Raw genomic sequence first — 69,332 nt, 5'->3', positions numbered from 1 at the left:
GTATCCCTATATTTCTGTTATTACGGGGCTATCACTCAGTCAAGAGTGAGCATGCGCAGGAAGTCTAGTCGTTGATGGACCTAGCCTTGAGTGTAATGGCTACCTTGTAGTGTGTTCATATAGTATAGTAAACTTTGTATAAGGGATTTGTGTCAATTCAAATCTGGTATCAGGACAAAATGTGATTCAGAGTCACCGAATATACACTGCTCAAAAAAATAAAGGGAACACTTAAACAACACAATGTAACTCCAAGTCAATCACACTTCTGTGAAATCAAACTGTCCACTTAGGAAGCAACACTGATTGACAATAAATTTCACATGCTGTTGTGCAAATGGAATAGACAAAAAGTGGAAATTATAGGCAATTAGCAAGACACCCCCCAATAAAGGACTGGTTCTGCAGGTGGTGACCATAGACCACTTCTCAGTTCCTATGCTTCCTGGCTGATGTTTTGGTCACTTTTGAATGCTGGCGGTGCTTTCACTCTAGTGGTAGCATGAGACGGAGTCTACAACCCACACAAGTGGCTCAGGTAGTGCAGCTCATCCAGGATGGCACATCAATGCGAGCTGTGGCAAGAAGGTTTGCTGTGTCTGTCAGCGTAGTGTCCAGAGCATGGAGGCGCTACCAGGAGACAGGCCAGTACATCAGGAGACGTGGAGGAGGCCGTAGGAGGGCAACAACCCAGCAGCAGGACCGCTACCTCCGCCTTTGTGCAAGGAGGGGCACTGCCAGAGCCCTGCAAAATGACCTCCAGCAGGCCACAAATGTGCATGTGTCTGCTCAAACGGTCAGAAACAGACTCCATGAGGGTGGTATGAGGGCCCGACGTCCACAGGTGGGGGTTGTGCTTACAGCCCAACACCGTGCAGGACGTTTGGCATTTGCCAGAGAACACCAAGATTGGCAAATTCGCCACTGGCGCCCTGTGCTCTTCACAGATGAAAGCAGGTTCACACTGAGCACATGAGCACATGTGATAGACGTGACAGAGTCTGGAGACGCCGTGGAGAACGTTCTGCTGCCTGCAACATCCTCCAGCATGACCGGTTTGGCGGTGGGTCAGTCATGGTGTGGGGTGGCATTTCTTTGTGGGGCCGCACAGCCCTCCATGTGCTCGCCAGAGGTAGCCTGACTGCCATTAGGTACCGAGATGAGATCCTAAGACCCCTTGTGAGACCATATGCTGACACATGCACATTTGTGGCCTGCTGGAGGTCATTTTGCAGGGCTCTGGCAGTGCCCCTCCTTGCACAAAGGCGGAGGTAGCGGTCCTGCTGCTGGGTTGTTGCCCTCCTACGGCCTCCTCCACGTCTCCTGATGTACTGGCCTGTCTCCTGGTAGCGCCTCCATGCTCTGGACACTACGCTGACAGACACAGCAAACCTTCTTGCCACAGCTCGCATTGATGTGCCATCCTGGATGAGCTGCACTACCTGAGCCACTTGTGTGGGTTGTAGACTCCGTCTCATGCTACCACTAGAGTGAAAGCACCGCCAGCATTCAAAAGTGACCAAAACATCAGCCAGGAAGCATAGGAACTGAGAAGTGGTCTGTGGTCACCACCTGCAGAACCAGTCCTTTATTGGGGGGTGTCTTGCTAATTGCCTATAATTTCCACCTTTTGTCTATTCCATTTGCACAACAGCATGTGAAATGTATTGTCAATCAGTGTTGCTTCCTAAGTGGACAGTTTGATTTCACAGAAGTGTGATTGACTTGGAGTTACATTGTGTTGTTTAAGTGTTCCCTTTATTTTTTGGAGCAGTGTACTTTAAGTATTTTTATTAAACTCAAGCGATAAATGGTAAATGCAATTTTCGTATATACGGGTTCACTGTACCACCCCGCAGGGTAGAACAGGGAACTGGCAGGATGTAAGTAAACAGCTGTTCTTATACGGTGACAGACGTAGTTCCAACCCGTCTGTTGGCCTATCACCGTAGAGGCTGAGCGTGGTTTAAACTTTTCTCAGCCTATCGCCGGCGCTCAGGCTTGTCCCAGCCTCTTTGCGCTCTTTGGTGTCCCGGCGCTGTTGCTGTGTAGATTACGCTCCCTCACCCCAGAGGCTGAGGTCAGATAGCTCTGTAACATTGTCTGAGCTATTTGCACCTGCATACAAAGCACACTGTTCTCGCTCAAAGCTAACCACAGCTTCCCAGCACACTTATCTGGGGCTAACTGTTACTTCCAGCACACACACACAGACACCCAGGCGCCCAGGCCAACAGTTGCTAATATTTAATCACGTGATGTAGTATTGGGTTATAGTGCAATAAACACAAATCCTAACATTTGTTAAACTGGAACCTTGTCGTTGTGTCATTTCGAGTTAACATTGGTAGCAGAGGATGGCTAATAACTGCAATGTGCCACCTCGCTTCGACGAGAAGAGGTCGTACGAAAGTTGGAAATATGAACTTGGAATATGGACACGGGTTACTAATCTGGACGTGAAAAAGCAAGCACATTCGGTGGTATTATCGCTCGAGGGAAGAGCGAGAGATACAGCACTGGAAATATCCGTTGAGGTTTTGAACAAGGATGACGGTATGGGAACTTTGATCACAGCACTGGATTCTGTATTTCTTAAAGAAGAGAAAGAGAGGCATATTCAAACTTTGACAGTGTTACGAGAGATATTTCGGTTGCAATGACGGACTACATCATTGATTTCGAACAGAGGTACAATAGAATGCGCAAGTACGACATGGTTCTCCCTGATGCAGTGTTAGCTTTCAAGTTGCTAGATACTGTCTGTCTAGATGGTAGGGAGAAACAGTTGGCTTTGACTGCTTGTACTGTGCTGACTTTTGCATCTATGAAGTCGGCACTAAAAATAATATTTGGTGAAAAGACGTCTGTCGCGCCAATAACAGATGGAATGCAAGTGAGTGATGCAGCATATTACACCGAGCAGCAGAGAAAAGGCGCCAACAAGTCACGTTCTCAAGACAACCAGAAGAGGGCGCCATTTCCCGGCACAAATCCACTGGACAAATATGGAAGGAGATCAAAATGTGCTATTTGTCAAAGCACTTACCATTGGGTTAAAGACTGTCCTCATAAAGATGAACAAGTTAAACTAACATAGGAAAATGTAAACACAGAGATAGAGCAGTGTAACATTACACTGTTTTCAAATGAATCTGCTTCTGATACTGAGATTTTTATAGTTGAATCCTTAGGATCTGCTGTGATTGATACTGCATGTACACGGACAGTGTGTGGTGCAAAATGGCTTGATAGCTATGTCAGTGAACTAAATATGAAAGAAGTACAAAATATGATTGACACACCAAGCAACAGAGCTTTCACTTTTGGAGATGGGAGAATTGTCCATTCTACCAAGAGAGTTAAGATACCAGCAAAAATTGGTCAGACTAAGTGTCACATTGAAACAGAGGTGGTCCCTACAGATATCCCCTTACTATTAAGCAAAGCTTCCCTCAAGAAGGCAGAGGCTGTACTAGACATAAAAAATGACAAGGCAGTGATGTTTAAACAACCAGTGACTCTTGAACTTACTACCTCAGGCCACTATTGTGTAAACATTTTAGACAAAGACATCACACAGTCCATGCAAAAATGAGATTCTGACTGACACAGAACACATGGAGATTCTGACAGTCACAGAGAACATGAACACTAAAGAAAAACACAAAGTATTGTTAAAGCTTTACAAACAGTTTGGACATGCTACAGTTGACAGACTTCAGAAGTTACTCAGCAGTTCAGGGAATAATGATGATGAGAAGTACGAAACTGGAAACAAAGTGTACTACAAACGAGTTGACTGTCAAGAGTGGAAAGGACCGGGAGTAGTCATTGGTCAAGATGGTGTGGTGATATTTGTGAGGCACGGAGGCATCATTGTCAGGGTGCATCACTCAAGATTGCGGAAAGTAAATGATCAACAAGATAGAGGGGCTGTTGCTGAGAATCAGTCTCCTAATGAAAATGACAAAAAGGACACAGTAACAGACACAAACCTACCAGATGTCGCATCCAATGATATGGACAACGAAACTGACACAGGAAATGGAGTAGAGACCTTCAACCATGCCACAGGTAATACTATTGAGCGTTCAAATGAGGAAAACATTCAACAACAGCCACATGTGTTAAGAGAACATGGTTGTTCCAATCTGAAAACTGGACAAACTGTTAAATACATGGACAGAGAAAGTGGTATTCCACATACAGCAACCGTCATTGGACGAGCAGGAAAAGCAAAACACAAGAACTGGTACAACTTGCAGTACTCTGAACCAGCTACACTTTCTGCTACAACAGGGTCAGCTGACCTGTCACTTGTAGATAATATCAGAATTGAACCAATGGAAAATCGAGAAAAACAGAATGACATTCAAAATGATGATGTACTTGAAACAAAGGACGTGTCATTTGACTCAGCTAAGCTAGATGAGCTCAGTAATTGGAGGAAAAATGGAGTGTTTGAGGAAGTCAAAGACATTGGCCAAAAATGCATCTCAACAAGGTAGGTGTGTACCCTTAAAGAATCCTTAACTGGAATAGTGCCTAAAGCACGTATAGTGGCTAGAGGTTTTGAGGAGCTGGCTGCTAAAGAACTCCCAAAAGACTCACCGACATGCGCCTCAGAGTCACTCAGATTGCTGATGTCAGTGATCTGCCAGAAAAAATGGAAACTTAATTCCATAGACATCAAATCTGCATTTTTGCAGGGAACAGAGCTGTCAAGGGACATTCACATCCGACCTCCGCCTGAAGCTAAAAGCGAAGGAACACTGTGGAAACTAAAAAAGTGTGTGTATGGACTGGCAGATGCATCACTCTACTGGTACAACAAAGTCAAGGCAAAAATGCTGAATACAGGTGGAAAAATGTCACAAGTGGATCCTGCAGTCTTCTATTGGCTTGATCAAGACTGGAATGTGACTGGAGTACTTGCCTGTCATGTTGATGACTTTATCTGGGGTGGCTCACAGACCTTTGCTTCAACTGTGATTCCACACCTCAAAGCTGTTTTCTCGGTTGGCCGTGAGGAGCATGATCATTTTTGTTATGGTGGCATAGAGTTTATTACAGTTGATGGAAAAAAAACTGATGCAACAGGAGAGCTATATCAAGAATCTTCAACCCATCCACATGGATTCTTCAAGAGCCGTACAAAGGAATTCCCCTCTATGTGGAATTGAAGCTGGTCAATTGAGGTCAAAGATAGGACAAATTTTATGGGCTGCGAGACAGAGTAGACCTGGGTTGATGGTTGCAACTTGGCATCTAACACAAAACACGCCACTGTACAAACCATTCATGAGGAAAACAAAGTTGTTCGTAAACTGAAATCACAACAAGTGACTTTAAAGTTTCAGCATGTTGGAAAAGATGGCTTTTTGAAACTAGTTGTCTTCAGTGATGCTTCGCTAGGTTAACACTGGTGGGACAAAACGGCACTTTCTACCTGTAGTTTGTGTCACTGACAACTACTCATTAGTTGATGCTGTGAAGTCAACCATGTCTGTCACAGAGAAAAGACTTCGAGATTAGCAGCATCAAGGAACTTATTCAAGCACAGAGAATCCAGCGGATTCTGTGGTCGACCACAAAGGAACAGCTTGCTGACTGTCAGACTAAAAAGGAGCATCCGGTCTTGTGCTCCTACAGGCTCTCAGTAAATGAAAGTGGCAGCTTGAGTAATACAAATAAAAACTGTCACACAACCCATTTGTAATGGGGATCTTGAATAATACTTGGACATTTAATTATGTTGTTGATGTTTTATTTGTCTTTAAAGAAAAGGGGGAGATTGTTAAGTTCATGTTTTAAGTATCCCTATATTTCTGTTATTACGGGGCTATCACTCAGTCAAGAGTGCGCATGCGCAGGAAGTCTAGTCGTTGTTGGACCTAGCCTTGAGTGTAATGGCTACCGTGTAGTGTGTTCATATAGTATAGTAAACTTTGTTAAACTGGACCCTTGTCGTTGTGTCATTTCGAGTTAACACCACTACTGAGGCCTTGTGTACCGGGCGAAGTTGGAGGACCATAGACCACAGCCACATCCTTGTGGGAGCAGAGCTGTTCTTCCATCCCTATGATCAGTTGTCAATGAGTCTCCCGCCTGTAAATGTTTGAAGACTTCTAATTGCTCCAGCAAGTTTTTATGAGCTAGTTGTGTGGGGGATAATAAGCTAGCAGAACTACCGGGTGCCGTGCCGCAACTGATGTCCTCAAAATATACTTTTTTGGGGAAGTGATTCCCTCAGACATCCACAATGCTGTTTTTTTCATTTGGGGTGCTTGTGCCTTAACGTTGTCTCTGTTTGCCAAATGTGGAATGAAAGCAGTCAAAGCACCCTGTACTAACCTAGTCGGAGCTTTGAGTCCTCAAAAACAGCTTTCAAGAGGATCTCATTGTGGTGGAGTCATTAAGTCAGTTCATTACATTACACTGACTGCTCTATAGACATCAATGGACAGCCCTTCTCTCGAGGACTCTTTATCTGAAACATATTGACGCTGCTTGTCTCCTCTTTGTTTCCTTTGATAGTGATATTGATTGCGTATGATAAGTAATATGATGATGTATGATACAATAAATCCAACTGACTTGTCTGATTAGCAGCTGTTGAGTAGGGGAGTTCGGCATGCTGTCTGAAAGGTCAGGTGGGGAGACTGAGTGGTTTTTGGCTTGTACCCAGGCTTGATGTTGAATTGGAGTGTTTCCAATTCAACTCTCAATCTTCCTTTCCAGGTCATAACTCGCAACCCAATGTGAGGGTCAATTCATGAAATGGCAGAGCTAAGCAGTTTTAGTTTCATTCTACTTGATTAGATGCGGTATTCGGCTGTTTATAACGCTATCAAGCATCTTAAACGTGATCACTTTTGACAATAGACGTCCGTAGATTAGAATGTAGCTCTCTATCACTTGGTGATTAGCCAGACAATTCGCTGGCAATAAATGAGAATCAAACTGGTGTGGATAGCCCTTTGCCCCACTGAGGTGCTACCCAGTCCTCCTCCAACAGCCACGAAGAATCCAATGCCAGGGGGAGATGATTGCTTAAGACTGTTTGTGTGTGTGGGGGTGATAAATCTGGAATTTCCCATGTTGACATTTCCTCAAAGTTAAACAATGGGCATTCCTTGTTGAGGATTTTCACTTTCACTTTGCTTTTATTTAGTTGGAATACTCCTTTCTGTTGTGTTTTCAGTTACCCTTGTTCCCTTCATTTCTGTATCACATCCGGCCGTGATTGGGAGTCCCTTAGGGCGGTGCACAATTGGTCCAGTGTCGTCCGGATTTCGCCGGGGTAGGCCGTCATTGTAAATAGGAATTTGTTCTTAACTGACTTGACTTGGCTAGTTAAACAAAGGTGAAATAAACTTGACATGGGGAGGGCTGGTGAGGACAGTTTAATGTGTTTCTGTTGTGTTCTTGCTGATTAGTTTTGTTCTCCTCTCATAGAGGAGTAATAAAGGCCTAGTGCAGTCATTTTCAATAAAAAATATTTGTATTTATTTATCAGGGAGTGCTGCAGCACCACCCTTACTTCCCGCGGCTATGTTGGAATGTTGAATATTTAGTGTATGTGTATATAGGCTTGTTTCTGTCTATGTTATTACCACATTTAAAAATATATATATTTCACGTTTATTTAACCAGGTAGGCCAGTTGAGAACAAGTTCTCATTTACAACTGCGACCTGGCCAAGATAAAGCAAATCAGTGCGACAAAAACAACAACACAGAGTTACACATAAACAAACGTACAGTCAATAACACAAGAGAAAATTGAAATAAATAGAAAAATCTATGCACAGTGTGTGCAAATGTAGAAGAGTAGGCATAGGCCCTAGAGGCTAAAATAATTTCAATTTAGCATTAATACTGGAGTGATAGATGTGCAGATGATGATGTGCAAGTAGAGATACTGGGGTGCAAAAGAGAAAGAGGGTAAGTAATACTATGGGGATGAGGTAGTCGGGTGTGCTATTTACAGATTGGCTGTGTGTAGGTATCGGTAAGCTGCTCAGACAGCTGATGCTTAAAGTTAGAGAGGGAGATGTAAGACTCCAGCTTCAGAGATTTTTGCAATTCGTACCAGTCATTGGCAGCAGAGAACTGGAAGGAAAGGCGGCCATTGGCTTTGGGGTTGACCAGTGCAATATACCTGCTGGAGCACGTGCTACGGGTGGGTGTTGCTATGGTGACCAGTGAGCTGAGATAAGGCGGAGCTTTACCTAGCAAAGACTTATAGATGACCTGGAGCCAGTGGGTTTGGCGACGGTTATGTAGTGAGGGCCAGCCAACGAGAGCATACAGGTCGCAGTGGTGGGTAGTACAGTTGAAGTCGGAAGTTTACATACACTTAGGTTGGAGTCATTAAAACTCATTTTTCAACCACTCCACAAATTTCTTGTTAACAAACTATAGTTTTGGCAAGCCGGTTAGGACATCTACTTTGTGCATGAAACAAGTAATTTTTCCAACAATTGTTTACAGACAGATTATTTCACTTATAATTCACTGTATCACAATTCCAGTGGTTCAGAAGTTTACATACACTAAGTTGACTGTGCCTTTAAACAGCTTGGAAAATTTGAGTCAATTGGAGGTGTACCTGTACCTGTATTTGTATTTCAAGGCCTACCTTCAACTTCAGTGCCTTTTTTTTTTTACCTCCACAAGTCTGGTTCATCATTGGGAGCAATTTCCAAACACCTGAAAGTACCACGTTCATCTGTACAAACAATAGTATGCAAGTATAAACACCATGGGACCACGCAGCTGTCATACTGCTCAGGAAGGAGATGTGTTCTGTCTCCTAGAGATGAACGTACTTTGGTGCGAAAGGTGCAAATCAATCCCAGAACAACAGCAAAGGACCTTGTGAAGATGTTGGAGGAAACAGGTACAAAGTATCTATATCCACAGTAAAACAAGTCCTATATCGACATAACCTGAAAGGCCCCTCAGCAAACCGCCATAAAAAAGCCAGACTACGGTTTGCAACTGCACATGGGGACAAAGATCGTACTTTTTTGAAAAATGGCCTCTGGTCTGATGAAACAAAAATAGAACTGTTTGGTCATAATGACCATCGTTATGTTTGGAGGAAAAAGGGGGATTCTTGCAAGCTGAAGAACACCATCCCAACCGTGAAGCACGGGGGTGGCAGCATCATGCTTTGCTGTAGGAGGGACTGGTGCACTTCACAAAATAGATGGCACCATGAGGAAAATAAAATGATGTGGACATATTGAAGCAACATCTCAAGACATCAGTCAGGAAGTTAAAAGCTTGGTCGCAAATGGGTCTTCCAAATCGACAATGACCCCAAGCATACTTCCAAAGTTGTGTTAAAATGGCATAAGGACAACAAAGTCAAGGTATTGGAGTGGCCATCACAAAGCCCTGACCTCAATCCTATAGAATATGTGTGGGCAGAACTGAAAAAGCGTGTACGAGCAAGGAGGCCTACAAACCTGACTCAGTTATACCAGCTCTGTCAGGAGGAATAGGCCAAAATTCACCCAACTTATTGTGGGAAGCGTGTGGAAGGCTACCTGAAACATTTGACCCAAGTTAAACAATTTAAAGACAATGCTACCAAATACTAATTGAGTGTATGTAAACTTCTGACCCACTGGGAATGTGATGAAAGAAATAAAAGCTGAAATAAATCCTTCTCTCTACAATTATTCTGACATTTCACATTCTTAAAATAACGTGGTGATCCTAACTGACCTAAGACAGGGAATTTGTACTAGGATTAAATGTCAGGAATTGTGAAAAACTGAGTTTAAATGTATTTGGCTAAGGTGTATGTAACTTCCGACTTCAACTGTATATGGGGCTTTGGTGACAAAATGGATGGCACTGTGATAGACTACATCCAGTTTGCTGAGTAGAGTGTTGCAGGCTATTTTGTAAATGACATCACTGAAGTCAAGGATCGGTAGGATAGTCAGTTTTACGAGGGTAAATTTGGCGGCATGAGTGAAGGAGGCTTTGTTGCGAGATTCTAGATCTAATTTTGGATTGGAGATGCTTAATGTGTGTCTGGAAGGAGAGTTTACAGTCTAATCAGACACCTAGGTATTTGTAGTTGTCCACATATTCTAAGTCAGAAGCGTCCAGAGTAGTGATGCTTGTCGGGCGGGAGGGTGCGGACAGGAATTGGTTGAAGAGCATGCACTTAGTTTTACTAGTATTTAAAAGCAGTTGGAGGCCACAGAAGGAGTGTTGTATGGCGTTGAAGCTCGTTTGGAGGTATGTTAACACAGTGTCCAAAGAAGGGCCAGATGTATACAGAATGGTGTCGTCTGTGTAGAGGAGGATCAGAGAATCACCAGCACCCCCATAGAGACACCCCCACAGGTCCTCCGATTTGACACACTGAACTCTATCTGAGAAGTAGTTGGTGAACCAGGCGAGGCAGTCATTCGAGAAGGCTATTGAGTCTGCCGATAAGAATGCGATGATTAAGAGAGTTGAAAGCCTTGGCCAGGTCGATGAAGACGGCTGCACAGTATTGTCTTTTATCGATGGCGGTTATGATATTGTTTAGGACCTCGAGCGTGGCTGAGGTGAACCCATGACCAGCTCGGAATCCAGATTGCATAGTGGAGAAGGTACGGTGGGATTCGAAATGGTCGGTGATCTGTTTATTAACTTAGCTTTCGAAGATTTTATAAAGGCAGGGCAGTATGGATATAGGTCTATAACAGTTTGGGTCTAGAGTGTCTCCCCCTTTGAAGAGGGGGATAACCGCGGCAGCTTTCCAAACTTTGGGTATCTCAGACGATACGAAAGAGAGGTTGAATAGGCTAGTAATAGGGTTTGCAACAATTTCAGCGGATAACTTTAGAAAGAGAGGGCCCAGATTGTCTAGCCCAGCTGATTTGTAGGGATCCAGATTTTGCAGTTCTTTCAGAACATCAGCAGTCTGGATTTGGGTGAAGGAGAAGTGGGGGGGGGGGGGGGGGGGGGGGGGGGGGGGGCTTGGGCAAGTTGCTGCAGGGGGTGTAGAGATGTTGGCCAGGGTTGGGGGGGGCTTGGGCAAGTTGCTACAGGGGGTATAGAGATGTTGGCCAGGGTTGGGGTAGCCAGGTGGAAAGCATGGAAAGGGCCATGGAAAAATGCTTATTGAAATTCTCGATTATCGTAGATTTATCGGTGGTGACATTGTTTCCTATCCTCAGTGCAGTGGGCAGCTGGGAGGAGGTGCTCTTATTCTCCATGGACTTTACAGTGTCCCAGAACATTTTGGAATTAGTGCTACAGGATGCAAATTTCTGTTTGAAAAGCTAGCCTTAGCTTTCCTAACTGACTGAGTATTTTGGTTCCTGGCTTCCCTGAAAAGTTGCATATCGCAGGGGCTATTCGGTGCTAATGCAGTACACCATAGGATGTTTTTGTGTTGGTCAAGGGCAGTCAAGTCTGGAGTGAACCAAGGGCTATATCTGTTCTTAGTTCTACATTTTTTAAATGGGGCATGCTTATTTAAGATGGAGAGGAAAGCACTTTTGAAGACCAACCAGGCATCCTCTACTGTCGGGATGAGGTCAATATCCTTCCAGGATACCCGGGCCAGGTCGATTAGAAAGGCCTGCTCGCTGAAGTGTTTTAGGGAGCGTTTGACAGTGATGAGGGGTAGTCGTTTGACTGCGAACCCAGGACGCAATGAGGCAGTGATCGCTGAGATCCTGGTGGAAGACAGCAGAGGTATTTAGAGGGCAGGTTGGTCAGGATGATATCTAAGAGGGTGCCCATGGTTATGGATTTAGGGTTGTACCTGGTAGGTTCCTTGATGATTTGTGTGAGATTGAGGGCATCTAGCTTAGAATGTAGGACGGCCGGGGTGTTGAGCATGTCCCAGTTTAGGTCACCTAACAGTATGAACTCTGAAGATAGATGGGGGGCGATCAATTCACATATGGTGTCCAGGGCACAACTAGGGGCCGAGGGGGGTCTATAACAAGCGGCAACGGTGAGCGACTTGTTTCTGGAAAGGTGGATTTTTAAAAGTAGAAGCTCAAATTGTTTGGGCACAGATCTAGATAGCCTGCAGAGTTCTGTCATACTATCTCTGCAGTAGATTGCATCTCCGCCCCCTTTGGCTTTTCTATCTTGGCGGAAAATGTTATAGTTAGGGATGGAAATTTCTGTAGTTTTGATGACCTTCCTAAGCCAGGATTCAGACACGGCTAGGACATCCGGGTTGGCGGAGTGTGCTAAAGCAGTGAATAAAACAAACTTAGGGAGGAGGCTTCTAATGTTAACATGCATGAAACTAATGCTTTTATGGTTACAGAAGTCAACAAATGAGAGCGCCTGGGGAATCTTAGTGATGCTGGGGGCTGCAGGGCCTGGGTTAACCTCTACATCACCAGAGGAACAAAGGAGGAGTAGGGTAAGAGTACTGCTAAAGGCCGTCTAGTGCGTTCGGAACAGAACGTAAAAGGAGCACGTTTCTGGGCATGGAAGAATAGATTCAAGGCATTATGTACAGACAAGGGTATGGTAGGATGTGAGTACAGTGGAGGTAACCCTAGGCATTGAGTGACGATGAGAGAGGTTTTGTCTCTGGAGGCACCATTTAAGCCAGGTGCGGTCACCGCATGTGTGGAGGGTGGAACATAAGGGCTAGCTAAGGCCTATTGAGCAGGGCTGGAGGCTCTACAGTGAAACATGTTTAAATGCTTAAAAGTCTCAAGTATGCTATCCAGTCTCCTTTCCCATCTTTAGATAATGATGTAGGTGCAGAGGCCAGTCCTGCTCCAGAGCAGAGGGACGTTACGCTCCAGCTGTCATGAAGGTTCTCCCAGCCTGCCGCAGGGATGCTGTCATGCCACAGGAACTCCCCAGAGGGCAAGTCCAGCCTTATCCCGGGTTGAGGTCCCTCTCCTTCCTTCCTATCGCTCTCTCTCTCCGAACTCTGCCATCCTATTCTCAAAAAAAAGAAGAAATAAAAGAAGAATCCCCAACCGTTCATGTGATTCCAGGAATTTCGTCCCGTCCTCCTCTCTTTCCTCCCTCCCCGAGTCCATTGTTTTGATACCCCCTCTTTTTTAAATATTTGTAAGAGTTCTTTGACAGAAGCACTTTAACTACCTGATCCAAGCCTCTGGCATCTGTAGTGCTGTAGTCACAGGCCTGCTGGCTAATGGGCATGAGGTTTAAGTTGTCCCTCACTCCATCCTGGTGCAAATGGCAAATGCTCCAATGCGCAATTGTTTTTGCACAGTTACCATTGTTTGGAAAAAAATGCATGCACGCCTCGTTTGTTCCCGAGTCCGACTCAACCAAAACATTTTTGGTGAATCCTTTGTAAAAAAAATAATGTACTGTGAAATATTTTTTTATTTAAGGTTATGCTGGACTAAATTGTATGTCATATTAATTAATTGGTGGGATACATGATGTAGTGTTACATGAAGTTGGGAACTTGAACATTTCTATGGAAACTAAAATCCACACGGGGGATCCAAGCTGTCAAATCCAACACACTGGAATCATTATTTCTAAGTGCAGAGAATATGTCCAGATAATGGGCAATTCTAATGTCATTTTTTTGTATTGTATCTGTAGTCTTTACATGTCAAAGTTATAACTTCAGTGCCCGTTTTGAGTGCTTGTTGTTAAAAACATTAAGAAACCTGCTTTTTCCATAACAGACTGACCAGGTAAATCCAGGTGAAATCTATGAGCCAAATATGATGTCACTTGTTAAATCCACTTCAATCCTTGTCAATGAAGGGGAGGAGACAGGCTAAATATGTATTTTTAAGTTGAGACAATTGAGACATGGATTGTGTATGTGAGGGTGAACGAGCAAGACAAAATATTTAAGTGCCTTTGAACAGGAACATTGTGTATCAGAAATCACAGATAATCATCCGACATGCGCAAAATGATTCGGTGAGAGGAAGGCAATGTGGGAGTCTGTAATTTTCGGCAATGTGGGAGTCTGTAATTTTCGGCAATGTGGGAGTCTGTAATTTTCGGTTTATTGTCTCAGCTCTACCACAGCCACATCTTTGTGGGTTCAGACCGGTCCTCCCATCCCTGTGCTCCCTGTCAGTGGGTCCCCCACTCTTGAATGATAGATTGAAGACTGCTCCAGCTGGTCGTGCAGGGGTTAATGAGCTACAAGAACAATCTGGCTCGGATGTGACTCTCCCAGACTTCCACAATGCAGTGTTTTTCAGACGTTTCCCTCTGAGCAGTCTGGGAAAGGTTAATGACCTTAGTCTTCCGGTTTTAGAACATGCTCTCCAGTATTGGTGCACTCTCTGTGATCCCCTCTATGGTTGAATGCCAGATTGTACCATCTTATTGCATCCTCGAAAATTTTTCCTCTGTGTCCCGCCACCCACCACCCGCCAACCCCTCTTTTACGCTACTGCTACTCTCTGTTCATCATATATGCAGTCACTTTAACCATATCTACATGTACATACTACCTCAATCAGCCCGACTAACCGGTGTCTGTATGTAGCCTCGCTACTGTTTTTCACGGTCTTTTTACTGTTTTTATTTCTTTACTTACCTATTTTTTTACCTAATACCTTTTTTGAGAGCCTGTAAGTGAGCATTTCACTGTAAGGTCTACACCTGTTGTATTCTGCGAACGTGACAAATAAACTTTGATTTGATCTGTTAAAATCAAAAGTTATTGGTCACATACACGTGATTAGCAGATGTTATTGCGGGTGTAGCGAAATACTTGTGCTTCTAGCTACAGTGCAGTGCTTCTACAGTGCAGTAATATCTAACAAATTACATAACATATACCCAATACACACAAATCTAAGAGCACAGGGGAACCCAAGAGCAAACTCAGATGAGGAGACTGGGATTAAGTAACCAAGGTATTTATTGAACCACAGGGGGAAGATGGAGTGCAGGCCAGGGGAAGTTCGGGTGGGTTGCAGGAAACCAGGTGCGGAGGCTGAGGCTGGAGCGAGAGGGGTTGGGACAGGGTAGGCAGTTCCGGAGGGGAATCCAAGGGAGTAGTAGAGTGTGTAATCAAGGACAGAGTAGCAGGATGACAAGACGTGGAACTAGAGTCAGGGACCAGAGTCATAGCAGGCGGAACTGTAGCAGGGAGGAAAACAGCATCAGGCAAGAAAAACAGGATAACATGCTGTAATCGTCACAAACGGCTAGAAGCGTAGACTGACTGAGCAGAGATTACAATCTGGAAGTGGTAGGACTGAGTATTTGTAGAGGTCTTGATTGTGGAACAGGTTGCAGCTGGTGAGGATCTGCTCTGACTCCAGCACACCTGTCTCCGCCCACACAATCACACACACACGGAGAGAGAGGGAGAGTGAGAGAGTACTTGGGGAGTAGTGGCAGGTCAAGGAGACACAGGATGAGCAGTAGAGGGTGTTGCAGGAGCAGCTGTGAGACTAAGTAGGAATGAATTAAGACTATATACATATGGACGAGCGATGTCATAGCGGAACGGACTAAGATACAGTAGAATAGTATAGAATACAGTATATACATATGAGATGAGTAATGCAAGAAATGTAAACATTATTAAGTGACTATTATAGGGTAGAATAGTATAGAATACAGTATATACATATGAGATTAGTAATGCCAGATATGTAAACATTATTAAAGTGACTAGTGTTCCATTCCTTAAAGTGGCCAGTGATTTCTAGTCTATGCCTATAGGCAGTAGCCTCTAATGTGCTAGTGATGGCTGTTTAACAGTCTGATGGCCTTGAGATGGAAGCTGTTTTTCAGTCTCTTGGTCCCAGCTTTGATGCACCTGAACTGACCTCGCCTTCTGGATAATAGCGGGATGAACAGGCAGTGGCTCGGGTGGTTGATGTCCTTGATCTTTTTGGCCTTCCTGTGACATCGGGTGCTGTAGCTGTCCTGGATGGAGGGTAGTTTTCCCCGGTAATGCGTTGGACACACCACCCTCTGGAGAGCCTTGCGGTTGCGAGCGGTGCAGTTGCCGTACCAGGCGTTGATACAGCTCGACAGGATGCTTTCAATTGTGCATCTGTAATACGTTTGTCAGGGTTTTAGCTGACAAGACAAATTGCTTTAGCCTCCTGAGGTTGAAGAGGCTCTGTTGCACCTTCTTCACCACACTGTGGGTGGTTACTTCCGTACAGCACCTAAAAATTAAAAAAAGACACAACTTGTTGTATAAACTAAGGAAATGTTTAAAGATATTTGTGTAGCACTATGTTAGTGAGTGTGATATTAGTTGAGTTATACATATCCTTGGAAGCCCAGGCTTCTCCCATACCGTTTGAAAGTCTGGAGAGGTTCTTCTCAGAAATACGATAAAATGTGGTACGGATCTGCTGTTTTTATTCCTTATAACTGGAACTTCCATCAGGATCTGCTATTTTTATTCCTTATAAATGGAACTTCCATCAGGAGCTAGCCAGCTAACTAGCTACTAGTCTTTTTTAGCCACGGCTAGCAGTCTTCACCTTTTTCTCGGTCACCAGCCAGCCTTAGCTCGAACAACACCCGCCAGTCTACACAGCGCGATATCAACCCAGAGCATATTGGACTCCTCCTCTGTAGCACATCACAGGATTCCTGCCACTCTGGATCATTACACCAGATCATGGCAGCTAGCGAGCTGCAAACGAGTGGCTACTGTTAGCTAACGCCTCTGTCCCGCAGTAAGCACCAGCTAGCCTTGAGCTAGCCTCGAGCTAGGCCCATATACCAGCTAATTCTAGGGCTACAATACCTCCTTTGCTAATTGGCCTGGACCCTTTATTGTCGACACGGAGCCCCGCCGATCCATCACGACTGGACTGCCGACGTGGTCTCAACAGGCTATTCAGTTACGATGTCGCCGAAGAACCATCTACTAGCCCGCTAGCTTTTCTGAATGCTGTGTCCCCTGCTCGTCTAGTGTGGTAGTGACTACCGAACGCACCCTGACTCACCTACTGATGCCCGCAGGACTGTTTCAATAACACGGTACCTCATTTTGTTTACCTGTCGGCCCCAGCCTCGAACTCAGGTCCTGTATGTACCTAACTGACCCACTCTGCCCATTCATCGCTATTTACCCGTTGTTGTCTCAACAACTCAAGAGGGAGACACAAACACAGAGAATACTGAGGTGCTGGACAGAGGAGGCAGACTCATTGCGGCAGGTATGTTTTGAGAATATATATATTTTTTTTAATCATTCACCCAGGACTCATCCATCAACATTAAGGAATATACATTGTCAGCAACACCAGTGATTGCTTTATGCCTCTCTCTAATGTCAAAATGTCTTGTCTACTGCTGTCTTGGCCAGTTCTTATTGTTTTATTTCACTGTAGAGCCCTCAGTCCCGCTCAAAATGCCTTAGATAGCTCTCTTGTCCCACCTCATACAGATGCGGAGACCTCACCTGGCTTAACTGGTGCCACAAGATACGAAACCTTTCTCATCGTCACTCAACGCCTAGGTGTACCTCCACTGTACTCGCATCCTATTATACCATTGTCTGTACATGATGCCCTGAATCTATTCTACCACTCCCAGAAATCTGCCCCTTTTATTCTCTGTTCTCAGTTCTTATAGCCTTTAGCCGTACCCTTATCCTACTCCTCCTCTGGTGATGTAGAGGTTAATAACCTTTACTTAATACCCATCCCGGATCCGGGAGCATCCTCATCAAAAAAGCTGACTAGCATAGCCTAGCCTAACGGGACAGGGATATCATATAATATAATTTTCATGAAATCACAAGTCCAAGTCACAGCAAAGGAAAGACAAACATCTTGTGAATCCAGCCATCATTTCCGATTTTTAAAATGTTTTACAGCGAAAACACAATATGTATTTCTATTAGCTAACCACAATAGCCAAAGACTCAACCGCATATTTTCACCATGTTTCTACCGCACAGGTAGCTATCACAAAACCGACCAAATAGAGATATAATTAGTCACTAACCAAGAAACAACTTCATCAGATGACAGTCTTATAACATGTTATACAATAAATGTATGTTTTGTTCGAAAATGTGCATATTTGAGGTATAGATCATAGTTTTACATTGCAGCTACCATCAAAAATATCACCAAAGCAGCCAGAATAATTACAGAGAGCAACGTGAAATACCTAAATACTCATCATAAAACATTTATGAAAAATACATGGTGTACAGCAAATGAAAGATAAACATCTTGTGAATCCAGCCAATATTTCCGATTTTTTTAAGTGTTTTACAGCGAAAACACAATATAGCATTATATTAGCTTACCACAATAGCCACACACACAAACACATTTATTCACCGCATAGATAGCATTCGCAAAAACCAGCAAAAGATATAAAATTAATCACTAACCTTGGACAACTTCATCAGATGACAGTCTTATAACATCAGGTTATACAATACACTTATGTTTTGTTCGAAAATTTGCATATTTAGAGCTGCAAACCGTGGTTATACATTGTGAAAATGTAGCAACATTTCCCCAGAATGTCAGGAGCTATTTTGGACACTCACCTAATCTGACCAAAGAACTCATCATAAACTTTACTAAAAAATACATGTTGTACAGCAAATGAAAGATACACTGGTTCTTAATGCAACCGCCGTGTTAGATTTTTAAAAATAACTTTACCATAACAAACAGCTTGCGTTATTGCGAGACAGCGCCCGCCAAAACGGCGGAGAATAGAAATAACATTTTCCACAGAAATACAAAATAACATCATAAATTGTTCTTACTTTTGCTGAGCTTCCATCAGAATCTTGTACAAGGAGTCCTATTTCCAGAATAAATCGTTGTTTGGTTTTAGAATGTCCTTTTCTCCTGTCGAATTCGCGCCACAATGCTAGCCAATGTTGATGACGTTCCCAGTTTCTCTCGACGCAAAGAACGGAAAACTCCAAGTCCCAATAAACGTTGAATAATCTGATAAAACTCGGTTGAAAAAACATACTTTACGATGTTATTATCACATGTATCAAATAAAATCAGAGCCGGAGATATTAGCCGTGTATACCGAACACTTATCAGAAGACAATATGGAGGTGCTTCGTGCGCCTAGGTAGAGAAAGGAAATTCCTGACCTGCCACTCCAAAAGCTCTTGTTCGACCTCAGATCAAGCTAGACACCCCATTCCACCTTCCACTGCCTGTTGACATCTAGTGGAAGGCGTATGAAGTGCATGCATATCGATAAATATAAGCCAGTTGAATAGGCAGGCCCTGGAACAGAGCCTCGTTTTCAGATTTTTCACGTCCTGTATGGAAGTTTGCTGCAAAATGAGTTCTGTTTTACTCACAGATATAATTCAAACAGTTTTAGAAACTTGAGACTGTTTTCTATCCAATAGTAATAATAATATGCATATATTAGTATCTGGGACAGAGTAGGAGGCAGTTCAGTATGGGCATGCAATTCATCCAAAAGTGAAAATGCTGCCCCCTATATCAAATAAGTTAACTCACATGTTTTATACCTTCGGGTCAGAAATAGGCGTTTCTGCCTTTAGGGCAATTCTCTGGGCATACCAAGTTACGAGGCAAGGTCTGGATTTTACTCAGATCCAATTTAGGCAACTAACTTCACATTTCATATTTACAAAAACATTCTCTTTGATCTGGACATTTTCCACACAACGTACAATATGCAAACATTAGGCACATATTAGGAAAACTCTTAAAGTTCCAATGTTTTCGTTATAACGTTATCCTTTAACTTTTAATAACAAAACAAAAACAACATGAATTTTCATATTCTATCTATCGTCATTACCACCATTGTGGTAATGGCTGACGAAAGCTATTGTCCCAAAGTCCATTTATTGCATGTTAATGTTCGAAGGGCCGGTTATCCATAGTGAGAGGACAAAGGAATTTTGTCTGCTGCCTTAAGATTTACAATGATCCTCAAGAGGTCAAAGGTCACAATGATAGCTCATCCAACCAATCAATATGTCCAATGGGAGGGATTTTACTATTTTGGCCAATAAGATGGCAGGCCTCATGGGGTTTTGGTTACCTAAGCTGCCGTCATTGTCCTCTGTCTCTGTGGCCAGCTTAAACACAGTCCCCCTCAACTTGTCACAGTCACCGTAAAGCTCCTGAAATGAAAAAACAACACCATTAATAATATTATGTGATGACATTTCATATATGCTTCCAAAGTGTATTAACAATGTGGTTACAATAATAGACAGATTTTTCATAGCTTTTCATGATTTTTCATAGTTAAGAACACTATAACAATCTGGAAGAAAATGAAACGTATTCTTCTAGAACCAATATCACTCCCTAAAAACACAACCTTATGGAACATAGCTTTTCAGAATTCATTGATAAATTGGTCAACATGGAAAACTAAAGGCATAAATGACTTGGTAACAGAAAATACATTTATTTCCATGGCAGAATTAAAAAGTACATTTAGGCTGACCAATGTAGATAGTTTCAAATACATGCAACTTAAAAGTTACATATCACGAAATTTCGATTTGAAATCTTTTGGACAGAGTAACCTTGAGGGAATCTTATTTGAGTCAGAAAGGGATGTTAATGTGATTGGGAAGATGTACAAAACCTTGCAGAGAGCCTATCCAACTGACAATCTCATAGAAAAAATATTAACTATTGGAACCAAGACTTAAAAAGAACTGATGTTGGCACAAGATGGAGGGAAAGTTGGAGCATAACTAACGAAATTACAGTTAACCACTGTACAATGTATGCTTAATCCAATATAAATTAATGTATATAATTGATTATACAAGAGACAAAATTCATAAATTTAACAGCACAATGGCAGAGTCATGTCTTAAGTGTAGAACTCATAAAGACTCAATAATCCATGCTTTCTGGGAATTATATAAAGTCCAAATTATATGGGCGGAGCTAGAAAGTTGTCTATCAGAAGTATTACAATGTAAATTACTTTAAATCTGTCTGTCTGCATATTTCAAGACATGGCATATGGGGCATTAGTGAGATACCCAATGGCCTGAACGATTCTCTTCTCATCACTCATCTTGAAGAAGTATATACTAAAAACGTGGAACTCAATCAATCCACCACCGTTGCCTTAGTTGTCATCTAATGATTCGTTATTTAAATAGCATTGGGCGACCGAGAAAAAAAAAATTGGTACAATTTAAGACCAAGTGGCAAACAATAATGCAGGAACTAGGGATGGGGGTGTGAGCATGCGGGTCTGGGCAGATGAGATGAACACACTGTTTGTGTGTGTCTGTAAGTTGTAGTTCGTATAAGTTTGTATTTGGAGTAAAGGAGAAAAAAAAGAAAAAACTACCTTCTGTTGTGCTGCCAGCGAACTCTTTCTATCTTCCACAAAGTTAGTCTATAAAAACGTTAGTCTATAAAAACGTTAGTCTGTATAAACGTTAGTCTATAAAAACGTTAGTCTATAAAAACATGAGTCTATAAAAACGTTAGTCTATAAAAACCTGAGTCTATAAAAACCTGAGTCTATAAAAACCTGAGTCTATAAAAACGTTAGTCTATAAAAACGTAAGTCTATAAAAACGTTAGTCTATAAAAACATGAGTCTATAAAAACCTGAGTCTATAAAAACCTGAGTCTATAAAAACAGGAGTCTATAAAAACGTTAGTCTATAAAAACGTTAGTCTATAAAAACATGAGTCTATAAAACGTTAGTCTATAAAAAAAAAAGTTAGTCTATAAGAAATGAGTCTATAAAACGTTAGTCTATAAAAACGTTAGTCTATAAAAACGTTAGTCTGTAAAAAAAGTTTGTCTATAAGAAATGAGTCTATAAAACGTTAGTCTATAAAAATAGTGTCTATCTTGGAAAACAGAAGAGTACAATAGTGATAGTGAAGTAAGATGTGGACGAACTTTGATAAGCTCCTTGTCTCCATCCGTTGAGTGGTCTCCGCTGAAGTGGCTGAGCATCTCGTTGAGCAGTTTAACACTGTTGTTGACCTCCTCCAGGGTGCCGCTGCGCTTCGACGCTCTCTGCAGCCTCACCTCATCCTGAAACACAGCACACACCTGCCTTAAACCCACTGGGACACAGTGACTGACAGAGGGCCGGATTCAATCCCTTGTCGTCATTATGGTCGTCATCAACATCATTATGTTTGTGGAGCAGCTCTGTTTACACAACTACTGCCTACGTCACTGGATGCGTGTCTGTATGATGATGCATGTAGGCTAACCTCTTTGACCATGTTTTTGATGAGGCGGTTGGCCTCCTGTAGATCCTCAGGCTTTTTGCTCTTCAGAAGCTCAGCCAGTCGCTACAGAGAGAGAGAATAATAAGTCAGAGTCTCTAGTACTCTAGTCTGTTTCCCACAGTAGGGTCCAGTCACAGCAGCCAATCCCTGTGACAGATCCCAGGGCTTGAGAAAACATCTTTGATCATAGACCAACTTGAAGCTCAGAATAGCAAACATGCCAGGACCAATGAGAGAGGGTGAGATAGTCAGGACGGTTTTATAGTGTAATTGTTATTTTTATGACATAGGCATAAACTATCTAGCCTATGCTATTTGCATCCCAAAGACAGAATTCACAAACAGATTTTTTTTAAGGGAGCACAATTAACACTTTCCCCACATAGTCTGTTTCCATCGTCCGTATACAAACATCTTCCATCAAACATCATAAGAAGGAAGCATCTCACCTTGCTCTTCTCCTCGTTCTCAAACACAGGGTTCTTGGGCCGGGAGGGGGGCGACGGCATCAGTGTCTTATCCAGAGGAACCTCCGGGTCAACAGTGACAATACCTGAAAAAAGGCCACAGTTAGGAGTGCCATGGCCAAAAGTGACAAAACCAATGAAAACCTGAAATAGGGTATTTTTAAAATGCTGAAATCCTACCTTGTTTCTTCAGCATTTGATAAGCTTCACTGATCTTAGCCTCATCGGGTAAAGAGAGTGTCCAGCTGAAGAGCATATCTACCAATCTCTTCTTCACCACCTCCGACACTCTGTTACCTAGATACTGGAACAGGAACAGGGTTAATCTGGATGGATTCCATTTTAACACAGCAACACATTATAGTTACAGATCTATGGGGTCAAGGACCAACAGAAAACAGTTGATAGTGATATTATCTATTTACTTTAGGTGACACCCCTTTGATGAGTTCATTTAGAATGTCTGGAGTCATTACATTACATTAACTCTGGAGTTCATTACATTACACTGACTTCTCTATGGACATCAGTGGACAGCTCTTCCCCTCAAGGGCTCTTTGTCTGAAACCTAGTGAGCGTTAGGGTCAATTCATGAAATGGCAGAGCTAAGCAGTTTTAGTTTCGTTCTACTTGATTAGATGAAGTGTTTGGCTGCTTATTACTCTATCAAGCATTTAAAACGTTATCACTTCTGGCATGAGATGTTCGTAAATTAGGATGTAAGCCCACGATCACTTGGTGACTAGCCCGACAATTCCCAGGCAATAAATGAGAATAATCTACTCCTTTCTGTTGTGTTTTCTAATAACTTACCCCTTTTCATTAATCTCCTCTTAGAATGGAGACAATGACATGGGGAATTTAACTTCCACTTTTGAGGAGTATTTTTATATACTCTGCTGACAAGTATTTTTCTCCTCTCATACCGGGGTAATAACGGCCTAGTGCAGTCATTTGGTGTACATTTTGAAAAAAATCTTTCTATATAAAATATATGTATTTATTTATGAGGGAGTGCAGCAGAACCCTCGTCACCCCTACTTCCTGCGGCTATGTTGACATTTTGAACATTTATGGAGCGTTTGTGTATATAGGCTGGTTTCTGTGTATGTTATCACATTTTCAAATGCTTGAGTCTCAAGCATGTTATCCTGTTTCTTTTCCCATGTTTAGATACTGCTACGGAGTTTGAACCTCCTCTGCAGCTCCTCTTAGAACCTCCTCTGCAGCTGTCACGTTCCTGACCTGTTTTCTGTTGTTTTGTATGTGTTTAGTTGGTCAGGGCGTGAGTTGGGGTGGGCATTCTATGTTATGTGTTTCTATGTTTGTTAGTGAGTAGTGGTGTTTGTTTCGTGCATCGTGTTTGCTGGACTGTGTTCGTTTCCCCCCGTGTCTGGGGTTGTTTAAGGAGTACACCCAGTGTGTTAGTAGGGTGGCCTAGTTTCTCCGTGTTCATTAAAGAACATTTGTTATTGCACCTGCTGTTTCCTGCGCTTGACTTCACACTCCGACACCCAGGCCTTACAGCAGCTCCTCTTAGAACCTCCTCTGCAGCTTTAGTGCGCGCTCTGCGACCCCTTCTACGGTTGGATGCCAGATTGATGGCATGCCTCAGTATTTCTTTATCTGTTGCAGTCTGGGAGATGTGACACTTCCGTGCAGCACCTAAACATATAAACAGACACTCAACACTAAGGAAATGTTTAAAGATGTTTGTGTTGCTAGCACTATGTTAGTGAGTGTGATATTCATTTGTACATGTGTTCTAATAGTTGAGTTATACGTAGCCTCGGAAGCTTAGGCTTCTCGCATACTATTGGAAAGTCTGGAGAAGTTCTTCTCAGAAAAACGGTATAAAGTTGTAGAGTACGGCAGAGTCTAAGTGGAAAGAAGTGACACGTTGTATTTCGCATGGGTCAAGTGACCTCCCAGGCCCACCCATGTTTGCACCCCTGCCCAGTCATGTGAAATCCATAGATTAGGGCCTAATGAATTTATTTCACTTGACTGATTTCCTAATATGAACTGTAACTCAGTAAAATCTCTGAAATTGTTGAATATTTTTATTTTTTATTTTATTTTATCCTGAACAAAAATATGAATATTTATATGGAAACTAAAATTCACACGTTTTGCCAAAATTTGGTACATTAAGTAAAGTATCCAGAGTTCTTGTTCGAACTGCTCAAAAACCTGTTGTTCAATGTCTACACAAACGCGCCAATTATGTTAAAATGAATTCACATGTTGAAGTACTGTTCTGAAGATGTTGAAGGGTCAAGATAGGCTACATGACCGTTACTTTTTCATCCGAATACATGCAGGTTTGTTTATCACTGTAAAAGTCTCAATTATTATTGGCACAAATTAAAATGAACATTAATAAAGTCAATTTTGACCATACACGGCTATGTCGCTTTATTTTTTGCTGGGAATAGGGCAGTTGGCTGTGTAGTTATTGTCGAAAACACAATAATTTACATTGACTATTTAATAATACTATGTATTAACCTTTTACTGCATTGGGCTAAATCAGGGTCACACTGTCACATTCTGACCTTAGTTCCTTTGTTATGTCTTTATTTTAGTTTGGTCAGGACGTGAGTTGGGGTGGGCATTCTATGTTTTTTTTAATGTTTTGTTCTATTGTTCTATTTCTATATGTTTGGCCAAGTATGGTTTTCAATCAGAGGCAGGTGTCAGTCGTTGTCTCTGATTGGGAGCCATATTTAGGTAGCCTGTTTTTCATTGTGTTTGGTGATTATAATTTGTATCCTGTGTTAGTGTTTTCACCATACGGGACTGTTTCGGTTGTTTGTATTTTTGTTATTTTGTTCAGTGTTCGGTTGGTTTATTAAATTATATCATTATGGACACTTACCACGCTGCATGCTGCACATTGGTCTGATCCTTGCTACTCCTCCTCAGAAGAGGAATTCCGTTACACACACAGTGTGTTTATTGGTAGTATTAAACAAATCTACTATGAAAGAAACGTATACACCTCACACACATGGTTATTTATGGGCTTTAAAAAAAGAAGAAACCTTTACCATGTCAGATATAGAGTTTAAATGTATTCCATTTTTAGTTTGCATCCCAATATTACACTTTACAGTGCATTTGAAAAGTATTCAGACTTTTTCCACATTTGTTACGTTACAGCCTTATTCTAAAATTGATAAAATAGTTTCCCCCCCTTATCAATCTACACACCAAACCCCATAATGAAAAAGCAAAAACTGTTTTTAGAAATGTTTGAAAATGTATAAAACTGACATATCACATTTACATAAGTATTTAGACCCTTTACTCAGTACTTTGTTGAAGCACTTCTGGCAGCGATTACAGCCTCGAGTCTTCTTGGGTATGACGCTACAAGCTTGGCACACCTGTATTTGGGGAGTTTCACCCATTCTTCTCTGCAGATCCTCTCAAGCTCTGTCAGGTTGGATGGGGTGTGTCGCTGCACAGATATTTTCAGGTCTCTCCAGAGATGCTCTATTGGTTTCAAGTCCGGGCTCTGCCTGGGATACTCAGGACATTCAGAGATTTGTCCCGAAGCCACTCCTGCGTTGTCTTGGCTGTGTGCTTTTAGTCATAGTCCAGTTGGAAGGTGAACCTTCACCCCAGTCTGTGGTCCCGAGAGCTCTGAAGCAGGTTTTCATCAAGGATTTCGTCGTTCGTCTTTCCCTCGATCCTAACTAGTATATCAGTCCCTGGCGCTGAAAAACATCCCCACAGCATGATGCTCCCACCACCATGCTTCACCATAGGGATGGTGCCAGGTTTCCTCCAGACGTGACGCTTGGCATTCAGGCCAAAGAGTTCAATCTTGTTTTCATCAGACCAGAGAATCTTGTTTCTCATGGTCTGAGAGTCTTTAGGTGCCTTTTGGCAAACTCCAAGCAGGCTGTCATGTGCTTTTTACTGAGGAGTGGCTTCCGTCTGGCCACTCTACCATAGTGAAGCTCTGCAGAGATGGTTGTCCTTCTGGAAGGGTTTTCCATCTCCACAGAGGAACTCTAGAGCTCTGTCAGAGTGACCATCGGGTTATTGGTCACCTCCCATACCATACCCTTCTCCCCTGATTGCTCCCTTCCCCAGATCTATGCCTCGTCACAATCATGTCTCGGAGCTCTGCAGACAATTCCTTCGACCTCGTGGCTTGGTTTTTGCTCTGACATGCACTGTCAACTGTGGAACCTTATATAGACAAGTATGTGCCTTTCCAAATAATGTCCAATCAATTGAATTTACCACAGGTGGACTCCAATCAAGATGTAGAAACATCTCAAGGATGATCAATGGAAACAGGATGCCCCTGAGCTCAATTTCGAGTATCATAGCAAAGGGGCTGAATACATATTTATGTTTTTTAAATATATATATATATATAAATGTGCAACATTTTCTAAAAACCTGTTTCCACTTTGTCATTTTTAGGTATTGTGTGTATATTGATGAGAAAAATAAATAATTTAACAAATCTTAGAATAAGGCTGTAAAGTAACATAATGTGCAAAAAGGGAAGGGGTCTGAATACTTTCCAAATGCACTGTACCATCGTGGCCAAAAGTTTTGAGAATGACACAAATATGAATTTCCACAAAGTTTGCTGCTTCAGTGTCTTTAGATATTTTTGTCAGATGTTACTATGGAATACTGAAGTATAATTACAAGCCTTTCATAAGTGTCAAGGCTTTTATTGACAATTACATGAAATTGATGCAAAGAGTCAATATTTGCAGTGTTGACCCTTATTTTTCAAGACCTCTGCAATCCGCCCTGGCATGCTGTCAATTAACTTTTGGGCCACATCCTGACTGATGGCAGCCCATTCTTGCATAAGCAATGCTTGGAGTTTGTCAGAATTTGAGGGGTTTTGTTTGTCCACCCGCCTCTTGTGGATTGACCACAAGTTCTCAATGGGATTAAGGTCTGGGGAGTTTCCTGGCCATGGACCCAAAATATCGATGTTTTGTTCGCCGAGCCACTTAGTTATCACTTTTGCCTTATGGTAAGGTGCTCCATCATGCTGGAAAAGGCATTGTTCGTCACCAAACTGTTCCTGGATGGTTGGGAGAAGTTGCTCTCGGAGGATGTGTTGGTACCATTCTTTATTCATGGCTGTGTTCTTAGGCAAAATTGTGAGTGAGCCCACTCCCTTGGCTAAGAAGCAACCCCACACATGAATGGTCTCAGGATGCTTTACTGTTGGCATGACACAGGACTGATGGTAGTGCTCACCTTGTCTTCTCCGGGCAAGCTTTTTTCCGGATGCCCCAAACAATCGGAAAGGGGATTCATCAGAGAAAATGACTTTACCCCAGTCCTCAGCAGTCCAATCCCTTTACCTTTTGCAGAATATCAGTCTGTCCCTGATGTTTTTCCTAGAGAGAAGTGGCTTCTTTGCTGCCCTTCTTGACACCAGGCCATCCTCCAAAAGTCTTCGCCTCACTGTGCGTGCAGATGCACTCACACCTGCCTGATGCCATTCCTGAGCAAGCTCTGTACTGGTGGTGCCCCGATCCCGCAGCTGAATCAACTTTAGGAGACGGTCCTGGCGCTTGCTGGACTTTCTTGGGCGCCCTGAAGCCTTCTTCACAACAATTGAACCGCTCTCCTTGAAGTTCTTGATGATCCGATAAATGGTTGATTTAGGTGCAATCTTACTGGCAGCAATATCCTTGCCTGTGAAGCCTTTTTTGTGCAAAGCAATGATGACGGCACGTGTTTCCTTGCAAGTAACCATGACTGACAGAGGAAGAACAATGATTCCAAGCACCACCCTCCTTTTGAAGCTTCCAGTCTGTTATTCGAACTCAATCAGCATGACTGAGTGATCTCCAGCTTTGTCCTCGTCAACACTCACACCTGTGTTAACGAGAGAATCACTGACATGATGTCAGCTGGTCCTTTTGTGGCAGGGCTGAAATGCAGTGGAAATGTTTTTTGGGGATTCAGTTAATTTGCATGGCAAAGAGGGACTTTGAAATTAATTGCAATTCATTTGATCACTCTTCATAACATTCTGGAGTATATGCAAATTTCCATCATACAAACTGAGGCAGCAGACTTTGTGAAAATGTATATTTGTGTCATTCTCAAAACATTTGGCCACGACTGTATATACATCACAGAAGACTGAAATATAAAAAAGCCGTTTGACATAGAAACACCAGATTTTCATCGTTTGTAATAAATTGTTTAATTATGAAAAAGATGAATAATATTTCACCCATGAGGCCACTAGACGGCGATTTGGTTATTTGACTGCAGGAAAGGGATTTATTAACTGCAAAATTCCCAGACTGTGACTGAATATTTTCTATCTCGTGCAAGTGCCGCATTGGTGCCAAGGGAAACAGGTGGCGTTGCATTTCAATATTTCTTTCCAGTCAGAATGTCAATCACATTTTACGCACAGTGGACTACCTTTTGAAGGGGGCTACGGTCTTTATTGTAGCAGACACTACAATTTGTTTGTTTCAAACAATGACTGGGAAATGTTCTACCTTGATATTTGTTCAATGAATAGAAAAGTTAATATACAGTGCCTTCAGGAAGTATGCATACCCCTTTACTTGTTCCACATTTTGTTGTGTTACAGCCATAATGACAAAGTGAATACATGTTTTTATACATTTTTGCAAATGTATTGAAAATGAAACACATAAATATCTCATTTGCATAAGTATTCACACCCCTGAGTCAATACTTTGTAGAAACACATTTGGCAGCGATTACAGCTCTGTGTCACGTTCCTGACCTGTTTTCTGTTGTTTTGTATGTGTTTAGTTGGTCAGGGCGTGAGTTAGGGTGGGCATTCTATGTGTTGTGTTTCTATGTTGGGGTTAATGTGTTGCCTGATATGGTTCTCAATTAGAGGCAGGTGTTTGATGTTTCCTCTGATTGAGAACCATATTAAGGTAGGCTGTTCTCACTGTTTGTTTGTGGGTGATTGTCTTCCGTGTCTGTGTATGTTGCACCACACGGGACTGTTTCGTTGTCGTTCGTGTATGTAGTCTGTTCCTGTTCGTGCGTTCTTCGTGTTTTTTATGTAAGTTCCAAGTTCAGGTCTGTCTACGTCGTTTTGTTGTTTTGTAGTTTCCAAGTGTTTTCGTGTTCGTCTTTAAATAAATCATTATGTCTTCATTAAACGCTGCGTTTTGGTCCGACCCTTACTCCTCCTCCTCATCCGAGGAGGAGGCATTAGACAGCCGTTACACTCTGAGTCTTTCTGGGTCTCCAATAGCTTTCCACACCTGTATTGTGCTTTATCTCGCAATTTTGCCCAATGTTATTAGATTCTTTTTTGGGGGGGTTGTTGATCTTTGCTAGACAAAAAAATGCAAGTCTTGCCGTAGATGTAAGTCAAAACTACAACTCGGCCTCTCAGGTCCATTCACTGTCTTTTTGGTAAGCAACTCCAGTGTAGATTTTGCCTTGTGTTTTAGATTATTGTCATTCTGAAAGCAGAGTGAACCAGGTTTTCCTCTAGGATTTTGCCTGTGCTTAGCGCCATTCCATTTACTTTCTATCCTGAAAAACTCTCCAGTCCTTAACGACTACAAACATACCATAACATGATAAAGCCATCCCTATGCTTCAAAATATGGAGAGTGGTACTCAGTAATGTGTTGTATTGGATTTGCCCAAAGATAACACTTTGTATTCAAGACAAAAAGTGAATTGCTTTGCTACATTCTTTGCAGTATGACTTTGGTGCCTTGTTGTAAACAGGATTCATGTTTTGGAATATTTTTTATTCTGTACAGGCTTCCTTCTTTTCACTCAGCCAATTAGGTTAATATTGTGGAGAGTAACTACAATGTTGTTAATCCCTCCTCAGTTAAACAGTATTACTGCACACAGAGTGAGTCCATGCAACTTGTTATGTGACTTGTTAAGCACATTTTTACTCCTGGATGTATTTAAGCTTGCCTTAACAAAGGGGTTGAATACTTATTGACTCAAGACATTTCATCTTTTCATTTTTTATTAATTTATTTGTCAAAATTTCGAAAAGTATAATTCCACTTTGACATTATGGTGATTTGTGTGTTTTTAAAAAAAACATTTTTACCAGGCAAGTCAGTTAAGAACAAATTCTTATTTTCAATGACGGCCTAGGAACAGTGGGTTAACTGCCTGTTCAGGGGCAGAACGACAGATTTGTACCTAGGAATTAAAGGGGTGTCAATACTTTCTGAAGGCACGTACAGTAATTGACACGTCAATTGACACGCAATAGGGAAAGAACTACAGCGAAAGCGAAAGTAGCGAAACAGCCTGTTGCATGTCAATTTTGCAATCTTTATCAGATCTTTCGACACCTTCTAAACGTCAACAGCCTGTAGGGGTTTGCGAGGTAAGATTTTTACGTTTTCCTTGTCTGTAGACTGTTTTGTTTTTCTGAGTAAATATTCTTAATTGTTGCTCATTGATATTGTTTTATAAATTTGAAAAATAAATGTTAGTGTGTTCGAGACACAATTATTTGTATGTGCAACTTTTTAAAAGTTGACCCTGCCTACAGTACACTACATGGAGGATTTGAGAATAACTAGGTTGCCTGCATGCGGGTTGTTGTGAGTTATATGCAACTGACAGTGGCTACTCAAAACCATTATGGGTAACGTTAGGCTATGCTTCACGAGGAGTAGATTTTTGAGGTACCGTTACTAGTAATGTTTCTTTGCTTACGGCTAATATTACCCTCAAAATACATGGTGGACTTTCCGCAGTCGAACAGGCTATACCACCTCTTATCTATTTGCATAGTAAAAGAGAAAGTTCGGAGTCCTTTTGTGTTATCATACATTTTGGCGCTTTCTCCACATGTCAAGTATACTATATGGAATAGCTTGTTCGTTTTTGTTCCCAAACCACAACCACGTGAAGTGCTGAGTCCATAAACTGAATTATAGTTATAGAACTTCCTTCTCCTTTACTTCCCCTTTACTCTACTGGGATTCTACTGCAAAATGTATTCAATAACTGGTTGGTTTACTCCAGATAAAAAAATGTTTTCTATTAACATTACACCCATACAATGTCTAGTTTATTAAAAAAGGAATTGATAATTGCATCACAACCATCTGGGAACGCAAAGGTGCAAGGCAGTACACTCTATATATCACAATGACAAATATGTCATTAAAAAAATATATACAGTACTATCAAAGACCAGGTGGAGTACAAAGACTGCTAAAGAAAAAATTGAAGAGGAGGGTACTGCACAATTGTCTCTCGATTGTTGCATACATTTGAGCATCCGTAGGCCTATTTTCTGCATTTTTCTGTGAAAGGTCCCCCCAGTAGCCCTCACTAGGGAGAAAAGAAAATCCCTTATTCTCCCATTGCAGCTGTTTATTCCTATTCTTCAGCTGCATTGGCTCTAGAAGCAATGAGGATATGTAGACCTACCACCTCCTGCCGTTGTGCCCTTGACCAAGGCACTTAGCCCCCCACATAGAACTGCACTGTTAATCACATGTCAACCATCTGGAGAGCTCCTGGCTTTTTCAACATTACAACCAAATACTTTTGTCTTTATAAAAGAATTCCCTCATTCAATAAATCAGGGATCAAATGGATAAGGTAGGCTACTTCAAAGGTATCTAACTAGACATGTTTATATATACACGGCATAAATATTCATGTTTCCGGGGAGATCTATGCACAGCAAGTTATTTGTCAATTAGGCTATTCTTCAAATATTTTTGTTACGTTGTCGCAATTACATGGCTACTGTTTAATTGAGGAGAATTCCCGTTTTCCAACAGTGCAGATCTATTTAGGCTCTACAGTGCGGGTGGAAAGGCAACAACGGAATTAATGCTTAGATGGCGATAGTTAACTAGAGAGATAACTGCTACAAGTTATGTTTTAAATTGGTGATCTAGTTAATCCGTCATTATTTTATACCTGCTGCTGAAATGTCTCGCTCTCTCTCCTCGGGCAATGGACCACTCACACTGGCACACACCACAGACATGCACTGAAGGGTCATTCCGATAATGGCTGATATGTCGTTTTTTAATTGATTGATCATAATTAAAAGTGTGCTTTCATGAATTATGTTAACAACAATTATGAAAGAAATTTCCATGACTTTTCATTTCCTTACAAACAGTGGCGGAACTAGAGTTTTCTACATGGTGTGGCCAGGGGGTGGCCAAGGCTACTTCAGGGGGTCCATAGACCATGACAGAAAATGTGTGTGTAACCCTAACCTGGCGGTTAAGGAGCATGAATGAATCCTATGATTGCTGATTAGAGGTAGAAGTGATAATTCACTTAACCCAGAGTTCTTCAATGTGGCAGATAGTGTGGTCCAAAAGGGTTACCTCACTAGAATTTTTTAACATACTATGAATAGTCAGTGTCTCTACCTCAGAACTGCAGATCAATTTCTTTATTTCTCTCTCACACACACACACTGTACTGTACTCACATACTGGAGAGACTTGGATCACTCTGGTTTCATGAATATATCATCTGGGTCTATATGTGTTGAACATCAAAATATTTTCAGAAAATAAAGCACCCTGGAGATAAGATAGCATTTGTGTGTTAAATAAATTGCATAGTTTATTTACAAAAAAGGAAATTTACAATAAAAACACACTGCAATTTGACATACCAGGTGTCAAGCAGAAATGGACTTGAAAAATGAAAATCATTTTGGTTTCCATCAATATTACAAACGTGCAGTATCATATTTATGCTAATATATATTATGTTAACTAATAGCAAAGACAAGTTTTGGAATTGGCCTAATCAAGACCAAATGAAATCTGTGTGACATCATACCCTTTGGATTTATAATGTTAGAATGCCAGTGTACTAGCTAGTACATAGTGCAGGTTTTAATCATGACCAGAGGGACCGCCTAAGTGACAAATTATCCTAGGTAGATTTAAAACAGCATAATTTTGCGGTTCTGGTGAGAACTGGCAAAATGTTTCACAAACTCATCCATGTTGAGGGAGCGTGCCCTCCTTGACTCAACACTGAGAATTCTGAGGTGACTTTTTATTTTTTTATTTCACCTTTATTTAACCAGGTAGGCAAGTTGAGAACAAGTTCTCATTTACAATTGCGACCTGGCCAAGATAAAGAAAAGCAGTTCGACACATACAACAACACAGAGTTACACATGGAGTAAAACAAACATACAGTCAATAATACAGTAGAAAAATAAGTCTATATACAATGTGAGCAAATGAGGTGAGATAAGGGAGGTAAAGGAAAAAAAAGGCCATGGTGGCGAAGTAAATACAATATAGCAAGTAAAACACTGGAATGGTAGATTTGCAGTGGAAGAATGTGTAAAGTAGAAATAGAAATAATGGGGTGCAAAGGAGCTAAATAAATAAATAAATACAGTAGGGGAAGGGGTAGTTGTTTGGGCTAAATTATAGATGGGCTATGTACAGGTGCAGTAATCTGTGAGCTGCTCTGACAGCTGGTGCTTAAAGCTAGTGAGGGAGATAAGTGTTTCCAGTTTCAGAGATTGTTGTAGTTCATTCCAGTCATTGGCAGCAGAGAACTGGAAGGAGAGGCGGCCAAAGGAGGAATTGGCTTTGGGGGTGACCAGAGAGATATACCTGCTGGAGCGCGTGCTACAGGTGGGTGCTGCTATGGTGACCAGCGAGCTGAGATAAGGGGGGACTTTACCAAGCAGGGTCTTGTAGATGACCTGGAGCCAGTGGGTTTGGCGATGAGTATGAAGCGAGGGCCAGCTAACGAGAGCGTACAGGTCGTAGTGGTGGGTAGTATATGGGGCTTTGGTGACAAAACGGATGGCACTGTGATAGACTGCATCCAATTTATTGAGTAGGGTATTGGAGGCTATTTTGTAAATGACATCGCCGAAGTCGAGGATCGGTAGGATGGTCAGTTTTACGAGGGTATGTTTGGCAGCATGAGTGAAGGATGCTTTGTTGCGAAATAGGAAGCCAATTCTAGATTTAACTTTGGATTGGAGATGTTTGATGTGAGTCTGGAAGGAGAGTTTACAGTCTAACCAGACACCTAGGTAGTTGTAGTTGTCCACATATTCTAGGTTAGAACCGTCCAGAGTAGTGATGCTGGACAGGCGAGCAGGTGCAGGCAGTGATCGGTTGAAGAGCATGCATTTAGTTTTACTTGTAATTAAGAGCAGTTGGAGGTCACGGAAGGAGAGTTGTATGGCATTGAAGCACGTCTGGAGGGTTGTTAACACAGTGTCCAAAGAAGGGCCAGAAGTATACAGAATGGTGTCATCTGCGTAGAGGTGGATCAGAGACTCACCAGCAGCAAGAGCGACATCATTGATGTATACAGAGAAGAGAGTCGGCCCAAGAATTGAACCCTGTGGCACCCCCATAGACTGCCAGAGGCCCGGACAACAGGCCCTTCGATTTGACACACTGAACTCTATCAGAGAAGTAGTTGGTGAACCAGGCGAGGCAATCATTTGAGAAACCAAGGCTATCGAGTCTGCCGATGAGGATGTGGTGATTGACAGAGCCGAAAGCCTTGGCCAGCTCAATGAATACGGCTGCACAGTATTGTTTCTTATCAATGGCGGTTAAGATATCGTTTAGGACCTTGAGCGTGGCTGAGGTGCACCCATGACCAGCTCTGAAACCAGATTGCATAGCGGAGAAGGTGCGGTGGAATTCGAAATGGTCGGTAATCTGTTTGTTGACTTGGCTTTCGAAGATCTTAGAAAGGCAGGGTAGGATAGATATAGGTCTGTAGCAGTTTGGGTCAAGAGTGTCCCCCCCTTTGAAGAGGGGGATGACCGCAGCTGCTTTCCAATCTTTGGGAATCTCAGACGACACGAAAGAGAGGTTGAACAGGCTAGTAATAGGGGTTGCAACAATTTCGGCAGATAATTTTAGAAAGAAAGGGTCCAGATTGTCTAGCCCGGCTGATTTGTAGGGGTCCAGATTTTGCAGCTCTTTCAGAACATCAGCTGACTGGATTTGGGAGAAGGAGAAATGGGGAAGGCTTGGGCGAGTTGCTGTGGGGGGTGCAATGCTGTTGACCGGGGTAGCGGTAGCCAGGTGGAAAGCATGGCCAGTCGTAGAAAAATGCTTATTGAAATTCTCAATTATAGTGGATTTTTCGGTGGTGACAGAGTTTCCTATCCTCAGTGCAGTGGGCAGCTGAGAGGATATGTTCTTATTCTCTATGGACTTTACAGTGTTCCAGAACTTTTTTGGAGTTTGTGTTGCAGGAAGCAAATTTCTGCTTAAAAAAGCTAGCCTTGGCTTTCCTAACTGCCTGTGTATATTGGTTTCTAACTTCCCTGAAAAGTTGCATATCACGGGGGCTGTTCGATGCTAATGCAGAACGCCATAGGATGTTTTTGTGTTGGTTAAGGGCAGTCAGGTCTGGAGAGAACCAAGGGCTATATATGTTCCTGGTTCTAAATTTATTGAATGGGGCATGCTTATTTAAGGTGGTGAGGAAGGCATTTAAAAAAAACAAAACAGGCATCCTCTACTGACGGGACGAGATCAATATCCTTCCAGGTTACCCGGGCCAGGTTGATTAGAAAGGCCTGCTCGCTGAAATGTTTCAGGGAGCGTTTGACAGTGATGAGTGGAAGTCGTTTGACCGCTGACCCATTACGGATGCAGGCAATGAGGCAGTGATCGCTGAGATCTTGGTTGAAAACAGCAGAGGTGTATTTAGAGGGCAAGTTGGTTAGGATGATATCTATGAGGGTGCCAGTGTTTACGGCTTTGGGGTGGTCCCTGGTAGGTTCATTGATCATTTGTGTGAGATTGAGGGCATCAAGCTTAGATTGTAGGATGGCTGGGGTGTTAAGCATGTCCCAGTTTAGGTCACCTAGCAGCACGAGCTCTGAAGATAGATGGGGGGCAATCAGTTCACATATGGTGTCCAGAGCACAGCTGGGGGCAGAGGGTGGTCTATAGCAGGCGGCAACAGTGAGAGACTTGTTTTTAAAGAGGTGGGTTTTTAAAAGTAGAAGTTCAAATTGTTTGGGTACAGACCTGGATAGTAGGACAGAACTCTGCAGGCTATCTCTGCAGTAGATTGCAACACCGCCCCCTTTGGACGTTCTATCTTGTCTGAACATTTTTTAGTTAGGGATGGAGATTTCAGAGTTTTTGGTGGTTTTCCTAAGCCAGGATTCAGACACGGCTAGGACATCCGGGTTGGCAGAGTGTGCTAAAGAGTGAATAAAACAAACTTAGGGAGGAGGCTTCTAGTGTTAACATGCATGAAACCAAGGCTATTACGGTTACAGAAGTCATCAAAAGAGAGCGCCCGGGGAATAGGAGTGGAGCTAGGCATTGCAGGGCCTGGATTCACCTCTACATCACCAGAGGAACAGAGGAGGAGTAGGATAAGGGTACGGCTAAAAGCTATGAGAATTGGTCGTCTAGGACGTCCGGAACAGAGAGTAAAAGGAGCAGGTTTCTGGGGGCGATAAAATAGCTTCAAGGTATAATGTACAGACAAAGGTATGGTAGGATGTGAATACAGTGGAGGTAAACCTAGGCATTGAGTGATGATGAGAGAGATATTGTTGAAACCAGGTGATGTCATCGCATGTGTGGGTGGTGGAACTGAAATGTTGGATAAGGTATAATAACCAGGGCTAGAGGCTCTACAGTGAAATAAGCCAATAAACACTAACCAGAACAGGAATAGACAAGGCATATTGACATTAAAGAGAGGCATGCTTAGCCAAGGGAGTAGTGAGGTTGGTTGGGGTCACGGCGATTAAGACAGCTAGCCGGGCCATGGGTAGCAAGCTGGCAGAGGATGGAGGTCTGTTTTTAGCCACCTCGTGCGTTTCCGTCGGTAGATTAGTGGGGTTCCGTGTGGTAGAGGGGACCAATCCAATTGGCAAAATAGATATAGTTATAGTGGCCCAAGAAAATTGTCCGATAGACCTATTCAGACTTAACCTGTCATCAACCATTGTTGTCCTAAGGTGGGTTTTATTCAGTTTTACAGCTGAGAACCTTCTCTCGCAAGAAGCACTGCTGACTGGTGTAACAACAGAAATCTTACAAAGTCGAAATAGCTCATGGAAGGTTCTAGAAGGTTCTAGAAACACAACAAAGTCAAGGAGAGTAGACGGTCTGTCCCTTCCACTTTTCTCTCTCCTATCAAGAAGCCGCTTGGTTTGATGAACCTCATGTTTGAGGTCCTCTAAATCTGACTCAAAGGTCTGAACAAAGGAAAACAGGCTCCTCAATCAAGAATGTTGTACTCTTTGGGTTGAAAGACTGGACCCCTTGCATTATCTCGCAATTCTTCTTTGAAAAATGCCTCTGCAGCTCAGCTGTGAGACTGTCAAGCACCTGATAAAAGATAGCTCTTTGGAAGCTCTCACCATCACTTTGATCACTATTTTTCTGTCCTACGGTGCTCATCATCAATGAGTCGTGAAATCGTAAGCTTGTTTTAGGCTGTCTTTTGCACACTGTTTGTACACTTATTTTGCAGTGGTCTGCAATCTCTTCAACCTCTTTCCATAGTTCTCCAAAGTAACCCTCACTTCTGTAGTCCTGTAATGTGTCTGTAAGGGCACCTACTAGATCCACAGCCCATGCTGGGTCAAGAGAGCTTGATTGGAGCATGTCAGAAAGACATTTGGCATCACCAAGCACTTTACAAAAGGTAACCAAAAGCCCTATGACATGTAAATCAATCTGAGAAAGAAGGCCCCTTGCCTCCACTGATCTATCACCACTATTTTCAAGTGTGATATCCTGTAGCACTCTCAGAACTGCTGGAAGCCTGTCCCTCAGATTACGGCATGCCATGTTTCTGCATGCCCACCTTACATCCGTAAGTCTCTGTAGTTCCCTGGGCTGCTGTTGTGGATACAACTCTTTCTGAACTGCAAGCCACTTGAGATGAACGTACGAGCCAGATACAGAGTTATAAAGCTTCTGCAGGAGAGCAAAAAAGTGAACTGCCTCAGGCACTGATTTTACAGCATTTACAAGAATGAAATTCAAACAATGTGCATTACAGTGCACACAGAATGCAAATCTTGCACTGTTTTTAATCCGTGCAGACACACCAGAATACTTTCCGCTCATGACGGATGCACCGTCATAGCCTTGCCCCACAAGATTATTTCTGTAGTCCAGACCATGTTTTTCAAGGCAATCAATTATCATTTTTGTGAGACCTGCTGCATCTAAGCTTTCAGCTGACTGAAAGTGTAAAAAGCTTTCGTGGATGGTCCCTTTGTAATTGAACCTCACAACTAAAGACATTTGTTCTTTTTTCTTCAAATCTTTGGTTTCATCTGCAATTACACTAAAAACGTAACTTTCTTTTACTTCTCTTATTATTTCACTTTGTACCGTCTCATCTAAGCCCTCAAGAACTTCCTTCTGGATTTGGTGGCTTGTGTACTTAGAATTACCACATGCATTCATCTTTTTCTCTTTGAGACGATCATGCTTTGCTGTTTCTTCTAAGATTGTCAAAACATTACCCTTGTTGTGAGAGTCATCAGACTCTCGATTACCTCTCTGCACTATATTTTGAGTGGCAGTTAATAGGAGCACATCTGCAGTTGTTTTAATGTAAGTACAGTCTTCCTCCACTTTCTTTTTTCGGTCCTCATTTATGACATCTAACATTGATGAGTTGCTGTCAATATCCCTTTTATACTGATTCCAAGCATACATAGCATTGATATGATGCTCTGCCTTCGAATGGAGCTTAAACCCAGAATCTTTAAACAGAGCCTTTTTCCAGTTACAAAAACCTGACGGTGATGTGAAGGCAGATTCAGGTGTATTGGGCAAAGAAAAACTGCCTACAGGCGAAACAATAAATAAAACCTTGAATTACAGAATATTCAATCCATGAATTGTCCTTATACCAGGAGCTGTTGAAAGCCCTTTTCCTAGTACCATGCTGAGTTCTGGGAAATGTTTTCAAACACGGCTGTACAGGATCTGGATCTTGAAATACACATGAAACAATGTCATATCTCTATGGAAATGTATAATTAAGGGAGCCACAAGATTAGATACTAACAGCTGCTAGCTAAAATGCGTAGTTTAAAGTATAGGCCTGGCCTACCATTGGTTCCTTTTGGAACAGCATATCTGGTGGTTGATGCAGTTGGGAGGGGCCCGGTGACTTTCCTGGCAGCTCTGGCTCACTGTCTTGCTCAGAGCCAGATGTTTCTGTGTCATCCCTTGATACATCTATTGCATTAAACTAACACAAGAACCATTAGTGTATAATCACAATAAAAATGCCACAGCCATCAAAACAAGAACACATATGAATCAACAACCAACATTTTAAAGTGAGGCTTAATCTGACAGAATGATCTATTACAAGCTGAATTTAAACTTAGACTGACTGCCTGGTAGATGCTCTGCCCTGGTGGTGGTAGACTGGATCCTTGTGAAGACTCTGACTAGCCTCAGCTAGGGAGCTGCTTTCTGTTGCTTTTTTTGCAGTCCGGAGCCATTTTGAGTGACAAACAGTGTATAAAGCTACCCCACTGGGTCTAGAGACTTACCTCACACTGTTGTGACAAGTGTTGTCATTGTACATTTCTCTCTTCCTACTCAGGAATCCAAAGATGACTTCAGCTACCAGCTTCCTGTTTGTTGCGATCCATTTAGCCTGTATCAGAGATGGAAATTCCTCTGAGTGTAAGTTGTGCCGTGAATTCCATAATAATGGTTATATACAAAAATAGCTTTCAGCTGATTGTTACCTTTCTCTGTGGTTAGGGAGAACTGTATATTGTTTTTTTAACAAAAAGTTCAATAAGATTGGCCACATGATAAAACTGACTATTAAAACAGTAATTCTCTCTTGTATTAATGTCCATTTTTTTCTCTGATATTTTTCTAACAGCATTTGTCAAACTGGAGTGTAAAACAGAATACCATGGTGTTTATGGTCAGCAGTTAATTCTAGGGTGCATTGTCAAACCTATGGTTGAGAATGTGACCATCAAAACGGTGACCTGGAAGAGAATGGGAGCTACTGCTAAAGATGATGCTAATTTGTTGGAATACCATAGAGAGAAAATGGACCTAACCCCTGGGTTTACATTTGCTGAGCCGTCCTGGAACAAGAATAATATGAATGTGTCCTTGTTGTTGAAAAATACCAAGATGGCCAACAAGGGGGTGTATGAATGCATGGTGAACACAGACCGTGGTGATACTACAGCTACAATCAGCCTCAGTGTCACAGGTGAGTCGTAGACTGTCTACAGTTCAACCAAGTGTAATTTTAGGAAAATATACACATTTTTCAACACAGGTTCATGAAAGGAGCAAACTGAATATGTGAGATATTCAGCCAAGCTTGGAGGGCAATAGAAGAATAGAGAACATGTTTTTTAAATGTGTCTCGGCTCATAGGTTATGATGCCCATACGCTGAAATGCTTTGGAATGAAGTTCTATTCAACTTTCAATGTTGTCACACACACACGCACACACACACGCAACCATACAACCACTAAGACTTGCATCGAGGATAGAATTGTGAAATATAGCTGGACAGGCTTTTCAATTCTGAGAAAGCACTTCCATACAGTTATGAGACAAAGTTGTTAAGGATGTTAATTCTGGAATATTCTCAGGGGGAGTTCAGATCTATTTGTAAGTGTGTGATTGGACAGCACAGCAGGAGCATTGTTACTTTCTGTTTCAGAATGACAGTGCTCAAATGGCACACGATAGTACCAGTGGGAATTTCCACAACTAGCCTCCATATTTTCTTTCTGCCCATGGTATGCAATCACAGTGTACACAGACCAAATTAGAACATGTAATAGAGATAGAAGAAAGGTAATTCCAGTTGATTAAAATCACTCCTACGGTAATCTCATTCCAAGTCATAACCATTGGATTGACGTTGAAAAGGTGCAAAGTCCGTCTGGACAATGTTTACCCACTGACGTTGTATAACTACTGATGTAGCGTATATCAACCACATGTATAATATATTTTTCCATTCCTCTCTCTCTTCCAGCTAAGTACAAGACTCCAACCATGAGCTCCATCCCTGAGACCAACATCAAAGAGAACACAGATGTGACCATTTTCTGCAACTCTACAGGCGGGCACCAGACAGGGTTGATCTGGTGGTTTGACCAGTTTGGCAGCAATTGGACGCGCAGTGCTGAACTGGTGGCCAAAGAGACTGAAGATGGACTGTTCAGCCTCTCCAGTAAATTCACAGTGCTGAAGGCTACATCCAGTTACACAAACTACACGTGCAAAGTGCTCAATGTCAATGGTGCCGAGGAGGGGATGGCATCATTTGTGATCCAGTTTGCGCCGCGAGACTTAGGTACGTGCTGCCGTGCCTGCTACCTATGGGTATGAATATGTTGGTGATGTCATCCTTTGTAAAAGCAGGGTCAAGTCCAAAACCTTCCAGTCTCTCGTATTCCCTCATCCTGATCCTGATAATTGTAAAACAATTCAGCCTTAATCTAGTCTACTTTTATTAACATTTGCCTTTTTTTACGACGTCTTTATCACATTTCTGAACGCAATAAAAGTCAGCCTTATAATGAGAGAACAACATGTCACTGAGGAGTGGAGTAGGTCAGGCCATAACATGCTCCCAAATCTGACTGAACATCTTCCTTGAAACTGGAAAAAAAGGAAAATGCTTGTCTTGATTTGATTTGGGTAAGAAACAATAGATAGCAATAGTAATTGCATCTTTTTGTAGGCACTAACTCCCCCAATGGTTTGTTGGACGAAACCTATGGGGAAACGAATGGAGTTTTTGTAGGGTTTTTGGATAAACGCCAAAAATAAGGTCTGTGGTAAGCAAAGGCTTAGGAGATCTTATATGTTTTGTTCTACGAGATAATCTTCATCAGTTAGCATAACTTTTTGTGAATTTTGAAGCCTTTATGTAATTTAATAAAGCACATAAAGGCTTCATAATTCATAAAGGTCATGTTAACTGACTGATAGTATCTCATAGAACAAAATGTATGAAATCTCCAAAACCTTTGTTAACCTCTGACCTTATTTTTGGCATTTATCTCAAAACCATATTCTTTCCCCATTCATTTTCACCATAGGAATGGCTGAACGAACCCAGAGTAACTCATTTCCGGGTTTTAGGACTACAAGCAGTCCTCCAGCTGTTGTTCTTTAGCCTGGCAGGGCATTTTCCAAGACAAAGGATGCATCTAATGCCAAAACGAATTAGCAATGGGAAGTAAAGTAGCCCATTCTTGCAGTCAATGACCAAAAGGGCCCTCTCTGGCCTCATGGGTGGAATGTTATGAATATTTTCCTTTTTTTCTTTTTCTTTTCTTTTTTTTTACAAATCCAATGTTTCTATGTCAAAAGGTTTTGTTATATTTCAGTCTTCAAGATTTGTTTAAGACTAATAATCTCTCTGTGTGACCTTGATTTAGCCCACTGCAGTAAAAGGTTATTAAGATGCATGCAGATTTGAACAGAGCTCAAGTCTGTGTGTGTGAAATGCCCTGATACTGACTTTGACCCAAGCACAACTAACCTTTTTCTCTTGACTTCATATGAATTGCCTATTGATTTTGTAACTCCCAATTGATGTCAATTTTGTCTGTCCAGGTAGTAAAGCTGACCACTTAGATATTGTGTCCACCACCAAATGGCTAGCCCCGGTTGTAGTCATAGGATCTCTGATCATTGGACTCCTTGCTGCACTGCTGTTATTTAAGAGGCGCTCTGCCCAACGTAAGTACATTAATTGTCATACTCATGTATCTGATCATGTATCTGTTTGTCATGCTAGCTGGTGCTAGATGAACCTGTACAGTGGCCCTGCCTCTGCCAAGCCTGCATGCTCTGGCAGCCATCCATTTTGGCTTTGCATGGGGGATTACACAACCTATAATGTTGTCTGGTAACTCAACCAATCAATTAATAAGCGTCATAGCTTTCACCTGGATTCACCTGGTCAGTCTATTTCATGGAAAGAGCAGGTGTCCTTAATGTTTTGTATACTCAGTGTATAATATTGTAATAAAACTATAATCTGTTCATGGATTAAGCATTAACTGCACTTGTAGGCTATTTAGTGTTAATCTATTAATGGATTAAGCATTAACTGCACTTGTAGGCTATTTATTGTTCATCAGCATCGCTTCTGGTTTAATGATGATCTTTTTTATTGAATTTGTTTTAAGCTAAATTGTAATAGTAGGTTTTGTGTCGATTTTGACAGGAGCTCGAAGGCAGTCCACCTTCCCATTAATGAGTATGTCCTTCAATATTCAGTATATGTCATTTTAATTTGTCACTTTGAGTTTATGGTTTCCCATCTTTCCTAGACAGTTCACAGAAGTCACTGTAAAAGCAATACATATACTTTATAATGACCTACATCATATTTTGAATATTTGATAAAAATTATAACTCAACAAATGAAAATGATTACATTTTCCAAGGCAAAAGCAACACTCCGTAATGCATTCACATAGCCCAAACAGACTGGCACTCAGGCTATCATGTCAACCCCTTGTCACTCATTGTCATGCCTAACATCTTTGTCTTGACAATGAGCTATGGAGTTGGCAAGAGTAGTACAAACAGATATTTGACCAGGCTAGCATTCACATGATTTTGGTTTGTAAAACTAGCCACTCAGCCTTGGTCAGTAAAACTGTGAAACTGTGGCCACTCACCAATAACACATGTCTGTCTGTTCTCACCCTTCCAAATCTCCTCACTAACCACATCCTCTATCAGTTCCTCTTTACTGTAGCTTCAGAGGGAGAAACTTTGTTTACATTGTCTTATATGCTGTACATACAGTATCTGTCCTCTCAGTCCAGGGCAGGTGTTGGGCCCTCCAAGCGCAAAAATGGGCCTGTGTGTTAGACATTATTGCCTGTTTGTTAGATTTCTGGTCCCAGTCCGTCCCTGTATCTGTCACTGTATAATATATGATATGCTGTACACACAGTATCTGACTTAGCTATCCTATTAAACATGACTACTAGGGTGATTGAATGTAGGTCAAAGGGTAGTGTTTCTTCCGTCACAAGTGGAGTATAAAATGAATGCCGGATGATTACTAATTGTTTACCAAACCAGTTGGCGATGATAATGGCTTTGCTTTACCATTGTTCTCATGGGGAAATCTTAAGAATTGACTCACCCCTTTTCTAAATAAGGTAGTTTAGCTGCATGGCTGTGGTGAAGGGAGATTATTTATTTGGGTCATACTATTATGTAATACTGGGTGAAATATGGGCCTACCTGCACTGAGAGGAAAGACTTGCTGTCTTGACTAACTTTTCTCTTTCTGCCCAACTATTAATTCTACTGAACTTTGGAGGAGGCAATGCTCATCTGGAGATGTAAATGTTCGATGACATTCCTCCACAATATGTCACAGATCAGCTTCTCACTTAGTGTTTTTCTTTTTTAGGTGGCCACCAAACAGATACCAGGCATGATCAAGATGTTGAGGCAGAAGGTACTGTGTCCACGTGTTCAATCTACAATTAATATATCTATATTTATATTGTAAATCTAATGAATATATCTATCTAAAACATATTGTATCTACATCTACTGTATTTAGAATAGCTCTTTCTATTCAGCATCATAGCTTCATAGGGGACATGTTTTTTTTTAAATGATTGAGTATCCTGTAGTTAACCTTGTAGTTATGTTGTAGTTTACATGCTGCTCTTGCTCCTTGTAATGATTAGTGAAGTGTCTCCTGTTTTTACTTTCTATTATTTTGTAACAATATGCTCTTTCTCTATCATTCTCTCTCTCTCTGTCTCTCTCTCTCTGTCTCTCTCTCTCTCTCTCTCTGTCTCTCTCTGTCTCGCCTTCTCTGTCTGTCTCTCTTTCACTCTCACTCTCTTTCGCTCTCTCTCTCTCTCTCTGTCTCCCTGTTGCCAGGTCTAAACAGCGACAGGAACTGATTTGTTAACTGGCAGTCTCTGGAAGGGACTGTTTCCTTGACGATCAATAAGGGGCTTGTCACCATCACTGTCCTTTGATGGACTGTTTCTTGTTAAGTGTTCGGTGACAGTCACTTTGGCACTCAGGTCATTCTGATTCGAGGCATTTGTTTCTTCATAATCTACTGAGGATACCAGCCTTTAAGCACTGTGGTTGATTACAAATGATATAACTCTTTAACAGCCTATGTTTAAAAGCCTAACATGAATGGTTACATATAGAGTTGCCATGGTGTAGGTATACTGTAGATTCTACCAGCATGATTGTTGAAACTCAGGTCTGCTGAGCACAAATTTGAATATTGTGAAAATCTGTGCAACTTCCGGTGCGGGTTTACTGTGAACACCGAGGCTGTACCTGCTTTAAGTTAGTTTTAACAGTGGTCAAGTAGGCTACTGTGGCTATTTGATCATAATTTAGGCATACCAGAGTGGCCTACCATAATAAACAATGGAGAAAATGCATCCCATAACATTATAACATGGAAATAGCTGTTCTATCATTCAGCCTACAGTAGCAGCCAATGTGAGGTGTTCAATGTTGGCCGACATTCAATGAGACTTTTGAAAAAAACATGTAGGGCTTCACATTAACCTGTTTATCCACTTGTCCTTCAGACACCCCCCCAATATCTGACTACAAATTATCAATAACTGGGCTAATAACTCGTAGTGAACAAATGTACAAATGTGCACACGTCGCTACATATAGCTCTCGCTTTGATCTACTCACAACCGCTCACGCTGTAAAAACAGTCCAGTTCAAAGTGAATGGCACAGATCTATATATGGCAATAGTCTATTTGCATATAGGCCTACTGCAGCTCTGATAGGTTATGGTGCACTGGTCTGTGTAGAGTACAAGCCTGAGTCTGCCTGTCAATGCAATAGAATCCTACTCCAATGCGTTCTGCCTACAACAAAATCTCTTATATATTTAGTTGTGCATAGTAAGTCTTGCATAGTTTGTTTTGTTTCGGTATGTTCTATTGAAAGTGGCTGATATTGCGTTGATTCGATCACAATTCCCACAGTAAAGGGAAACGCTGATAGTGTTAACTAACGGGGAAAACTCTAGAAAGTTGAGTAAAGTTCAGTCTCGCACAGGGCTGATATTTCTTCTGCATATCAGTCCCGGGGAGCTGCACATGCGCAGCTTAGAGGGAACATTCTTCATGAGTGTACACAGCACTTTTAAAAAAAAAAGATGAAGTTAAACTAGTTTTGCCTCTGAGGTTTCGCAGACTGTACAGTGCAATACGACATGTTTCATTTGACCAAAGATTTGTTGATCATCAGGTTTCTATAGATACTGCTGTGCCTGCCACTATTCTCCCTGGGCTTTGATTCTGCTACAATGTGTATGAGAAGAAATGTTATGCTAAATAGTACATTACTTTTGACTAGAAGGAATAGGGTGCCATTTTGAAGTCAACCTTTGACTTGACTTTGTGTAATCTCTGGAGCTTATTGTAACATTAACCAACCTTGTTACCAACAGCCAGCCTGTTGCTTCAATAGTTCTACCGCAGCAGTTTCTTTTGTTTTGTCCTTCCTTTTTCTGCTGCTGGAAAATTCTGATCTATGTATATGTCTTGCCCAGGCTCGCCTCCATGAAGTCAGTTTAATGGAACGCAACAGTAAACACGAAAAACAATGGACTAGAGTCAATTATTAATCAGAGAGAATTGGTATTAGTTTCAAGGTAACGTAAACATCTTCACCTGGTGGTTGATTATGATCACTATGATCATTATGTTGATCACAACATTTCAAAACATTTTGTGTCGTGGAAGGGGCAGCAATTGTCTGATATTTACATAATGATCGTTTCAGTTCACATGATGTTTTACTGCGATCATGTTGCTGGTGATGGCGTTACATATTGACTGAGACATCTGTTGTATTGTGGCAACTTGAGGTGAATGCCGCTCACAACAAGACTACACCTCCCACAATTCCTTCCAACTCTTCTACAGTATCTGTTCCTTCTTGCTTAAGTGCATACTTGTCAGTTGGCACTGTAGATACAGATATGATTAACCTATCTCTGTGCCAGCCTGCATGGAACTAGTCAGGGCTTTTTGATATTTTTTGTTGTTGTTGATTTTTGCTCAGATCTACTATGGTGGCTTGAGATGTTTGTGTGTAAAGTTATGACTATTTGCCAATTCTAACAAAAATAAGACATGTTATTTCGTAGTGTAAGAGGCCAAGATGAGAGAGGACTCCTGTCTGTATGAAGTGATATGTCAAGTGATTTGATAATAGGAACAAAAAACAGACAACTTCCTGTTTTTGCCTGCTTGAGGCCTACTCCGCACCTTACCCCATATGTACCTTACTCCATTTTGTATGTTTTTACATGTGACTTTGTTATTAAGGATGTCATTGAGATTAAAGCATTTTTACTTTGTTCAGATAAAACATGTAAAATGCAGAATATCATTTTGTATGATATTTCTGGGTATATTTCGCACGGTGAAATTCCTGTTCAAATCGCGCACCTTGATACTGTTCATTAAATATAGGACAGTGAGAAAGATGTTACACTGAATGTTTTGTAAATATTTTCAATTGTTGATTTTAAATACTACAATCTTTAAACAAATGAAAATCATAATTGATGGGGAGACTAATCTGCGTTCTTTCATGATCTACGATGTAAACTGTTTTCATAAGTTTTAAGGTACCAAAAGCAGTAAACCCATTGTGAGGAAAATGTATGTATTTACTGCACAAAGAGAAAAAAAATGTCTTCATAATTATGTATTATATAAGTACCTGAAGACTGTATTTTTTTTGCCCAGCGACAGTACATTAGTACACAGTAGCAAAACAATTCACAACGGAAAACTTATCTTATGTTCAGGGAGTCCATCTACATCGGCTTTCATTTCGTCCCTTGTGAATAAAACCCTGGATTGATTGAACTGAAGTTAGACATGTGACACTGAACAGAAGCAACATGTCCACTAGAGGGAATTCTCTCACATTCAAATTCTGATGCAAAGCGTGAGAAGAGAAGAGAAGATATGAGTTTGATTAACATTGAGAAAAATCGACATCTGAAAGATGAATAACATGAACACAACATGATGTAACTTTGATATGCTTTTTTAACATGCCTGTAGTTCTGTGAATGCAATAAAGTTCATTTACAGTTGGATCTGTTGTTGTGCTTTTATAACAATGCAATCCATCTAAACTCTCCACTCACCATATTTTATGTCCAACACACTAACACAATAAACCATTGAGATTCGAATAACATATATATATATATAGCATTTGATTCAATTAAGAATTCTAAATTAGACTGCAGTAATACATGAAGGTGTGGTTGACGGTGAGGGACTGTGATGTCAGATGTATCCTATTTCCTGTTCTTTATAAGTAGATGACAGACAGAGACAGACAGCAGTACACAGACAGCTGTGGTAATGGTGATGTCACTGCTGAGGAGTTTGCTGTTGTCCTACTTCTCATTCAATGAATTGACCACAGCAGCAGGTAAGGCAAGCTGTTTCCTCCCACCAATCAAGGTTGATTCTGTGTTAAATCATGTTAACTCATTAAAGTGAAGGTTCTGAGTCCTGCAAATATTTCATTTTGTGTGTCCAACATTTTGGAGCTTTCTCCACATGTCAAGTATACTATATGGATTTTTTGTTGTCTCAAACCACAACCAAGTTAGCGGGGTACTACATCCTATCCCTTGATCATTGCCTGCAGTTTTGCATCTGTAGGCATATTTCATGCATCTTTCTGTGAAAGGTCCTTCCAGTAGTCCTCACAAGGGAGGGAAAAATTGCTTATTCTCCCATTGCAGCTGTTTATTCCTTTTCGCATTCTTCAGCTACAGTCACAAAGTTTTGAGAATGACACATATATGAATTTCCACAAAGTTTACTGCTTCAGTGTCTTTAGATATTTTTGTCAGATGTTACTATGGAATACTGAAGTATAATTACAAGCCTTTCATAAGTGTCAAAGGCTTTTATTGACAATTACATGAATTTTTTTTGATGCAAAGACTCAATATTTGCAGTGTTGACCCTTCTTTTTCAAGACCTCTGCAATCCGCCCTGGCATTTTTGTTTGTCCACCCGCCTCTTGAGGATTGACCACAATATCTCAATGGGATCAAGGTCTGGGGAGTTTCCTGGCCATGGACCCAACATATCGATGTTTTGTTCCCCGAGCCACTTAGTTATCACTTTTGCCTTATGGTAAGGTGCTCCATCATGCTGGAAAAGGCATTGTTCGTCACCAAACTGTTCCTGGATGGTTGGGAGAAGTTGCTCTCGGAGGATGTGTTGGTACCATTCTTTATTCATGGCTGTGTTCTTAGGCAAAATTGTGAGTGAGCCCACTCCCTTGGCTAAGAAGCAACCCCACACATGAATGGTCTCAGGATGCTTTACTGTTGGCATGACACAGGACTGATGGTAGTGCTCACCTTGTCTTCTCCGGACAAGCTTTTTTCCGGATGCCCCAAACAATCGGAAAGGGGATTCATCAGAGAAAATGACTTTACCCCAGTCCTCAGCAGTCCAATCCCTGTACCTTTTGCAAAATATCAGTCTGTCCCTGATGTTTTTCCTGGAGAGAAGTGGCTTCTTTGCTGCCCTTCTTGACACCAGGCCATCCTCCAAAAGTCTTCGCCTCACTGTGCGTGCAGATGCACACACCTGCCTGCTGCCATTCCTGAGCAAGCTCTGTACTGGTGGTGCCCCGATCCCGCAGCTGAATCAACTTTAGGAGACGGTCCTGGCGCTTGCTGGACTTTCTTGGGCGCCCTGAAGCCTACTGCAGAAATGCAGTGGAAATGTTCTTTGGGGATTCATTTCATTTGCATGGCAAGAGGGACTTTTCAATTAATTGCAATTCATCTGATCACTCTTCATAACATTCTGGAGTATATGCAAATTGTCATCATACAAACTGAGGCAGCAGACTTTGTGAAAATGTATATTTGTGTCATTCTCAAAACTTGGCCACGACTGTACATTGGCTCCAGAAGCAACAAGTATATTGTGGGTGAGAATAACTCTTGAATTAATTTAACAGTACTGTCATCTCCCACACATTGTTTCCTTAGTAATAGAATGCGTTTTCTTCAGTGTGAAAAAAAGCCTTTTGCACTTGACTTCTCCCTCCCTTACTAGCTCTAACTTTGCTGATAGCTACTTTGAGGAAAAATGTATTTACTATGACTGCGATATGTGGTTGACCCACCTAGCTAGACTACATTATCAAAGTATGTGGACACCTGCTCGTCAAACATCTCATTCCAAAATCATGAGCATTCATATGGAGTTGGTCCCCCCTTTGCTGCTATAACAGCTGGGAAGGCTCTCCAGCAATGTTGGAACATTGTTGTGGGGACTTGCTTCCATTCAGCCACAAGAGCATTAGTGAGGTCGGGCACTGATGGGCTTGCAGTCGGCGTTCCAATTCATCCCAAAGGTGTTCAATGGGGTTGAGGTCAGGCCTCTGTGCAGGCCAGTCAAGTTCTTCCACACCGATCTCAACAACCCATTTCTGTAATGACCTCACTTTGTGTATGGGGGCATTGTCATGCTGAAACAGGAAAAGACCTTCTGCAAACTGTTGCCACAAAGTTGGAAGCACATAATCGTCTAGAATGTCATTGTATGCTGTAGCATTAAGATTTCCCTTCACTGGAACTAAGGGTCCTAGCCCGAACCATGAAAAACAGCCCCAGACCATTATTCCTCCTCCACCAAACGTTATAGTTGGCACTATGCATTGTGGCAGGTAGCGTTCTCCTGGCATCCGCCAAACCCAGATTCGTCTGTCAGATTGCCAGATGGTGAAGCGTGATTTATCACTCCAGAGAGCGCGTTTCCACTGCTCCAGAGTCCAATGCCGGCGAGCTTTACACCACTCCAGCCACAGCTTGGCATTGTGCATGGTGATCTTAGGCTTGAGTGCGGCTGCTTGGCCATGGAAACCCATTTCATGAAGTTCCTGACAAACAGTTATTGTGCTGACATTGCTTCCAGATGCAGTTTGGAACTCGGTAGTGAGTGTTGCAACTGAGGACAGACGATTTTGTGTGTCCTACCACTTCGCGGCTGAGCCGTTGTTGCTCCTAGACGTTTCCACTTCACAATAACAGCACTTACAGTTGACCGGTGAAAGTCACTGGGTTCTTCAGTAAGGCCATTCTACTGCCAATGTTTGTCTATGGAGATTGCATGGATGTGTGTTCAATTTTATACACCTGTCTTCAACGGGTGTGGCTGAAATAGCCGAATCCACTCATTTGAAGGGGTGTCCACATACTTTTGTACATATAGTGCATCTTAAGATGAACACTTAAGTCGCTTTGGATAAGTGTGTCTGCTAAATTATTAAAATGTAAATGCTCTTTTGTCTATTTGTATAATGTTCACATTTGATTGTGTTTGCCTGCCAAAGAAATAGTTGAAACAGGCATGCTGACAATCCAGGTGGAAGGTGACCAGTAGATAGTTTAATAGGGGACAGTTGCCTATGTTAGGCCCTCATTCACTATGCACTTACACTGAACAAAAATATAAATGCAACATGTAAACTGTTGGTCCCAAGTCTCATGAGCTGAAATAAAAGATCCCAGAAATGTTCCATGCGCACAATATTTTCTCAAATATTGTGCACAAATTTGTTTACATCCCTGTTAGTGCCAAGATAGTCCATCCACCTGAGAGGTGTGGCATATCAAGAAGCTGGTTAAACAGCATGATCATTACACAGGTGCACCTTGTGATGGGGACACTCAAAGGCCACTTTAAAATGTGCAGTTTTGTCATACCACACAATACCACAGATGTCTCAAGTCTTGAGGGAGTGTGCAATTGGTATGCTGCCTGCAGGAATGTACACCAGAGCTGTTGTCAGAGAATTTTATGTTAGTTTCTATACCATAAACCTTCTCCAGCATCCTTTTAGGGAATTTGGCAGTACGTCCAACCAGCCTCACAACCACAGACAAGTGTATTGCGTTGTGTGGGCAAGCGGTTTGCTGAGCCAATGTTGTAAACAGAGTGCTCAATAGTGGCGGTGGGGTTATGGTATGGGAAGGCATAAGCTACGGACAATGAACACAATTGCATTTTAACGATGGCAATTTGAATGCACAGAAATACTGTGAGGTCCTTTTATTTTTAAATGTATCTGTGACCAACGGATGCATCTGAATTCCCAGTCATGTTAAATCCATAGATTTGGGCCTAAGTAAATTTATTTCAATATACTTTGATTTCATCATATGAACTCTAAATCAATAATATGTTTGAAATTGTCACATATTGCGTTTATATTTTTGTTCAGTATAATTAAGACCTATTCAACCCTTTACTTTAGATTTGTTTCTGTTAGCAACTGTTTTATGTCTTTATTTCCATATGACAGTCCAGTGCCACTCTGTGAGTGATAGGCAGTCTATAGACCTACCTCACCCAGTCTAAAGACTTACCTCATACTGCTGTGACAAGTGTTGTCATTGTACATTTCTCTCTTCCTACTCAGGAATCCAAAGATGACTTCAGCTACCAGCTTCCTGTTTTTTGCGATCCATTTAGCCTGTATCAGATCTGGAAATTCCTCTGAGTGTAAGTTGTGCCGTGAATTCCATAATAATGATTATAAAATGTTATATACAAAAATACAACAATGTATTTATTGTTTTCAGCAGATTATTAACTTTGTGGTTTGGAAGAACTGTATATTATTTTTTACTAAATGTTCAATAAGATTGGTCACATTATGAGAAAACTGACTACTATAACAGTAATTATCTTCTGTATTTATGTGGTCTTTAACTCTGTAATGATATTTTACTTACAGCATTTGTCGAACTGGAGTGTAAAGAAGAATACCATGGGGTTTATGGTCAGCAGTCATTGCTAGAGTGTATTGTCAAAGCTGTTCAGAACGTGACCATCTTGACGGTGACCTGGAAGAGGGTGGGAGGTGATGCAATTTTGTTGGAATACCATAAACATGAAAATGCCTCAGCCCTTGGATATAAATTTGCCATGCCATCCTGGAACAACAAGAATATGAATGTGTCCTTGTTGTTGACTAATACCAAGATGGCCGACAAGGGGGTGTATGAATGCATGGTGAGAACAGACAGTGGTGATGCTACAGCTACAATGAGCCTCAGTGTCACAGGTGAGTCCTATACTCTCTACAGTTCAACTAAATGTGATTATAAAAATACAAGCACCTTTCAACACAGGTTCATGAAAGGAGAAAACGGAACATGTGAGATATTCAGCCACTCTTTAAGGGCAATATAAGAATACAATACAACATTTTATTTTTTGAAATATGTCTCAGCTCATAGCCTTCATCAGGGTATTATGATGCCCACATCTTGAAATGAAGTTCTATTCAACTTCCATTGTTGTCACACACACACACACACACACACACACACACACACACACACACACACACACACACACACACACACACACACACACACACACACACACACACACACATACAGTTATGATACAAAGTTGATAAGGATGTTAAGTCTGGAATATGTTCAGGGGGAGTTCAGATCTATTTGTATGTGTGTGTGTGATTGGACAGCACAGCAGGAGCACAGAGTTACTTATTGTTTCAGAATGACAGTGCTCAAACGGCACAGAGTAGTACCAGTGGGAATGTCCACAACTAGCCTCCATAATGCCATTCTACCCATGTCATGCAATCAGTGTTTATAAATAATGTACACAGACTCAATTAGAACATGTGAGTGATAAAAGAAAGGTAATTCAAGTTGATTAAAAATCACTCCTCCAGTAATCTCATTCCAAGTTATATGGGTGTTGAAAAGGTGCAAAGTCTGTCTTAACGATGTTTACCCACTGATGTTGTTGCGAACTGCACCCACATGTACAGTTGAAGTTGGAAGTTTACATACACTTAGGTTGGAGTCATTAAAACTCATTTTTCAAACACTCCACAAATTTCTTGTTAACAAACTACAGTTTTGGCAAGTTGGTTAGAACATCTACTTTGTGCATGACACAAGTAATTTTTCCAACAATTGTTAGCAGACAGATTATTTCACTTATAATTCACTGTATCACAATTCCAGTGGGTCAGAAGTTTACATACACTAAGTTGACTGTGCCTTTAAACAGCTTGGAAAATTCCAGAAAATGATGTCATGGCTTTAGAAGCTTCTGATAGACTAATTGACATAATTTGAGTCAATTGGAGGTGTACCTGTGGATGTATTTCAAGGCCTACCTTCAAACTCAGTACTTCTTTGCTTGACATCATGGGAAAAATCAAAAGACCTCAGGAAAAAAGTTGTAGACCTCCACACAAGTCTGGTTCATCCTTGGGAGCAATTTCCAAATGCCTGAAGGTACCACGTTCAACTGTACAAACAATAGTAAGCAAGTATAAACACCATGGGACCACGCAGCCGTTATACCGCTCAGGAAGGAGACACGTCCTGTCTCCTAGAGATGAATGTATTTTGGTGCGAAAAGTGAAAATCAATCCCAGAACAACAGCAAAGGACCTTGTGAAGATGCTGGAGGAAACAGGTACAAAAGTATCTCTATCCACAGTAAAACGAGTCCTATTTCGACATAACCTGAAAGGCTGCTCAGCAAGGAAGAAGTCACTGCTCCAAAACTGCCATTAAAAAAAGCCAGGCTACGGTTTGCAACTGCACATGGGGACAAAGATCAAACTTTTTGGAGAAATGTCCTCTGGTCTGATGAAACATAAATAGAGCTGTTCGGCCATAATGACCACTTTTTATGTTTGGAGGAAAAAGGGGGTGGCTTGCAAGCCAAAGAACACCATCCCATCTGTGAAACACGGGTGTGGCAGCATCATGTTGTGGGGGTGCTTTGCTGCAGGCGGGACTGGTGTGCTTCACAAAATAGATGGCGTCATCAGGATGGAAAATTTTGTGGATATATTGAAACAACGTCTCAAGACATAAGTCAGGAAGATAAAGCGTGGTTGCAAATGGGTCTTCCAAATGGACAATAACCCCAAGCATACTTACAAAGTTGTGGCAAAATGGCTTAAGGACAACAAAGTCAAGGTATTGGAGTGACCATCATAAAGCCTTGACCTCAATCCCATAGAAAATGTGGGCAGAACTGAAAAAGCGTGTGTGAGCAAGGAGGCCTACAAACCTGACTTAGTTACACCAGCTCTGTCAGGAGGAATGGGCCAAAATTCACCCAATTTATTGTGGGAAGCTTGTGGAAGGCTTCATAAAATGTTTGACTTAAGTTAAACAATTTAAAGGCAATGCTACCAAATACTAATTGAGTGTATGTAAACTTCTGACCCACTGGGAATGTGATGATAGAAATAAAAGCTGAAATAAATCATTCTCTCTACTATTATTCTGACATTTCACCTTCTTAAAATAAAGTGGTGATCCTAACTGACCTAAGACAGGGAATTTTTACTAGGATTAAATGTCAGAAATTGTGAAACTGAGTTTAAATGTATTTGGCTAAGGTGTATGTGAACTTCCAACTTCAACTGTATGTAATATAATTTCTTTCTCTCTCTCTCTTCCAGCGATGTACAAATCACCAACCATGAGTTCCAGTCCTGAGAACTGCATCAAACAGAACACAGATGTGACCATTTTCTGCAACTCTACAGGTGGGCACCAGAAAGGGTTGATCTGGTGGTTTGACGAGTTTGGCACGAACTGCACAGGCAGTGCTGAACTTGTGGCCAAAAAGACAGACGGCACACTGTTTAGCCTCTCCAGTAAACTAACAGTTCTGAAGGCTACATACAGTGGTTCCACAAACTACTCATGCACAGTGCACAACACCAATGGAGTCCAGGAGGGGAAGGCATCATTTGAGATCCCGTTTGTATGTTCAGCAGGTACGTTCTGCCATCGTGGTCAGTATACACAGTGTGTATGAATGTTTGTGATGTCATCCTTTTTGAAAGCAGGGCCAAATCCAAAACATGCCAGTCTCCCTTATTCGCTCATCCTAACCCTGATCATTGTAAACAATTCAGCCTCAATCTAGTCTACTTTTATCAGCATAGGCCTTTTTTACAACATCTTTATCATGTGTGAGCACAATAAATCAGCCTTATAATGAGAGAACATGTCACTGAGGGGTGGAGTAGATCAGGCCATAACATGCTCCCAAATCTGACTGAACATCTTCCTTGAAACTGGAAGAAAGAAGATGAATGTCTTGGTTTGGCTAAGAAACATTCCATACATGTTTCAATATGATTCCAGAAGTTTTTCAATGTTTGCTTATTCCAGTCTGCTTGTCATCTGGTGAGCCTAGAGGAAATTACTAGGTTAATAATGATAGTGGAGTTGTAAATACCTGCACTAGTTGCAAATTAGAGCTCATAGTCTCCAATCTGTCTCTAATGCTCCATTTTATCACGATTCAGTGCAGTCATAATACCTTCTTACCAGAACATTCCTTATCTGCAGTTGTTTCTCACCTCTCGCAGCCATTTTGAATGTTTTTTTCTGACCTGCCTGGCGGGGAATTTCCAAATACAAATTATCCATCTGATGAGAAAACTAATTAGTTTTAGCAATGGGAAGTAAATTAAGATTATATTTAGATTAGAAAAGAGCTCTAGTCTGTTTATTTTAAGATATCAAAATAATCAAGAATTACTCTGCAGGAAATTAAGTTGGAACAAGTGACATGACCTGATACTGACTTTGACCAATCATAACTGACCTTTTCCTCTGTATTTGATATTTTAGAATAATATTGGAACTTCTATTTAGTTGAAATGACATTGAACTTTGGTTGACTGAATCCAGGTCTGCTGGATTAGATTTGTAAAAATAATCATTTTATTTGTTCTCAATCATGGACTTTGTGACCAGACATAGATGCACAGAGTAGCACTACCTGTATTTAATTCAAATATCTGTGAATTGTATATTTTCCACCTGCATTTGAAGGTTCAAAAGATGATTTTGCTTCTGACTCCACTACCCAGTGGCTTGCCCCAGTTGGGGTCATAGGATCTCTGGTCATTGGACTCCTTGCTGCGCTGCTGATATTAAAGAGGCGCTCTGTCCAACGTAAGTACATGAATTGTCATACAGTACAGACTGATGACAGCTCTCTTAGACTGTGCTACATGGGCCTGGCTGATATGTGTGATCTCTCTGTGTGTGTAACTCCTCCATGAACAGATATGAAGCTTTGTTGAGTATCATGGATCTCTGCTTGGCGTGCTAAATTAACCTGTATAGTGGGACTGCATGCTTTGGCAGTTGGCAGCCACCTATTTTGGCTCTGAATAGGGATGAATACCTTAAAGTTACACTGCCAAGTACCTCAGTAGTCAAACAACCTAGTGAAAATACCCAGGCTCAGCCAGTCGTCATGTACAGTAGTTAAACATCAGACATCTTTACTATATGATCAGTGGCTTTCAGCCATGTGTGGTATAGGCTTATACTAACCATGAAAAACTGTGTATTTGATGCTCAATCCAAGTCAATATTAATGGATTAAGCATGAACTGCACTAGTAGGCTATTTATTGTTCATCATCACTTTTGCTTTACTTAACTTTTTTGTATACTGTACAAAAATATAAATGCAACATGCAACAATTTGAACCATTTTACTGAGTTACAGTTCATATAAGGAAATCAGTTAACTGGAAACATTAAATGAGACCCTAATCTATGGATTTCACATGACTGGGCAGGGGTGCATCAATGGGTGAGCCTGGGAGGGCTTAGGCCCACCCACTTCGGAGCCAGGACCAGCTAATTCATTTTCCCCACAAAAGGGCTTTATTACAGACAGAAATACTCCTCAGTTTCATCAGCTGTCCGGTTGGTTGGTCTCAGATGATCCCGCAGGTGAAAAGCCGGATGTGGAGGTCCTGGGCTGGCGTGGTTACATGCGGTTGTGAGGCCGGTTGGACGTAATGCAAAATTCTCTAAAACGACATTGGGAGGCGGGTTATGGTAGAGAAGTGAACATTAAATTATATGGCAACAGCTCTGATAGACGTTCCTGCAGTCAACATACCAAATGCACACTCACTCAAAACTTGACACATCTGTGGCATTGTGATGTGTGACAAAATTGCACATTTTAGAGTGGCCTTTTATTGTCCCCAGCACAAGGTGCACCTGTGTAATGATGCTGTTTAATCAGCTTCTTGACAAGCCACACTTCTCAGGTGGATGGATTATTTTTGCAAAGGATAAATGCTTACTAACAGGGATGTAAATGCATTTGTGCACAATTTCAGAGACATACATTTTTTGTGCATATGGAACATTTCTGGGATTTTTAATTCAGGACATTAAACATGGGACCAAGACTTTACATGTTGCATTTATATTTTTGTTCAGTATAGTTTGTCTTAAGCTAAATTGTAATAGTAGGTCTTGTGTTCTTTTTTTTCACAGGGGCTCGAAGGCAGTCAACCTTACCATTAATGAGTATGTCCTTCAATATTCAGTATTTATTAAAAAATGTAATTTTTGTTTGTCACTTTGGGTTCATGGTTTCCCATCTTTCCTAGACAGTTCACATAATTCCCTGTAAAAGCAATACATATACTTTATAATGACCAGCATCATAATTTGATAATTATAACTCAACAAATGAAAATGATTACATTTTCCAAGGCAAAAGCAACACTCCGTAATGCATTCACATAGCCCAAACAGACTGGCACTCAGGCTATCATGTCAACCCCTTGTCACTCATTGTCATGCCTAACATCTTTGTCTTGACAATGAGCTATGGAGTTGGCAAGAGTAGTACAAACAGATATTTGACCAGGCTAGCATTCACATGATTTTGGTTTGTGAAACTAGCCACTCAGCCGGAACACATGTCTGTCTGTTCCCTCCCTTTGAATTTAATGACTTATTTGATTGAATGTAGGTCAAAGGGTAGTGTTTCATCCGTCACAAGTGGAGTATAAAATGGAGGCCGGATGATTACTAATTGTTTACCAAAACAGTTGGCGATGATGATAGCTCCGCTTTTGTATTGTTCTCATGGGGAAAACGTAAGAATTGACTCACCCCTGTTCTAATTTCGGTGTTTTAGCTGCATGGCTGTGGTGAAGGGAGATTTATTTATTTGGGTCATCCTAAACTCAGCAAAAAAAGAAAACGTCAACTGTGTTAATTTTCAGCAAACTTAACATATAAATATTTGTATGACATATCAAGATTTAACAACAGAAATAAACTGAACAAGTTCCACAGACATATGACTAACAGAAATTGAATAATGTGTCCCTGAATAAAAAGGGGGTCAAAAGTAAGTCAGTATCTGGTGTGGCCACCAGCTGCATTAAGTACTGCAGTGCATTGCCTTCTCATGGACTGCACCAGATTTGCCAGTTCTTGCTGTGAGATGTTACCCCACTCTTCCACCAAGGCACCTGCAAATTCCCGGACATTTCTGAATGGAATTGCCCCAGCCCTCAACGCCCGATCCAACAAGTCCCAGATGTGCTCAATGGGATTGAGATCCGGGCTCTTCGCTGGCCATGGCAGAACACTGACATTCCTGTCTTGCAGGAAATCACGCACAGAATAAGTAGTGTGGCATTGTCATGCTGGAGGGTCATGTCAGGATGAGCCTGCAGGAAGGGTACCACATGAGGGAGGAGGATGTCTTCCCTGTAACGCACAGCGTTGAGATTTCCTGCAATGACAAGCTCAGTCCAAAGATGCCGTGACACACCGCCCCAGACCATGACGGACCCTCCACCTCCAAATCGATACCGCTCCAGAGTACAGGCCTCAGTGTAACGCTCATTCCTTCAACGATAAACGCGAGTCCGACCATCACCCCTGGTGAGACAAAACTATGACTCGTCAGTGAAGGGCACTTTTTGCCAGTCCTGTCTGGTCCAGCGACAGTGGGTTTGTGCCCGTGGGCAACGTTGTTGCCGGTGATGTCTGGTGAGGACCTTCCTTACAACAGGCCTACAAGCCCTCAGTCCAGCCTCTTTCAGCCTATTGCGGACAGTCTGAGCACTGATGGAGGGATTGTGCGTTCCTGGTGTAACTCAGGCAGTTGTTGTTGCCATCCTGTACCTGTCCCGCAGGTGTGATGTTTGGATGTATCGATCCTATGCAGGTGTTTTTACACGTGGTCTGCCACTGCGAGAACGATCAGCTGTCCGCCCTGTCTCCCTATACTGCTGTCTTAAGCGTCTCACAGTACGGACATTGCAATTTATTGCCCTGGCCACATCTGCAGGCCTCATACCTCCTTGCAGCATGCCTAAGGCACGTTCACGCAGATGAGCAGGGACCCTGGGCATTTTTCTTTTGGTGGTTTTAAGAGTCAGTAGAAAGGCCTCTTTAGTGTCCTAATTTTTCATAACTGTGACCATAATTGACTACCATCTGTAAGCTGTTAGTGTCTTAACGACCGTTCTACAGGTGCATGTTCATTGAACAAGCATGGGAAACAGTTTTTAAACCCTTTACAATGAAGATCTGTGAAGTTATTTGGATTTTACGAATTATCTTTGAATGACCGTTTTTTTTTTTTGCTGAGTTTATTATGTAATGCTGGGGTGAAATATGGGCCTATCTGCACTGTGAGGGAAGACCTTCTGTCTTGCAAGTAGGGCTGGGCGATCAAGGTTTTTTTTTCTCGATATATTGGAGTTTGTTTTAATGCGATATGGAAAATGTCTATCGCAAGAATTGAGGTTCTGTTATAATGTTGTAACGTTTTACAAATGCAGCGTCTCACTGTCTCTTCGCTGTCAGCCCAATGTGGAATCATGTCCCAATTGCGTGCCAACACGTGCACATAGGTTATCCACCAATCACAACCCTAGACAGCCTTTCACAAATTGTAACCACGCTGACGAAGTGTAGCTGCGGTAAGAGTTCCACCAAAATGGAAAGTAGGGAAACCAGCTCAGCCACTCGTGAGGATGAAATCATCCCCGAAAAGGGCAGCAAGGTTTTTTCAGTAATATGGAAGTGGTTCGGGTTGAAGAGGTCTGTTGTTCAGCAAACGAATGTCCTGTGCAAAATGTGTCGAAAGACAGTTGCTACGAAAAGCAGCAGTACAACCAACCCCTTCCATCACCTGCAACTGAAACACGCGGTGGAATGGGAGGAATTCGTGAAACTACGCAATGCCGATTCCAGTCGCCCAATTTCCAAAATGTCAGCTAAAAGACAAACTACCATAGTCGCTTCCTTTTCAAATGTAATCCCTTATGACAAAAGTTTGAGGTGGAAGGAGATAACGGATGCAGTGACCTATTACATAGCGAAAGATATGGTTCCAATCTTTACAGTAGAAAAGTCAGCGTTTAAAAATCTGCTAGGTACAGGTGACCACAAATCAGCTGCCAAGCCGCAAGTATTTCACGGAGAAGCCCTGCCGCGAATATACACTGCTACCCGCGAAAGAGTCGCAGAGAAGCTGGCTAGTGTTTCTTATTTTTCCACCACAGCCGATCTATGGTCGAGCAGAACGTCAGAGCCATACCTAAATTTGACAGTCCACTACATAAATGAAGACTGGAAATTGTAGAACGTCTACCTCCAGACGTCTAACTTCCCCGATGATCATACGGGTGAAGTAATAGTCCAGGATCTCAAAGACTCTGGCATCGTGGAAGATGAGCGAAGACTGACAGCAGGAGCAACATGATAAAAGCATTGCGCTTGAACTACTGAACCCGCCTGCTGTGCTTTAGGCACAGGTTTCGCCATCGGTAAGTGTGACATTGGATAATTAAAGTGCATTCAAAAAAGTTATGTTCAGGCCAGCTGTAGGCTAATGTGTTAGTAGTTGTCATTCTGCCAATCCAATAGCAAATAACCACAGGCTGTTTTAATTATAACAACAAATTAACTAAATTAATACATTTTCAATCAAAATGATTATATAAATTACATTCAAACAGCTAGTGGTCAAACATTCCTAAACAATAGAATAGACGTGTGGATGTGTTAATTTGTTTTGCACAAATGGGCCTTGAGGCCTTTTTAAAAATTTTAATAAAGAAAATTCAGTTAATAATTAAGTCTTGGCCTTTTTTAATTTGTTTAGAGAAAAACAAGAAATGGAGATATATCGGTAATCGTCCAAACCTCTGGATTTTGTTGTTGAGATATTACTTTTAGGCCATGTCACCCAGCCCTACTTAAAAGTCTCTTGACTAACGTTTTATTTGATTTCTGCCCAACTCTTATTTTCACTGAATTTTGGAGGAGGCAATGCTCCTCTGGAGATTGAAACGTTACATGACATTCCTCCACAATATGTCACAGATCAGCTTCTGACTTGTCCTTGTCGGTTATAGGGGACAGTGGCCACGCAACTGACAGGCACCACGATGAGGCGGAAGGAAAAGTTATCCTTACTGTATGTTGTATCTACATCTAATATGTCTATCTCTATTGTACATCTAAAATGAATATCTAAAACATATTGTATCTACATCTACTGTATTTATAATAGCTATCTTTCTATTCAGCATCATAGCTTCATAGGGGACATGTTTTTAATTTTTTATGATTGAGTATCCTGTAGTTAACCTTGTAGTTATCTTGTAGTTTACATGCTGCTCTTGCTCCTTGTAATGATTGGTGAAGTGTCTCCTGTTTTTACTTTCTATTGTTGTGTAACAATATGCTCTCTCTCTCTTTCTCTTTCGTTCTTTCTCTCTCTCCCTCTCACTCTGTCTCTCCAGGTCTAAACAGTGACAGGACCAGCATTCCAGTCTTTAGTAACTGATTCGTTAACTGGCAGTCTCTGTAAGGGACTGCTTCCTTGACGATCAATAAGGGGCTTGTCACTATCCTTTGGACTGTTTCCTGTTAAGTGTCCGATGACAGTCACTTTGGCACTCAGGTCATTCTAATTGAGGCATTTATTTCTTCACAATCTACTGATGGCAGCCTTTAAAGTCTGTGGTTGATTACAAATGATATGTAACTGCCCTATATATCAATGTTTCTATACAGGGTAGCCATGGTGTCACTCTAGATTCTACCACTGTAGAACATTGGTACACTGTAATACCAGGTAATCGAATCACTGTACACACTATACTGCAAGGTGCATGGTTTAACATTCCACGTTTCCTCTACTGTAGATTCTACACAATTGGTTGTTATTACTATACTGTAACACCATACCATCAAATCACTAATGTTACACGCTGTTCTATACTAACACTGCACTTTTCTGAAAACATGTACTAAAACTGGTTTCCCTTCTGAAAGAGGGTTTCGCAAGACTGTACAACAACCACTCTTATAACCAAAAGCCAGCCTGTTGCTCCTACCACAGATTTAGTTTTTGGCCTCCCTCTTTCTCCTTGTCTTGCTCGATCTGCTAGTGTAAAATGCAGATTTATATCTTGCTCAGAGCGCACGTCCAGGAAATGCAATGGAAGGAAACTGTAAACATGTTGATCATCAGGTTTCAACAGCTACTAATGCGTCTGCCAGTATTCTCCCTGGGCTTTGATTCTGCTACAATATCTCTGGGAAGAATGTGAGTCCCCACATTGTTTCTATTCTATTTCTTTGAGTCCCAAATGGCACCCAATTCCCTATATAGTGCACTACTTTTGACCAGAGGGAATAGGGTGCCATTTGGAATGCATTCAACCTTTGACTTGACTTTGTGTTTTATAATTTTTGGCACTGAATGTAACATATAACCATTACTAGAAGTCAGCCTGTTGCTCCTACCACAGGGGATTTTGTTTGTGGCCTTCCTCTTTCTCCTTTCTTCTTGTCTTGCGCCATCTGCTGGTGTAAAATTCAGATCTATATTTATATCTTGCCCAGGGCTCGCCTCCATGAAGGCAGTGCAATGGAACGCAACTGTAAACCTGAATAACAAGAGTCAATTAGTAATCTGAGAGAATTAGTTATCAGTTTCAAGTTGAACATGTAAATGTTTACCTGGTGGTTGATTATGATACTTATGTAAATGCCATAATTGTTTTATGTTATGAAAGAGGCTGCTATTGTCTTAATATTGTAGTTATATAATGACTGTTTCAGTTCCCATGATGTTTTACTGCTACCATGTTGCTGATGGCATTACATATAGACTGAGTAATCTGTTGTATTGTGGCAGCTTGAGGTGAATGGTGTCCACGACAAGACTCCACCTCCCATAATTCCTGCCAAATCTTGTATCAGTTCCTTCTTACTTCAGTACATGATTGGAAGTTGGCACTATAGATACAGCTAGAATGATTAATCGATTTATATGCTAGCCTGCTTGGCACTGGTCAGGGCTCTTCCAAAGAAGCTTGGACTTTTGGCTTAGCTCTATGGTGGTTTGAGATGTTCATGTGTAAAGTTTTGTTTATTTCGCAGTTCAACAAAATGGGATTTCTTCTCTGTATGAAGTGTATATCAAGCGATTTGTTGATGTGCCTGCTTGAGGCCTACTCCACATACTTTTTTGTTGTCCCCTGTTTTTTTGTATATTTCACACTTTGAAATTCCTTTTCAAATCCCACACCTTGACACTGTTCAGGTTTTGTATATAGGATGACGATTTTAATTGTAGTTTTTAATTACTACAATCTTAAAAAAAAAAAAAATGAAAATCATAATTGATGGTGAGGCTAATCTGAAATGTTCTAAGGTCTAAACTGTTTTAAGGAACCAAAAGCAGTAAACCATTGTGAGAAAAATGTATATAATTACTGCACAAAGATTTTTTTATTTTTTTTATCCATCATTATGCATTATATAAGTAGTTACAGTACCTAAAGACTATTTTTATCCCAGCGACAGTACATGGTTGCATTCATTAGTGCACACCGTAGCAAAACAATTCAACGGAAAACAAATGTTTCTTATTGGACAAGTTCAGGTGGTCCCTACACATTTTGGTCAATCTGCTATCATTTCGTTCCATGTGAATACAACCCTGGTTTGATTGAATCCAAAGATGTGACACTGAACAGAAGACAACTGTTCAGTTGTCTTCAAACCACGGGCCGGTGGTTTTATTTTGCCCCCCAAAAATATACAGTTTTGACTCCCCCTCCAAAAAATATACACTACCGTTCAAAAGTTTGGGTCACTTAGAAATGTCCTTGTTTTTGAAAGAAAAGCACATTTTTGTGACCATTAAAACATCAAATTGATCAGAAATACAATGTAGACATTGTTATTGTTGTAAATTACTATTGTAGCTGGAAACTGCTTTTTTGTGTTGTTGGAATATCTACGGAGGCCCATTATCAACAACCATCACTCCTGTGTTCCAATGGCACATTGTTAGCTAAAGTTTATCAAGTTTATCATTTTAAACGGCTATTTGCAAAAGGGTTTTCTAATGATCAATTGTTAGCACAGCTGAAAACTGTTCTGATTTTAAAGAAGCAATAAAACTGGCCTTTGGACTAGCTGATGCTCCAGATACTCAGCATTTGTGGGTTCGATTACAGGCTCAAAATGGTCAGAAACAAAACTTTCTTCTGAAACTCGACAGTCTATTCTTGTTCTGAGAAATGAAGGCTATTCCATGCGAGAAATTGCCAAGAAACTGAAGATCTCGTACAGTGCTGTGTACTACTCCCTTCACAGAACAGCGCAAACTGGCTCTAACCAGAATAGAAAGAGGAGTGGGAGGCACAACTGAGCAAGAGGACAAGTACATTAAAGTATCTAGTTTGAGAAACAGACGCCTCACAAAAAAAAAGTTTTAGATGCATGCCAGCAAAGCCACAACACAATACATAAATTGCACTATAACGGTGGCAAACGGTGCCCACAAACTCTTAGGGCCTACATACATTTACATGCTAAAATCACCACTGGAATGCAATAAAGTTGATTTACAGGTGGGTCTATTGTTGTGTTTTTATAACAATGCAATCCATAAATTCTCCACTCACCATATTTTATTTGTCTAACAGAATAAACCATTGAAATTATAATATAATTTAATATATAACATAAAATTAAATGACAAATTCTGAATTAGATTGTATATAGTGTTCAGTAATACATGCAGGTGTGGTTGACTGTGTGGGGCTGTGATATCAGATGTATCCTATTTCCTGTGTCCATATAAGCAGATGTAAGACAGAGACAGCAGTACACAGCCAGCTGTGGTGATGGTGATGCCACTTCTGAGGTGTTTTCTGTTGTCCCACTTGTCACTCAATGAATTGACCTCAGCAGCAGGTAAGGCAAGCTGTTTCCTCCCACTGTTAGGTTCTAAATATCAGAGTAAGAACTCGACGGACACTATGAAAGCTTAAACCAAGTTTTTTTTTCACCCCAAAGGATCGAACAGCTGAACAGACAAAATACATATTCACACAAGCTCTGATATTTAACCCTTCCTCCTATACTGAGTCTCCTCCTACACATCTGAACAGCCAGTGCATCTCTGTTGCTAGACAGAACCTTAGTGATATCTGTTCTTCCTCACTTCATCTGACCTGACCTGACCTCTACCCCAAAGTGCTCACTCCTCCCCAACTCACGGCTGTCATGTTGACTTGTACCAGACCGTTTCTTCTCTCCCATAGGACCCCTGATGGCTAACAATAACATATCCAGACAGAATGTAAACATTATACATTCCCCTCTCTCCCTCAGTGACATGAATAAGTATATTTCATATTCTCAGAACCCAAATCCACCAATCAAGGTTGATTCTGTGTTAAATCATCAGTATGGTACATATGTATCATCTTTGAATCTAACAACCATGGTTTCTCTTTCTTCCCTGTCTTTTCTATAGAAGCTATTCTCTGGGTGAAGATGGGGGAGAAGTTTACCATGAAGTGCTCCACTTTTTAAAAAGAACAAGAAGGAATGTACCTGTATGTCAGAGGCTGGTGGGAGGAGCTATAGGAGGACGGGCTCATTGTAATAGCTGGAATCAATGGTACGGTATCAAACGTATAGAAACTACATGTTTGACTCTGTTCCATTTATTGCTTTCTAGCCATTACAATGAGCCCGTCCTCCTATAGCTCCTCCCACCTGCCGCCGCCTCTCTATTTTGGGCTGGACAGGGGCGTAGAGGTGCGATATTTCCACCAGCGTAACATCTAGCTGACCCACAGTTGGCTGGATGTCCTTTGGTTGGTGGACCATTTTTGATACTCACAGGAAACAGTTTAGCGTGAAACTCAGCAGCGTTGCAGTTCTTGACAGAAACCGGTCCGCCTGTCACCTACCCCGTTCAAAGGCACTTAAATCTTTTGTCTTGCCCATTCACCTTCTGAATGGCACACATACAAAATCCATGTCTCAATTGTCTCAGGGCCTAAAAATCTTTTTTTAACCTGTCTCCTCCCCTTCATCTACACAGATGTAAGTGGATTTAACAAGTGACATCATTAAGGGATCATAGCTTTCACCTGGATTCACCTTGTCAGTTTATGTCATGGAAAGAGCATGTGTTAATGTTTTGTATACTCAGTGTATAGACTTCATCAGGGTGTTATGATGGCCACATGTTGAAATGCATTGGAATGCAGTTCTATTCAATTTCCATTGTCCTCCAAGAGTGGCTGAATATCCTGCATTGTTGTGATTGAACAGCACAGCATGAGCCAGAATGACTTTGTTTTAGAATGACAGTGCTGGAATGGCTGAGCCATCCTGGAACAACAAGAATATGAATGTCTTCATGTTGTTGACAAATACCAAGATGGCAGACATCGGGGAGTATGAAGTCTGTCTTACTATCCAGGTCTGTGCCCAAACAATTTGAGCTTATACTTTTAAAAATCCACCTCTCCAGAAACAAGTCTCTTACCGTTGCCGCTTGCTATAGACCACCTTCTGCCCCCAGCTGTGCCCTGGACACCATATTCGAACTGATTGCCCCCCATCTATCTTCAGAGCTCGTGCTGTTAGGTGACCTAAACTGGGACATGCTTAACACCCCGGCCATCCTACAATCTAAGCTTGACGCTCTCAATCTCACACAAATGATCAATGAACCCACCAGGTACAACCCTAAATCAGTAAACACGGGCACCCTCATAGATATCATTCTAACCAACCTGCCCTCCAAATACACCTCTGCTGTCTTCAACCAGGATCTCAGCGATCACTGCCTCATTGCCTGCGTCCATAATGGGCCCCTCATCATTGTCAAACGCTCCCTAAAACACTTCAGCGAGCAGGCCTTTCTAATCGACCTGGCCCGGGTATCCTGGAAGGATATTGACCTCATTCCATCAGTAGAGGATGCCTGGTTATTCTTTAAAAGTGCTTTCCTCACCATCTTAAATAAGCATGCCCCATTCCAAAAAATTTGAACCAGGAACAGATATAGCCCTTGGTTCACTCCAGACCTGACTGCCCTTGACCAGCACAAAACATCCTGTGGCGTACTGCATTAGCATCGAATAGCCCCCACGATATGCAACTCTTCAGGGAAGTTAGGAACCAATATACACAGGCAGTTAGGAAAGGCTAGCTTTTTCAAACAGAAATTTGCATCCTGTAGCACTAACTCCAAAAGTTCTGGGACACTGTAAAGTCCATAGAGAATAAGAGCACCTCCTGCCCACTGCACTGAGGCTAGGAAACACTGTCACCACCGATAAATCCACTATAATTGAAAACTACAAGAAGCATTTTTCTACAGCTGGCCATGCTTTCCACCTGGCTACCCCTACCCCGAT

At 41.5% G+C, this 69,332-nt stretch overlaps 2 protein-coding genes and 2 long non-coding RNA genes across 5 annotated transcripts; 3 read left to right on the top strand and 1 right to left on the bottom strand.

The window, feature by feature from the left end:
* Positions 1–22,653: 22,653 nt before the first annotated feature.
* LOC120027692 lies at positions 22,654–24,319 on the bottom strand. Its single transcript, XR_005473334.1, has 3 exons — positions 24,147–24,319; positions 22,849–22,972; positions 22,654–22,754 (listed from the first exon to the last, which is right to left on the bottom strand). It is a non-coding gene; the product is annotated as an uncharacterized LOC120027692 (long non-coding RNA).
* A 6,617-nt stretch (positions 24,320–30,936) lies between these two features.
* On the top strand, positions 30,937–48,817 carry LOC120066591. 2 transcript variants are annotated; one of them, XM_039018017.1, is made up of 8 exons: positions 30,937–31,042; positions 40,264–40,346; positions 40,555–40,899; positions 41,685–42,005; positions 43,277–43,402; positions 43,893–43,925; positions 45,102–45,149; positions 45,587–48,817. In XM_039018017.1, exons 2-8 carry the CDS (start codon positions 40,274–40,276, stop codon positions 45,607–45,609), a joined length of 969 nt encoding a protein of 322 aa, XP_038873945.1. In that variant the 5' UTR covers positions 30,937–31,042; positions 40,264–40,273; the 3' UTR covers positions 45,610–48,817. The 2 variants fall into 2 exon arrangements, with proteins under 2 accessions (XP_038873945.1, XP_038873952.1); XM_039018024.1 differs by lacking the exon at positions 43,893–43,925.
* Positions 48,818–53,696: 4,879 nt separating this feature from the next.
* LOC120023040 (CD276 antigen homolog) lies at positions 53,697–57,882 on the top strand. The gene is made up of 4 exons (XM_038966991.1): positions 53,697–53,835; positions 56,239–56,559; positions 57,629–57,751; positions 57,866–57,882. Exons 1-4 carry the CDS (start codon positions 53,697–53,699, stop codon positions 57,880–57,882), a joined length of 600 nt encoding a protein of 199 aa, XP_038822919.1.
* A 3,689-nt stretch (positions 57,883–61,571) lies between these two features.
* LOC120027685 lies at positions 61,572–65,767 on the top strand. Its single transcript, XR_005473333.1, has 3 exons — positions 61,572–62,408; positions 63,000–63,061; positions 63,390–65,767. It is a non-coding gene; the product is annotated as an uncharacterized LOC120027685 (long non-coding RNA).
* Positions 65,768–69,332: the final 3,565 nt, after the last annotated feature.

The sequence above is a fragment of the Salvelinus namaycush genome, chromosome 2 (genome assembly GCF_016432855.1).
Source record: "Salvelinus namaycush isolate Seneca chromosome 2, SaNama_1.0, whole genome shotgun sequence".
Lineage (NCBI taxonomy): Eukaryota > Metazoa > Chordata > Actinopteri > Salmoniformes > Salmonidae > Salvelinus > Salvelinus namaycush.
This window is presented reverse-complemented; position numbering and strand designations above follow the sequence as displayed.

Excerpts from the sequence above, each read along its gene's own strand:
- LOC120066591 (XM_039018017.1), top strand. The coding sequence starts at position 40,274 with ATGACTTCAGCTACCAGCTTCCTGTTTGTTGCGATCCATTTAGCCTGT. Across the intron at positions 40,347-40,554 it reads AGATGGAAATTCCTCTGAGT|CATTTGTCAAACTGGAGTGT; the intron begins GTAAGTTGTGCC and ends TTTTTCTAACAG. Across the intron at positions 43,926-45,101 it reads GTCCACCTTCCCATTAATGA|GTGGCCACCAAACAGATACC; the intron begins GTATGTCCTTCA and ends TTTCTTTTTTAG.
- LOC120023040 (XM_038966991.1), top strand. The coding sequence starts at position 53,697 with ATGCCATCCTGGAACAACAAGAATATGAATGTGTCCTTGTTGTTGACT. Across the intron at positions 53,836-56,238 it reads AATGAGCCTCAGTGTCACAG|CGATGTACAAATCACCAACC; the intron begins GTGAGTCCTATA and ends TCTCTCTTCCAG. Across the intron at positions 56,560-57,628 it reads CCCGTTTGTATGTTCAGCAG|GTTCAAAAGATGATTTTGCT; the intron begins GTACGTTCTGCC and ends CTGCATTTGAAG.